The 72,089-nt window shown below is 38.0% G+C and overlaps 1 protein-coding gene across 1 annotated transcript; it reads right to left on the bottom strand.

The window, feature by feature from the left end:
• Window positions 1–21,042: 21,042 nt before the first annotated feature.
• Window positions 21,043–32,269, bottom strand: mn1b (meningioma 1b; the record flags this gene model as incomplete). The annotated part of the gene is made up of 2 exons (XM_079418998.1): window positions 21,043–21,251; window positions 28,783–32,269. The coding sequence occupies 2 exons, from the start codon at window positions 32,267–32,269 to the stop codon at window positions 21,043–21,045; spliced, it is 3,696 nt and encodes a 1,231-aa protein (XP_079275124.1).
• Between the last annotated feature and the right edge of the window lie 39,820 nt (window positions 32,270–72,089).

Raw genomic sequence — 72,089 nt, 5'->3', positions numbered from 1 at the left:
TAGTCATTTCGTCTAGTTCATGCGTATTTATGGGTACACAGAGCAGTTGAGATAAATCAGGCAGGTTATTTGTGAATCTGTCTTTGGTGGCTGGAACAATAGTTCTGCCCAGACGATAACGCGGAGCCATATAACTAATATCAGTAATAGGCAGTATGCACGATACAAGGAAATGATCAGTAACATCATCACTTTGAGGTACGATATCTATATTGGTAAGATCAAGTCCATGCGATATAATTAAATCTAGCGTATGATTAAAATGATGAGTGGGCCCGGTGACGTTTTGCTTGACTCCAAAAGAGTTTATTAGGTCAGTAAATGCAAGTCCTAACGCATCATTTGTATTATCAACGTGAATGTTAAAATCTCCGACAATTAGCAGTTTATCGACATTAACTAGTAGATCTGAGAGGAAATCTGCAAATTCTTTTAGGAAATCTGTATATGGCCCTGGCGGTCTATACACAGTAGCCAGAGCAAGAGATAGGAGAGATTTATTTTGCATATCTAACAGTGTAACATTAAGCAGAAGTAGTTTGAATGAGTTAAACCTCCTGTATCCTGTTTTCTGAGTAACACTGAGAATATCACTATATATTGTTGCCACACCGCCGCCACGACCAGTCTGACGGGGTTCATGTTTATAACAGTAGCTTGGTGGAGTAGACTCATTTAGACCAAAATATTCATTTGGTTTAAGCCAGGTTTCAGTCAGGCAGAGTACATCAAAATGATTATCTGTGATCATTTCATTTACAATAACTGCTTTGGCTGCGAGTGATGTAATATTTAGGAGCCCAAGTTTTAAAAATTGTTTTTGTTCATTTATTTTGCGTTTTTCTGGTTTAATCACGGTCAGATTTTTTCTAGATCCTGCATTAAATTTATATTTTGACCTCGCTATTCTGGGAACAGACACAGTCTGTATAGATTGGACAACGCAAGTACTTCTATCTTTTAAGTGGGTAGAACAAAAGTCATCATAGCAGTTATTTGAGAATTGGCTTACTAGTCAGATGGAGCGTAGCGTCCTGGAGATGTTGTCCGACAGGAGTTCCGCTCTGACTCTGACTGGGGTGCAGGCCAGTTGTGGATTATCCCTCGTGATTTAAGTGTCCAAGAATATTTTAGAGATGCTAAAGAGTAGAGTGTTGGAAAAATGTAGAGCAGTCAAGTATTAAGCATTAGACTATCTTAACTGAATATAAATGTAGAGGCTTATTCAAAGGACAATGTGAAATGCATTTTGTCCCTCCTTCAGACAACACAAACTCCCTCTCTCTCTCTCACTCACTCACTCACTCACTCTCTCAAAGTAAATGAATACAGAGAGCAAATGTAAACGTAAAAGAGGGAGCAGGAGGGATCATTCTGTGCTGCCAGGTAGCACTCCCACAATATACAACAGTTTATCTATGTTGCACACTTGCTGGTATTCAGGTGAAACTTGAGCTATTTGGGTGAAATTGGCATCTCTAATACTTTTATATTTGCTGCACTGTGTGAAGAAGTGCAGCTCGTCCTCTATGAGTCCATCAACACGAATTGTTGAATTGAGTTTGTTTTTCTATTTAATAGTGAATGGGGTCACTCTCTTGGTTTGTTTGTTTATTTATTTATTGGATAAGTAAAAGCACAGTGATAGTAACTATCTGTTGACATTTCTGATAGATGGAACCATAACTTCACTGCTCTCTTCTGGATTTCAGAGAGCAGAGGAAATCTGCCCAATTCTGCCCTGCAGCTGAAACTTGGGGCATTTCTGTGAAATCCTAAGATGTTTTTGCAGAATTCATGGTGGAAAATTTCAACAGGGATTTTTTGTCCCATGATTCATAGTTTATGAATACTATCGAAGATTTTCAGCCACAGTTGAATTAGAACAGTGGTTTTCTTAAGGTGACATGATTAAGAATTGTTTCCCCAGTTGTCAAATTATATTTTTTGTCAGCAAGATGAGGCTTTTTTTTTCTGAAAGATCATGATTTTAGACTTTTCAATTTTTTATTGGTAAGGCCAAATTGTTACTGTACTTTTCCAAAATGGAGAGATTTTCACACAGTTCCTCTTTATGAGATGACAGCAGCAGAATGTCATCTGTGTACAGGAGGCATTTGATTTCTCTACCCTCTAGAGTCAGACCCTCTCTCTTACACACACACACACACACAAAGAATAAAAAGATTGAATGCACTTTCAGTTTTTCCAAACAAGCCATTTGCACACCAGTTGTTTTGTTTTGTTTTGTTTCTGGGAAGGCAGAAAGACAGAAGGGGTCTGCTTCATTCCCCTCCTACATTTTCTCTCTCTCACCCTTTTTTCATGGATAGTTTCTTTACTCCTCCCACTCAAAAGCATGTGAATAGGCAGTTGGAATGAATTAAAGAAAGAGTAAATGGATGTGAGAATCACACATTTATATGTACAGAGCTTAGATATGTAAGCAAAAATATAGATAGATAGATAGATAGATAGATAGATAGATAGATAGATAGATAGATAGATAGATAGATAGATAGATAGATAGATAGATAGATAGATAGATAGATAGATAGATAGATAGACACAATTTTTATTTAAGGTTAAACCACTGATGGCAGATGGACTATTTTGATGATGTCTTTCATACTTTTCTGGGCCTTGACTGTTAATTCTTTGGCAGTCAATGGGACAGTCACAAGCCTCCAGATTTTCATCCAAATTATCTTAAATTGTGTTCCGAAGACGAACAAAGCTTTTACAGGTTTGGAACAACATGGGGGTAAGTGATAAATGACAAATTTTTCATTTTGGAGTGGAGTAACCCTTTAAGGACAGCCCTTTGTACCGTCATCCCTCCAGTGCGTTATGGACTCCATTCACATTTATGTACAAATAGATAAACAGTTACAATTTAAGGTTACTTGGTTCAACACTGATTTTAATGTCTATAACCTGTCTGAAAACATTTTTATTTATTTTTTTTGTGATCAATTTCAATAAGTGTAATCAAAGTTGCTTTAACACAAAAAATTGCTCTTTATAATTTCTGTTGTCAATAAATAATTGAGATACTGATTTCTTTCTTCTTTCTTATAGATCTAGACTATTAAGCAGTGAACAACAGCAGAGACTGCCAAGTGATATAATTAGTGAGTCGGCTTTCCAGTGCACTGGCAAAACACTGGTACACTAATGAGCTGTAGTGTGATTTGCTCAAATTTGTATGACCACTAGGGAACAGAGAGAAGTTTCCAAGGAACTGGGATACTTCCACGGAATGCCTTGCATTCAAAGAACGAGAAATTCAGCCACAGAACACACAACACACAATGTCGACTTAGTGGCCAGACATGATAAATCATTGCAGGAGTAGTTGACGTGAAACAGTTTGTAAGCCCTAATGAGGCTCTTCCAATGGCCAGCTTGCTGTCATTCACTAATTAGGTTTGTTTATGCATCTGTGTTTGAGTGGGACTCAGAGATGGATGGAGGGAAGGGGGAGCAAGGGAGTTGCTTGTCTTCTTTAGCAGCAGCAGCAGCCTGTGATATTGTGACTGTGCAGTGACATGCCATCCAGGAGTGAGAGAAATAGGAATAGGAGAGAGAAAAACAATATTTTCCCAAAAGTATCAGCCATGAGAAGCATGGGGAACATGCACAGGTAAAACTGTTTATGTGAGCTTTCTCTCTCTCTCTCTCTCTCTCTTTCAATCTCAAAGTCAGAAGTATCAGAGAAAGAAAAAAAGAGCAGCCTAGAAAGAGAAAGCTCGGCACAGCAGTAAATGCACTAAAATGTACAAAAACTACTAAAACACTTAATGCACATTTCAAATGGAGAGATTCTTCCATAACACTAAGGTATCACCCAACAAACACACTTTATTACTCATAAAACAATGACCTAAAAACTCTTAACAAGTAGCATTATACAGTATTTTACAGTACTTTTCTTTAAAAAAGAGTGACAGCTTTCTACTGTTTAGAATTCACTTAAGTATGTCACATGATCCATGTCTACATTACAGTACAAAAGTAAGTTGTCCCATTTTGTATAGATGATAACAGAACTGAAAGACCCGTAGGTGTTCAGCTACATCTAATTGTTTCATTAGTATTTCATTTTTTGGAGTGTTGACAGTGGTTGTGTCTGAGTGAGAAACGAGTTTCATGTGATTTGAAATATGTAGTCATTTAATGCACTTTGTGCCAAAGGAATGGAAAATGATCTGCAGTTTAGCCCACAAAAACTGCTGTTGTGCTCAGTATGTGAGGAAATTTTGAAAATGTGAACTAAGTATTGAGAAATGGACCCTGTAAAATCATGTAATAGATTTGTAAATTGTTTCAGTATTTTGTAGTTTTGCTTTTTATTTGAAATACTTATTTATTTATTATAAACTGTCAATTAAGAAGAAAACATCTATTAAACAGAAGAGCTAAACATGATATTGGAAATGTTTCTCATAATTAGACATCATTAGAGTATTAGTAGAATATTATTATTATTATTGGCAACCATGAATCTAGTAATTGTAAATGTGGTTTATCACATACTGTGGAACATGTATACTGTGTAGCATAAGAAGGAGGAAACATTAACATTTATAGAAGAGTTTATTACTTAAACCTACATTGAATAATACCTTAAAGCAATTCAGAGCTTACAATGTACTTTTAAAATGAAGTCCAATCAAAAGGATTGCTTTTTATCAGTATGCCACTTCATGACATACAGAAAATGTCAGACATACAGAAAACAATTGGATGATTGTTTTTTTTATAGCTGTATATACTTGGCAAAGCATAAAACCTTTGTCTTGGTGAATTGGTTATGTGTTCTGTGAGTATGTGGTCTTTCGTTGTTTTCTGGGGGCACATCCGGATGCATTAGTGTTTACACTACAAATGAAATGCTGCCATATGTGTCCCTGACCAGCTTCAATGCTGGACATCTGATTGGATCACAAATGCATTCGAGTACACTTTTGGACCCCTTTTATACCTGTATTTGGCGCTGTCAGCTTGTGATTGAATCACCCAAAATGAATGCTGATACAAGTTGTTAGCATGTCTGAAAAATCAGCTTTATTCCTTGAGTATTAAAGTGTTGTATAAGATATAGTTCAGGTCCAAAAGGGCTTCAATAGACAGGCGAATAAGGAGAAGGGGGTTAAACAGCCTCTGATATGGACACCTCCTGATCATTGCAGTAAGCACACTCAAAACTCAACTGATCCCAAGTCATCTATAGCAGACTGGGTTCATCTTTTATTTATTTATTTATATTCTACCTGAATTAAGGATATTTGTCTTGTTTGTTTTTGTTTTTGTTGTTGTTGTTTTGGCTAATGCAGAATCCATTAACTTTGTTATTGTTTTGAACTGAATAACTAACCCTAATGTGTGAAAACCAGTTACTGCACATAGATGCCACCTGTAGGGTCCTGCTTAAAGGGATGTAGTTGCTAGGATGGAATGCATCTCTGTGAAAACAAACAGTTTTCAACCTCATGGTAATTTATTGGTAATGTATTGTCCTTTTTTGCCAATTATGTTGAATTCGTTCAGTGTGGTAGAACATACTTTGGTCAAAGCAATTATACTTCTCTTGGATGAAAATTAAAGGAACATATTTATCAGGAGGTGTGTTAATTGTTTACTGGCTGGTACAGATGGTGAACAATGAATTAAAATGGTTCAGAAGGCTTCACAAAAATTCTCCTCAGACATTCCAGACAAATACACACAGATACCCAGGGGGCGGGCAGTCATCTTTGCTCAGTCAGACGAGGATGGCAACATGCCATGGGGTAGAAAGAGTACAAACCACCCCCACAACCCACCCTGTGCTCTGTCTTACAACCTGGGGCTCCTTCCTGAATTAGCCCCCCACAGGGTAGAAAGATTTAGACGAGGACTAGGACAGCTACACACATACAACAACAAAACCACACATGCTCACACTGACCTGTGTCGTATTAAAGTGGGTGCACATCAGCACATTACAGTATATTCAGTAAATACTCAGTATATTCAGTACAGTCTATAAATTTGGTGTATGACAAGCTTTGCTCAAATCTTTGCCAATAGATGTGATTAAATTACAAAGAAAATAAAGAAAGAAAATAAATAAAAAAGAAGAAAATAAAATACTTTTGGACAGCACAACATACTACATTGAATAAAAAAACCCTACCACACTGCCCTGCATGGTATATATGGTGAATTTCATATGTACATTTTTATGTTTATATCAGAATCAGGTATAGGGACTCTATTTAGCCAAGTATGTAAGCTTTTGAAGAGTTTTAACAGTTTTCTAGTAGTGTGTTATTTTGGAAGATGTGGTCATTTAATGCATTGTGTGAAAGCAATAAAAATGTTTCACCGTTTGGTCTACATAGACTTCTGTTTTGCTCACTGTGTTGAAGAGTTTTGACAATGCATGTTAGCAAGAAATAAAATAAAATAAAATAAATCTAAGACTCACCACTAAAAGTTCAAGAGCCTGACCTCAACTTAGCTGCAAAACACATATATTCCCCGTGGTTAACTGCTGGTTAAAAACCTCAAGCCAGCAGAAGGAAAAAAAGGTTTTGTTCTGGATAGAAGGAGTTAAACTGCTTAGTGGCTTTCTAGACCCCTTCCCATGTGTGTAGATAAGTGAGTATGAAGGAATGTGTGCATGTTTGTGTGAACACAGGATTTGAAGGAGCAGTACATGTGATAGTCTGGAGAATAGTCTCAGACATATTGTAACATTTAGGATTATCACTTATATCTCAATCTTTAAAACTGAAATTTTTGAGAGTATACTTAGAAGTACAGTTTGAGTGGAAACAGTGAAGATACATAAAACAGACATTCTGTGAGACGTGAAAAGGCTTTAGGGGTGTATTTGACACACGTTTAAGAAAAATGGGTAAAAGAATTCTCTGGAGCAGAGGTGAGAGCTAAGAGCATGTGAAGGAATGCGTGTATGTGGATGTGTGTCTTTTGGGAAAGAATGAATGGAGGACTTCTGTGCTGTTGGCAGTACATTTTCCACTTTCTCACTTACACACCAGCTGTAGATCATTAGCAGTACTCAATAACCTTTAATCTGTTTTCCAATATGATTACAACAGGTAGATCTGGATTTGATTTATTGCAAAGACTAGATGTCTGGATAAAGAAAAGGAGAAATAAATGTTATAACAGTGGCCAAACAGAGGGGAAACGTTCTGCAGACTCATATTCAGACTCATCTGTACTAAACACTACATTACAAAACGACACATCAGCAGCACACATCAGACCAAATGCAAGCATTTAATAAGACACATAGTTCACCTAAAGACAGAGTGTCCTTTTGTTATTTTCTTGTTTTAGTACTTAGAGTATACATACAAACCCGATTCCAAAAAAGTTGGGACACTGTACAAATTACGAATAAAAACGGAATGCAATAATTTACAAATCTCATAAACTTATATTTTATTCACAATAGAATATAGATAACATATCAAATGTTGAAAGTGAGACATTTTGAAATGTCATGCCAAATATTGGCTCATTTTGCATTTCATGAGAGCTACACATTCCAAAAAAGTTGGGACAGGTAGCAATAAGAGGCCGGAAAAGTTAAATGTACATATAAGGAACAGCTGGAGGACCAATTTGCAACTTATTAGGTCAATTGGCAACATGATTGGGTATAAAAAGATCCTCTCAGAGTGGCAGTGTCTCTCAGAAGTCAAGATGGCAAGAGGATCACCAATTCCCCCAATACTGCGGCGAAAAATAGTGGAGCAATATCAGAAAGGAGTTTCTCAGAGAAAAATTGCAAAGAGTTTGAAGTTATCATCATCTACAGTGCATAATATCATCCAAAGATTCAGAGAATCTGGAACAATCTCTGTGCGTAAGGGTCAAGGCCGGAAAACCATACTGGATGCCCGTAATCTTCGGGCCCTTAGACGGCACTGCATCACATACAGGAATGCTACTGTAATGGAAATCACAACATGGGCTCAGGAATACTTCCAGAAAACATTGTCGGTGAACACAATCCACCGTGCCATTCGCCATTGCCGGCTAAAACTCTATAGGTCAAAAAAGAAGCCATATCTAAACATGATCCAGAAGCGCAGGCATTTTCTCTGGGCCAAGGCTTATTTAAAATGGACTGTGGCAAAGTGGAAAACTGTTCTGTGGTCAGACGAATCAAAATTTGAAGTTCTTTTTGGAAAATTGGGACGCCATGTCATCCGGACTAAAGAGGACAAGGACAACCCAAGTTGTTATCAGCGCTCAGTTCAGAAGCCTGCATCTCTGATGGTATGGGGTTGCATGAGTGCGTGTGGCATGGGCAGCTTACACATCTGGAAAGGCACCATCAATGCTGAAAGGTATATCCAAGTTCTAGAACAACATATGCTCCCATCCAGATGTTGTCTCTTTCAGGGAAGACCTTGCATTTTCCAACATGACAATGCCAGACCACATACTGCATCAATTACAACATCATGGCTGCGTAGAAGGAGGATCCGGGTACTGAAATGGCCAGCCTGCAGTCCAGATCTTTCACCCATAGAAAACATTTGGCGCATCATAAAGAGGAAGATGCGACAAAGAAGACCTAAGACAGTTGAGCAACTAGAAGCCTGTATTAGACAAGAATGGGACAACATTCCTATTCCTAAACTTGAGCAACTTGTCTCCTCAGTCCCCAGACGTTTGCAGACTGTTATAAAAGAAAGAGGGGATGCCACACAGTGGTAAACATGGCCTTGTCCCAACTTTTTTGAGATGTGTTGATGCCATGAAATTTAAAATAAACTTATTTTTCCCTTAAAATTATTCATTTTCTCAGTTTAAACATTTGATATGTCATCTATGTTGTATTCTGAATAAAATATTGAAATTGGAAACTTCCACATCATTGCATTCTGTTTTTATTCACAATTTGTACAGTGTCCCAACTTTTTTGGAATCGGGTTTGTATATACTTGTCCTATAAAAACATCATCCATAAATTATGAACAAATTGGTAAAAATGTAAGGTGCCATTTAAATGTTGGAGCTCTTCTATCATTGGCTGTAATGGGTTTTAATCATAAATTAGCTTGCAAATCTTCATAGAGGAAAAATAAAACAACCTGGGCTCATAGCATAAACGTACCTGGGGACACTTTTTAGCGACACGAGAAATACCTACCAATAAGTACAAGTCACTGCAGTTTCCAAAAGAAATGAACACTAGAGGCAGTAAAACTTCTTTTTCACACAAATTTACAGTTTCGATTAATAAAGTGTAATTTTCGCACAATTACTTGAAGAATATCATGTTATGACTTCAAAACAATATTAATATGCTGGGAGATTTGAAAACTGATGCTTTTGAATGTTAGCATGTATGTTATTTAAGATAAGGCTGGCAAGGTAAGTAGTTTGGATAACTATAGACCAATTGCTTTAGCGAGTGTTGTGTCAAAGGTTTTGGAAAGAATCATATTAGATCGATTAGATGTTTATCTTGATACTACAGACAATCAGTTCCGTTTTAAGGCTCACCATAGTACGGATTTGTGTATATATGTTCTGAAGGAAGTAGTCCAACTGTATAAAAGATCAAATTCCACTGTTATAATCTGCTTTATTGATGCTTCTAAAGCTTTCGATAGAGTTAATCATCAGAAGATGTTCAGTAAACTAAGACAAAGGGGCATACCTAATAGTATATTAAGAATTTTGACATATTGGTACACTAATCAAAGTATGCAGATAAGGTGGGGTAATTGTGTCTCAGATTCATTTAGATTAAGTAATGGAGTGCGCCAAGGAGGTTTACTTTCACCGGCTCTTTTTAATGTCTATATGAATGAATTGTCAGAAGAACTAAGCGATTGTAGGACTGGATGTATGCTTGGTAATATCACAGTCAGTCACTCTATGTATGCTGATGATCTGGATGTTTTTTCCCCAAGTAGTGCTGGTTTTCAGCAGTTGCTTAATATATGTTCTGATTATGGGATTAGATATGATGTGCAATACAATACATTTTTGGTTGTTGTCAGGTTGTTGCCATGATATGTAGAACCAAAGAACATAGAGATTTGAATTCCCCAGATTTAAATTTATCAGGACAAGTGTTGAATCTATGTACTACTGCAAAATATTTAGGTCATATCATTAATAATGAAATGAGTGATGATGATGATATGTATAGGCAACGTCATAAATTATATGCTCAAGCAAATATGTTGATGAGAAAATTTGATATGTGTTCAGATCAGGTAACGATAAACCTTTTTAGAGCATATTGTACTTCTTTTTATACTGCTCCTTTGTGGGTTAATTTTAAGAAAGAGAGCCTCTGTAAGCTTCAGGTTTCCTACAATGACTGTATGAGGATCCTGCTGAAAAACACAAGATGGTGCAGTGCAAGTGATTTATTCTGTAAGGCAAGAGTACAATCTTTCCCTGCTTTAATGAGAAATTTGATGTATAAATTTATTTTTCGTCTGGACAATTCACATAATAATATTATAATGTTGTTGACAAACCCTAGGCTTACTGAAGTGTGATATCAGTATTGGCATAACTGTCTTTTTTAATGTGTACTGTTTTGGTTTGTATTGTCTGTCTTTTGCCAATGGACCTTGAGTCTGGAAATAAAGTTGAATAACATATCCAGCTTCATATCTATGGGTTTTCATAGATGGTAAGTTTGTTCGGTAGCTCACGGAGTACAGAGATGTACTTGAGAAGTGAGGTGCTAAGGGTTGAATCCTGTAACTACGGTTTGATAAAACAGTTCAAATCTGCATATAAGGAAGTTCAAATAGTATGGTTGCATTAACAAATGCGTTTTTATATCAGTTTTGCATTTGTCAACACCATCGGGTAGGTTTACGGTTGGGTTTGCTGTAGGGCATATTTCCAACACGATAGAGCATTCATTTTTAGCAACGGTCCCCGAATATTTGAATTCTGAACAGCCGCAATACATATCTGAAGCAACGTATATATATATACATAAAAATATATAAAATATATACATATACGTATACGTACCTATATCAACGTAATAAAAACGTGCCAAGGTTTAAGTATTGAACCTGTGTTTTAGCATCACTCAGTGGACATTTCTCTTTGAAACTGTGGCGAAACATGAAGTAAGGCACGTAAAAACGGTCTCACTAAAAAGTGTCCCAGGTATGTTTATGCCATGAGACCAGGTAGAAAAAAATGTCATAGATATATTTTTAGGCAGTTTGATAGTAATTTCATTTTCTTCAATCAAAATGGTAGAAAAAGTGCAATTAACTTCAATGCAATGTAACACTGATTTTATTTAAAACTTTAAGGCAGCAATTTTCAGATTTAGTGGGTTGAATTTATTACAGGGTTAACTGCACACTTTGTGATATAGTGTCTTTTTCTTGTGTGTGTGTGTGTGTGTGTGCGTGTGTGTATATATATATATATATATATATATATATATACACACACACACACAAACCTCTGTTCATCAATTTGCACTGGCTACCAATAGCTGCTCACATAACATTCAGGGCATTAATGTTTGCCTACAAAACCACCACTGGCTCTACACCCCTTTACTTCAGACTTCTGTGCCCTTTATAAGCTTACATTCTGCAAGTGAAAGGCACATTATTGTGCCATCCCAAAGAGGCACAAAATCTGGTGGAATGGCCTGCCCAACTCAATCCGAGCAGCTGAGTTCTAGATGTTCAAGATGGCTTTCCTTACGTATCTTCCCAGCTTTCCTTAAATGTACAGGTGTGTCTCAATAAATTAGAATGTCACGGAAAAGTTCATTTATTTCAATAATTCAACTCAAATTGTGAAACTTGTGTATTAAATAAATTCAGTGCACACAGACTGAAGTAGTTTAAGTCTTTGGTTCTTTTAATTGTGATGATTTAGGCTCACATTTAATAAAACCCCACCAATTCATCTCAACAAATTAGAATACTTCATAAGACCAATAAAAAAACATTTTTAGTGAATTGTTGGTCTTCTGGAAAGCATGTTAATTTACTCTATATGTACTCAATACTTGGTAGGGGCTCCTTTAATTACTGCCTCAATTCGGCGTGGCATGGAGGTGATCAGTTTGTGGCACTGCTGATGTGGTATGGAAGCCCAGGTTGCTTCGATAGCCTTCAGGTCATCTGCATTGTTGGGTCTGGTGTCTCTCATCATCCTCTTGACAATACCCCATAGGTTCTCTATGGGCTTCAGGTCAGGCGAGTTTGTTGGCCAATCAAGCACAGTAACACCATGGTCATTGAACCAGCTTTTGGTACTTTTGGCAGTGTGGGCAGGTGCCAAGTCCTGCTGGAAAATTAAATCAGCATCTCCATAAAGCTTGTCAGCAGAAGGAAGCATGAAGTGCTCTAAAATTTCCTGGTAGATGGCTGCGTTGACTGTGGACTTCAGAAAACACAGTGGACCAACACCAGCAGATGACATGGAACTATGAAACTTCACACTGGACTTCAAGCAACATGGATTCTGTGCCTCTCCACTCTTCCTCCAGACTCTGGGACCTTGATTTCCAAATGAAATGCAAAATGTACTTTCATCTGAAAAGAGGACTTTGGACCACTGAGCAACTGTCCAGTTCTTTTTCTCTACAGCCCAGGTAAGACGCTTCTGACGTTGTCTCTGGTTCAGAAGCGGCTTGGTAGCCCTTTTCCTGAAGATGTCTGAGCGTGGTGACTCTTGATGCACTGACTCCAGCTTCAGTCCACTCCTTGTGAAGCTCTCACACGTGTTTGAATCAGCTTTGCTTGACAGTATTCTCAAGCTTGCAGTCATTCCTGTTACTTGTGCACCTTTTCCTACCCAAATTCTTCCTTCCAGTCAACTTTGCATTTAATATGCTTTGATACAGGACTCTGTAAACAGCCACACCTTTCAGTAATGACTCTCTGTGACTTAACCTCTTTGTGGAGGGCATCAATGTTCGTCTTCTGGATCATTGCCAAGTCAGCAGTCTTCTCCATTATTGTGGTTTCAAAGAACAAGAGATATCCGGAATTTATACTGTAGGGATGGCCATTAATTGAAACTCAAATGTAAATATTCTAATGTTTTGAGATACTGATTTTTGACTTTCATGAACTGTTTTAATTTCATCAAAATTAAAACAAAAAAACTTTTGAAATGTTTTACATGCAATGAATCTAAAATATACGAAAGTTTCACTTTTTGAAATAACTTACAAGAAAAAATTAACTTTTTCACGACATTCTAATTTATTGACATGCACCTGTATATATTTATAGAATAGTTCTTTCTGGTCCTAGAATCAGATTGGCTGATAGGAGTGCAATATTAGAGTCCAACAGAACTCCAACAGCCGTTTCACTGTTTGTATCTCTCCACTTGCTTAGTGTCATGGAGGATGCCAGATCCACTATAATTTTAAAAATAATACTGTTTTGCGTCACGGAATGTAGTTTTAAGAGCATTTTAGGTGAGAATGTATTTGTTTGGACTTCAAATATGTAGTTTGTTAATAAAGATAACATCCATTTGAAATTTTGCTTCAAAGTTTTCAGAGATGGGAGCTCCAGGATGTCAGCAATCATTCAACTTGTTTTTTTTTTCTGCAACTAAGTTGCTGGATCATTTTTAATGCTAGGTTATTTTTTTCTACCCAACTGCTGGGTTGAGCCTGTCTCCGACGAAACAACCCAGTGCTGAGTTACAATCAGAGTGCGGGCTTTTTGAGCCCTCTACAGGAGAGAGCAGTTTGCAGCGTCGCTAATTTGGTGCACTTCTTCAGTGAAATAAAAGTTTGTATACATTTTATTTCATTTATAAAGTCTTTACTGTTCTGTAAATTGTATTATACAAACCCGATTCCAAAAAAGTTGGGACACTGTACAAATTGTGAATAAAAACAGATTGGATATACCTTTCAGCATTGATGGTGCCTTTCCAGATGTGTAAGCTGCCCATGCCACACGCACTCATGCAACCCCATACCATCAGAGATGCAGGCTTCTGAACTGAGCGCTGATAACAACTTGGGTTGTCCTTGTCCTCTTTAGTCCGGATGACATGGCATCCCAATTTTCCAAAAAACAATTTTAAATTTTGATTTGTCTGACCACAGAACAGTTTTCCACTTTGCCACAGTCCATTTTAAATAAGCCTTGGCCCAGAGAAAACGACTGCGCTTCTGGATCATGTTTAGATATGGCTTCTTTTTTGACCTATAGAGTTTTAGCCGGCAACGGCGAATGGCACGGTGGATTGTGTTCACCGACAATATTTTCTGGAAGTATTCCTGAGCCCATGTTGTGATTTCCATTACAGTAGCATTCTTTTATGTGATGCAGTGCCGCCTAAGGGCCCGAAGGTCACGGGCATCCAGTATGGTTTTCCGGCCTTGACCCTTACGCACAGAGATTGTTCCAGATTCTCTGAATCTTTGGATGATATTATGCACTGTAGATGATGATAACTTCAAACTCTTTACAATTTTTCTCTGAGAAACTCCTTTCTGATATTGCTCCACTATTTTTCGCCGCAGCATTGGGGGAATTGGTGATCCTCTTGCCATCTTGACTTCTGAGAGACACTGCCACTCTGAGAGGCTCTTTTTATACCCAATCATGTTGCCAATTGACCTAATAAGTTGCAAATTGGTCCTCCAGCTGTTCCTTATATGTACATTTAACTTTTCCGGCCTCTTATTGCTACCTGTCCCAACTTTTTTGGAATGTGTAGCTCTCATGAAATCCAAAATGAGCCAATATTTGGCATGACATTTCAAAATGTCTCACTTTCAACATTTGATATGTTATCTATATTCTATTGTGAATAAAATATGTTTATGAGATTTGTAAATTATTGCATTCCTTTTTTATTCGTAATTTGTACAGTGTCCCAACTTTTTTGGAATCGGGTTTGTATTACACAATGCAACATAAGGACGAGATGTCAGTCGTTGTTCGCATGATGGAAACACCTTTTGCATAACATAAATGGATTTTAATTTAATTTGATGTTGAAATACGTTCTCTTTTCTCAGTACTGTTTATTTATGGGCAGCTTATGGAGTCAGTCACAGCATCTTTCTGCAACAAGTGAAATGCGAGGCCATGGTCTGATATTCACAGTTCCTCTGGCAAACAGCAGCCCATCACTGGATCAGATTTCGCCGACACACTGGCACAAGAATTAGTGCTTTTCTGGTAAAAAAGCGATTACAGATAATTATTAGAAGCTATCGACATTTCCTAGCAATCTCCTGAAAGTCTTTACTCCTGTACTTACCTCCTGTGTTTCCTCCAGAGTGTTCTCCTCGTCATTGTCCTCCTACGTCTTCAGGTCCTCCCCGTCTCGGATATTGGCACTGGTTCTCACCCATCAACTGTAAGACAAGCCATTCTCATCAGTCTCCACATCAGGACACCAAACTATCATTGCCCTCATTACTCACCTGATTCCTCCTGCTCATCCTGCTGTGTGTGCTCAATAAAACCTGCTAACTATTATCTCTGTGTCCTGGTATAGTTCCGTAACAGAAGACCGGATCGAAAAACATGAAGAGATTCGCCAGCAGTGTGAGTGATCCCGACCAGTTCCAACTCCATCCATGTGCCTTCTCTCGCAAACTCGGTCCGGCGGAGAAGAACTACAACTTTGGCAATAGAGAGCTTCTGGCCATAAAACTGGCCCTGGAGGAATGAAGACACTGATTGGAGGGTGCCCAACATCCCTTTACTGTATTTACCGACCATAAGAACTTATGGAAGCTAAGAGACTCAACCCTCGCCAAGCCAGGTGGGCTCTGTTTTTTACCCGCTTTAATTTCACCATTTCATACCTACCAGGATCCAAGAACGTCAAGGCAGATGCTTTGTCCCATCTCCACACTCCAGAAGATAACAACGACCAACCAGAGCCCATCTTACCTCAGCAGATGATCTTGAGCCCCATTCACTGGTCACCCAACTCGGTACCCTCCTCCAACGTCTCCAACAACACTCCGCCGGGCTGCCCACCAGGACAACAGTATGTCACCAGAACCCAACGTACCCCTCTCATTCACTCAGTTCACACACCATGGGCCAATGCAACCCTCTCGCTGCTAAAAGACCGCTTCTGGTGGCTCAACATGTAAGAAGGTTCGTTCAGGGATGTTCAGACAGCGCCATCTCTAAGAGCCCTCGCCATCTACCATCTGGCAAGCTCCACCCGCTGCCCGTTCCAAACCATCCCTGGTCACACCTAAGAGTGGATTTCATCACTGACCTTCCACCCTCTGATGGCAATACCTGCATATTGGTAATTATAGACCTTTTTTTAGACCCTAGAATTATATAATTGGTAATTATAGTTTCTCTAAATCCTGTCGTCTTCTACCCCCTCAAAGTACTTCCCACAGCTATGGAGACAGCAGAGCTCCTGTTTAACCACGTGTTTCGATATTATGGAATCCCAGAACATATTGTATCGGACCGTGGACCCCAATTCACCTCTCGGGTATGGAAGGCATTCTTCTCCCTCCTAAGTGTGTCAGTCAGTCTCTCCTCGGGATACCATTCGCAGTCGAACAGGCAGACAGAGAGAAAGATCCAGGAGATTGGTCGCTTCTTACGAACCTTCTGTCATGGCCACCAGAACTCTTGGTACTAGTTCCTGGGCTTGGCGAGTACATGCAGAACTCCCTTCGTCAACCAGCTACCCCATTCCAGTGCATACACGGTTTCCAGCCCCCTCTCTTCCCATGGTCTGGCAAACCATCTGACTTGCCATCTGTCAATTACTGGTTCCGAGAGAGCGAGAGGGTCTGGGACGCAGCTCACCACCAGCTACAGAGAGCTTTACGCCAGCGCAAAATGACAGGGGTACTGACACAGAACAGCCTGATTCACACCCAGCCAATCCCAGCACACCTCATCACCAGAATTCTGATCACCCACACCTGTTTCTCATTAAGTCATTCAATTCACCCACTACTTAAGCACTCACAGCACCTCACTTCAGTGTCCGGTCTCCTTGATACCTAGTGGACTCCTACCTGAAGCTATCGACATTTCCTAGCGATCTCCCGAAAGTGTTTACTCCTGTACTTACCTCCTGTGTTTCCTCCAGAGTGTTCTCCTCATTGTAATATATAATATATACAAAATATACTAGCGTGTGTTCTGTGCAATATTTACCCAGCGCTGGGTTGCCAAATAACCCAAGTTGGGTTGTTTTTAACCCAGCATTTTATTAGAGTGAGAGTGCACATTAAATGAGACCGCAGTTGACAAAATATTCTATTCAAAACACTTCTGAAAATAAGCAATGCTTTTTAACATTATTGGCACACTGTTCTGAAGGAATTATTTCTTTATTATTTTGGAAAAAATATATTGCATCTCAATGGTCTTTACTGTTTTATTATGGCATGAGGATGAGTAAATTATAATATTTTTATTTTTAGGTCAACTATTCATTTAATTCTTTATCTTCATTTAATTGTTTTTTTTTTCTGATCAGTACAGCTGTGCTGAGTACAGCTTTCTCTGAATGAATCCAATGTATTCACCACCACTACTAGAATGCAAAATAACTATCTATGACCTGCTGAAAATCAAGAAATGTCATGTTGTCACATAATTGTAGTAATTTTTCTGTGGCTCAGTGTCTTAAGGCTTCAATTAGCCCTTACTTGAGGTCTCTCTAGGGGTTAGATAAAGTGCAATCAGGATTACAACCACAATTATTCTTCAGTTGAAGAATAATTATTCACCCAAGAAGTGGCTGAATAAAATAACCATTTTATTCAGGGTTGAAGTATACTGGAATACTCTGTGATTGGCATTGTTATTTTAAAAGTGATATAAAGGCTCTTTTACCCCCTTTTTTGACTCAGACACTTCTTCTTGGTTTGCTCTCTTTCTCCTGCCCTTCCATTTTAAATGTAATATTGAGTAAAACCAGCCATGTAAGTGTGACAAAGCAAATTCAGCACCTACATTATTGACGCAAATGCAGCACTCTAGCACATTCTCTTTTTCTCTCCTCTCTGAGACATTCCCCTCTGGGTCTTTGTAAACGGTGGGTTGAGGGGTGAGTTCATAAGGAGGGTGGTTTTAGAGGGGGAGGAAGCAAACTTAGGTCAGCATTGTGGTATTTTCCCAAATATGCATATCTGCCCTGAACAAATATGCTGTGTATTTATAGGAATTAAGCATCCAGCTCAAACAGCATGGGGCTAGCTGGATATTTCTACAGCATTTGCTGTGCTGCAAATCTCCATGGGGGCTTTTAATTGAATGGTTTACACTTAGTTAGACTTAATAGGAGATGTGCCTGCTGATAAAAAATAACAACAGCTTACAGCTAAACATGAGAAACACTTTTTAATAACTCTATTAATGGGAAATTTACACATCTGATATGAGTATATCTAAAAAATATATATATTATAGTTTCATGATATTAATATTTATTTATTTAGAATTACATTTTAATCACTATTTAATGTTATTTTTTTATATTATTAATTAATATTATTATAAAATGTTCATAAAAGATGTTTTGTTTGGGGACAGAGGATAAAAGCATATAAAGTGGTGTTGAATAAGTCAAATCATATGCCCAAAGCATTAACTTTATGGTTGTTGTACATTTATACAGATAAATGTAAATTGAAAATTGTAATATGATCACATGGCATCCTTTCACTTTTATGCTAATGTTTACCAAGGGCTTAAGGACATTTTTTGTAATTTCTTGTAAATGCCAATAAAATTCCAATTTGACAAAATCCAACATCATGTAAGATCTTCTTTTGAGAATTACTAATTGACACGTAAATATTAGAAATAGCTGGGGCCTCATTTATAAAGTGTGTTTATAAATGCTGTTCTAAATTAAGATGATTGGTGATATTTTATATGTTAATGATATTAATTAGGAGTCGTTTACAAGCAGAGAACTGAAACCATTCAATTGCGTGCATGTTCAAGATCATTTGCGATTCATAGATTTCACATCTGAAAGGGACACGTACGCACGTTTTCTGTTCGTACGTTCATTCTATGAATCACACGTACTGAGATAATAATCATAAAATCAAATTAAGGATGGTTTTTGTGTAAAATTTTATAAATGAGACACCTGGTGTGTACAAATATTTTACTCACAGCAAAAATAGTATAGCAAACATACAAAAAAGGCAAAAGTTATCACCATTAACATCATATTTATTGTTATTTTACTCAATAAAACATATACATATATATACAATATGCAGAAAAACAGACAACTGCACTTAACATATTACTTTAAAAAATGAAAAGAAACAAGGATCTTCACATTGCCATTAAAGGATTAGTTCACATTCAAATAAAAATGTCCTTATAATTTACTCATCCAAGATGTGTATGTGTTTCTTTCTTCAGTCGAAAAGAAATTAAGGTTTTTGATTAAAACATTCCAGGAATATTCTGCATATAGTTAGTTTCAATGGACTCCAAATAGTTGAAGTTCAAAATTACAGTTTCGGTGCAACTTCAAAGAGCTATAAATGATACCAGAAGATGAATAAGGGTCTTATCTAGCAAAACGATTGGTCATTTAAAAAAAATTTAAAATAAAAATGTATATGCTTTATAAACACAAATGCTCACCTGTTCTGCGATACGCGGTCATGCCGTAATGGCGTTGAAAAGGTCACGCTTGACGTAGGCGGAAGCACCGAGTCAGTGTTTACAAATTGAACGTGCAAATACGTGCAAAGTCAAACGCCATTTATAAAAAAAGGGAGTTACAACTCAACAAGTTTACAAGGTAAAACAACGATGTCTGACGATTTTGAACTTGGAGGAGAAGATGAGATGGAGCCTACGTCAAGCGTTATTCATCTTCTGATATCATTTATAGCCCTTTGAAGCTGCACTGAAACTGTAATTTTGACCTTCAACCGTTTGGAATCCATTGAAACTAACTATGCAGAATATTCCTGGAATGTTTTCATCAAAAAACTTAATTTCTTTTGGACTGAAGAAAGAAATACATAAACATATTGGATGGCATGGGGGTGAGTAAATTATCAGGAAATTTTAATTTGAAAGTGAACTAATCCTTTAAGACCTTCCACCTAACCTTTTCAGGTTTTCTAGGTCAACTGAAGCATTTTTTTTTTCTAAAGAGTATAAGATTGCCTAAAAAATTACATGTGCAATACCAATATTCTGGTTTCTATTTGTTATCCACTTAACATCAAAAGGTTTCCTCTTAGCTCTGCAGCATACCAGTGTTGAAGCATCCTGGGCATTTAAGAAACAATCTGATGGGCTGATGGGACTTTTGTTTTAAAATGAAATATGGAAAACATTGTAAACCTAATATACAAGTAATGAGGAACTCCAACAGATCAAAGTAACCAAAGACAGTGGAGAAAGGCTGGGGGAGGGCCAGTGATCAGCGTGAAAAGACATGGCACATCATTGAATTTCTATGAAACATGCTCTAAAAGGACTCCCCTTTTACTTGATTCCAACAAGCCAGCAGGCAGCATGCTCACAAGGACCAAATTTCAAAGCGTGCTTGTGTCCCTTGATGACAATAGAATTACCTGCCCTGAGGGCGGGGAGGTTACTATGTGGGCTAGAGGGTCAGGAAGAGACCCTAGATCTTATACAAAATAAGGGGCATTTAATAAGAAGGAACAATAATTATTTCAAAGATGAAAAAATGAAACCCCCAGAGAGGGCAAAAAAGAGGGTATGAGAGCATAGAATACGTAAAAATAGAATAGTCATCAGAATGCATAGACATAAAAAAAGGAATATTGAGGTCTGGATTTGAAAACAGCATCAGTACTGGTACACCATATATCTTCCACCCTTTATATACCATCCTTCAGTAAGTTCAGTGTGATGATCCTTGTGATTTTTGTTTTCTGCAAAAAAAGGACACACATTGTCCTGACAAAGAAACACTGATTTATCCGGCTTAAACAGGAAATCGTGTTTCCTTATTCTCATCTCGCTTGTTGAAAGGTCTTTTTTCTCCTGCTCTCTTCTCTCAAGTCAACGCAGCTACGAAGGTTCCAAAACGGTTTGAAATGTCTGAGTGAAGGGAACGCCAGGAAGGAACAGGTCCCCCGCGTCCCTTTGACTCCTCAAGTTCATCTGTACAGTGGACTGACAGACACTGGAGGTGAGAACCCATACCTCCAGTAGTCCCCGAGGAACCCAATCCTCCTGTGCTCTTACTTTGAGGGAGGTCTACTTCTGAAAAAAAAGGGGGAAAATTCAATATAATAAATAACCATTAGACTTTTCATTGCAGTCAATGTGTTAATGATATCATACAGCACTTGATGTCTCATGTTATAACAGACCAATTAATCAAGTGTTTTTTGGCCACCACAAAATGTTAAATTGTTCTTGTTTGTTGATTAACTGGTAACACTTTACAATGAGGTGTAATTTGTTAACATTAGTTAATGTATTAACTAACATGAACAAACAATGAACAATGCATTTATTACACTATTTACTAATCTTTGTTAATGTTAATGAAAATACAGTGGTTCATTGCTTATTCATGTTAGCTCACAGTGCATTAACTAATGTTAACAAATAACTTGTGATTTCAATAATGCATTAGTAAATGCTGAAATTAATATTAACTAAGATTGGTAAATGCTGTAGAAGTATTGTTCATTCTTAGTTCATGTTTACTAATGTAAAGTGTTACCGATTAACCATATGTAAATACAAGAAAACTTGTGGAAGCATTCACATTGGCCAGCTGACCAATATTGGCAGAGTACTGCCCCATATTTTGTAGATTATATGGTAGTGTATTAATTAAAAAATAAAATAAAATGACTTCTCAACATATAAGAAATATGTTTTATGTATGTCTTTGGGAAGGTTGCATATGCAACCTTATACACACACACACTCTAAAAAATGCTGGGTTAAATACAACCCAGTGCTGGGTAAAATATGGACAAACCCAGCGATTGGGTTGTTTTCAACCAACAGTTGGGTTAAATGTTTAACCCAACCTTCTGGGCAGTAACCCAACTGCTGGGTCAAAACAACCCAATCACCGGGTGTGTCCATATTATCAAGAACACATACTGGCCTGGCCGACCTCTGGTGTCAGTGTAGAGAAGCCCTTGTCTTTTCCTGGCAGTTGTGTGAATTGTTTGAAAGCGTGTATTTAAGAAATGTGATCTTAAAATCCATCAAGCCACATGCATTAGCATTTGCTTTTAGACCTATTCACCCCTGTTCAACCATGCAAAACCAGAGTGACCTTTCAGTCAAGAGTCACAATGCTCTGAGAAAACTAACCTTTGACACTGTTTGACCTAATTTACCTGCATAATGACCCTACCAAAGCACTGACCCACACGCCATCCCCCTGCCCTTATTTGCTGCACAAAACAAAATCCATACCCAGGTTTATAAGGGGTTGTATTCAAAATGTCAATATGAGAAGGAGTGATTGCTAAACAGAGAAATAAAAATAAATAAATAAATACCAGTTTCAGAATACCACAGATATATCAATGTTGTACCCGCATATTTTTGTTCAGATTTATGTAAAATTGGATATAAAAAAATAAGCAAAAACATCTTTAAAAATATATGGTTTTTAGGGCTGTAATTTTATTTACAGCAATCAAATTGTAATTTTGCAAACTATAACTCTATTTAATTTAATGTAAAAATTATCACTTCCTTTTCTCTACAGATTAAATGTTTGAAATGATTAATGGTATCTAAACCATTTTTGCCAAAGAGATTAGTGGTAAAATTTCAAATCTTTAGGCTAAACATTTTCTCAATAAATCCAAAAACCAAAACATGTTACAATTATCCCCGCTCTCCCATAAGGAAAAAAACCTTTACACACACAGACGCTAACACTAATACACACAGCCATTTTGAGAGACGGGCGCCTGGTCTCGCCCTCAAGCTTGTCTGGACCAGTACTGCAGAAAAAAATGGTAAGGTGTAGGGAAAGGTCAATAACCCGACACCATCCCCCAAACCCTAAGGATAGAGGAAGAAAAATAAAGGGAAAAGGAATCCAGAGAGGGGGGAAAGACATTGGCGGTAAAAAGAAAAGAAAAATGGGAGTGCATATCTAAAATCACTTGAACTGGGACATTCTTAAATGTGTGGTAAATAATGACACAAAAAAACAAATTTTTGTATATGGTGTCTTAAACAATTATATGTTACGAAATATAGCTATAAGTTCATATATACACAGAGCCCCCCCCAGTCCTATTCTCTTGTCTTATGTCCTGCAGTGTCTACCAATAGTCTGTGGTAGCTGGGCACAGCATGCTGCACTACGGCCTGGATAAGCAACCAAGCATTCCTGACACACACACACATACACACACATACAAACTGCTCAGCAGCCATCAAGCTGCCTGCTGCTACCCCCAATGCACACACACACACACACACACATATAGAACAAGTAACAACTGTGCAAACCCAAAACATACAAACACACAAAAATGTATGCATTTAAAAGACCCAGTCTCTACCCAAAACACAACAGCCTAGTGTGCACACATAACAAACACAGTATTTTCTATGTTAAATTCACACACAACATAATAATATACAGAGAAAAAAAATGGTGTAGGATTTACTTTGAAACTATTTTCACAAATGATAAAGAAATTATAATTATAAAGAAATGACAAGTAACACATTGAATTAAGCATTGCATTTAGAAGTAGAAAGGCTGAAATTAGATTTTCTTTTAAAACATACATCAATACAAACTCCAGTTTTTTTTTTACAAACTGGTATTTCCTTCACGAAATGCAAATCTGGTTAATGTCCTTTCTGTTGAAATTGATCCAAAATATAATTATGAAATGCATATTTTAAATCTTAAAAGATACATTTAAAATGTTAAATCTTTCAACTTAAAAGCCAATGGAAGAATAATCAGCAATGGTCAACAATTGTTAATCATTTAATATCTTATATTTTCTTATATATGTAATATTAGTGCAAATACATGTCCTGTTTGCAACCACTGATAAAGTGATTGGTGAATCGGTGAATACATACGTTACAAAGGAAGTCAATAAGAAGCAAACTAGTGACAGAATGAGAGCATGGGTTGCCCTGAGCTGTTCTTCCATTTTACACCAAATGTGGATCGCATCTTTGTTTTGGGTGTTAGAAACTGAATGAAAGAAACAAAAAAGCATGTAGGGAAAGTAATTCAAATGATTCATGTTTGCAATTTGTCACAAATTAAATCAGTAAAGTGTGATGCATACACTCATAAGCTAGAACTGAACAATTCACATTTTAGAGAACTAAGGATACTTTGGGTGTTTAGTGACCTGTCAGTGCACTCCACTAATATATAAAATCATATCTTACTAAAGCTCTTGAGCACATAAGAGGCACAAACACAGCTGACATTTCTTTGGATTGATTTGCTTTGTCATTTATCATGTCCACAAAGAGTCTAGTGGGGGCTATTAGTACCATTTGCAGTACATATTTCAGGGGCTCAATGGGAAATCCACACCAGTGCATTACTGCAGTAATCAGTACCAAAAGCTCAAAACAATAAATACAATATATTCACATTCGCTGCACAAGACATATTCGAAAGCCTCTCTATATGTCTCTCTATTGGTTTATAAAAATAAATAAATTAATAATATTTTTGGAAGCATAATAGTGATTAAGTTAAAATTAGGAAAATATTTTGTGATCAGATTCAACACTACTACTGCTTTGGCAGTACAAATATAACAAAGAACAAATATGAATATCCCGCAACCCAGTCAAAGATGTCTCATTAAGATCAAATTCACAGATCCTATCCAAGCTGAATAACCTGAAAAAATGTTGTTTGATGAATGGAAGGACTGCGGATATAAAAAAGATCCAAGGACATTTTGTAATATAAAACAATATTACATGAAAATTAATTGAAATTTTATTTTTAAATAAAACCAAAAATTTGAAGTTAATTTGAAAAATTTTCAATTAATATGTTGCACATTATGGAAATATGAATTCATATAACGCCACTCAAATTGTACTTAAAAACTTATTTGTAAAATTTGTAATGCACTGATGCACAATAAAAAAAAAAATTTGTTTTGTTTTTTTAGATTAGATTAGGCATTGCAGCATTGTGCTGCTAGAACTGACAGCTGAATCATGTGTAGTCCTTGTATAAGATGATATGTTATGTCATGTTATTTTATGAATATATATATATATATATATATATATATATATATGCACTCTTATATACATGAAAAACTGTTAAACTTGGTAGCCTTGTTCTTCAAGTACTTCATGACTTAACCTTGAAATAATCTGGTTTTATTATGTCAACAACATAATTTAATATGACTGAATATACCTTGCTACATTAGGTTACACCAAGTAAAAATGTCCTTGGTCATACCTGCTAGAAATAGCTCCTTTAGTTCACAACTAAACATTTTCACTTTATATAGCACAGTGCAATTAATTTTAAGACACCTTAAAATGATCTTGAGACTCATAAAATGAATTATTGCATCCTATAAATCCATATTAAGAATGTCCTATAAGCACCTCAGTCACCTAATTAAAATTACTAGAAGCATTCCTATACTTTTAAAGTTAAGTGTTATAAAGGCCTGTAAAATATTATGGTGTGAATGAAGCTCTTATAGAATTTAACAGTCCCCTTGTGTGCTGGCATGCAATGCGTCCGATGCAATTTCACAAGCCGCAAACACTTTGTAACCCTTCTCTCATCTCTGCTGTCTACGCCACTCAAATGAAAATCTGTCAAGGCTGGTGATTTGTGCTAACTAGATATCGATCGCACCAGTACAACGTGCGTTTACAGCTCTGGGGCTTGAATGTGAGGAGGAGAGGGAAAAAAAAGGGAGACAAGGAGACTGCAAAATAAGGAGAGCAATGCACAGTTGGTGGGGGAAAAGAAAGGAGGGAAATACTGGGAAGAAATACAATGTTTTGGATTTGGTTTGCGTTGAGAGCATAGACAGATGCGAGACAAATCCATTTGGCTGTGTGGTGAACGGTGAATGTATTTGCTAGTCTATAGCAAAAAATAAGCACATAGAGATGGGGATGGTGCACTTGACAACACTGAATGTTAAACAATGGACCATGACTTAAGGTTGCCTTCCCTGAAAGCACCCCGTTGCACCCTCCCACCTGCAGTTATCCCAAACAAAGGGGCACATAATGCACACTGGGGGCGAACTATTAACACGTGTGAAAGCGCACTCCGGCTGTGGTGATTCAATTATGCGTGTCCATCCCGCTGCCTTTTCAGTGAAGACAATTACCGTTTCATACATTGATTAAACTAAAGGACAAGTCCCAAATGAAGGACACACATATTAAATATATGAGCTCATGACTTACATATTTATGCTGCTTAATTTAAATTATTAAGAAATTATTATTAGAGAGTGGCATAACAGAATTTTTAAAAAGAGTTTTACAAGAAAACAGAATGCATTAGAAAAGGACTTATTAAATGATTGCCATTATTATTATTAATAATAATAACTATTATTGCACAGTTACAGCCTGCAATGATTGTTCCTGTCTTTAGGTTTTACACACAGAACTTGTATACACAAATATACTTTAAATGCATAATGGGATTTTTTTTTTTTTTAAAGCAAACACAATCCCTGATCCCTGATTTTAACTATCAAAGGGTGTGTCAAAATGGTGGTCTGAAAAAGTCATACAAAGAACTTCATACGAAGAAATAAAAATTATAAGGCAAGTTTAATTTAATTAATTTGAATAATAATAATATTACCACTACCACTATTACTACTACTACTAATAATAAATGAAAACAAAGTGGGTTAAGATGCATTTTTGTGAGTGATGAGTGTTGATATGAGTGAAGATCAGGATAAGGATACACAGGAAATATTTTTCTTTTGAGCCTGTGTCTGTTATTTAATGTATACAAATACAAATAGAAAAATCCCTAAATATATGTTTTACAAAAGCTTAGAAAGCCTACAGGTACTCTAAGTGCATTTAATAAATAAAAAATAATTACCATTTTTGTCTTCTTTATTTTTTTAATCTTTAATAGCATATCAAATTTATTAAATTTTGTAAAAATGTAACAATTTCAGAACCCTCATTATTCCTAATTGTGAACTTAAATCATATCGCATTTTTTTTTGTTTATAAACATTTGATTGCATTGCAAAGAACTCTGTCATATTGCCCTTTATAATGCGTATACGTCACAAAACCTCAAGCTGGAGTGATATCATTGTTCTTGCTTGAAAATGCTATAATGTAAAGGACAGCATTCTTAGCATGTATGCCTACATGAGTGTGTGTGTGTGCGTGTTTTTGTGACAAATAAGGACATAAATTGGTATAATGACACAGGTATGACACAGGTATTACAAGGTGAAGGTGACTTTTCAGGACATTGACCCATGTCCCCACTTTTCAAAATGCTTATAAATCATACAGAGTGAGGTTATTTTTTTGAAAAGTAGAAATGCACAGTCTCCTGTGAGGGCTAAGTTTAGGTGTAGGGTTGGTGTAGGGCAATAGCACATACAGTATAAAAAACATTACGCTTATGGGATGTCCCCACTTTTCACAAAAACAAACGTGTGTGTGTGTGTGTGTGTGTGTACGTGTGCAGGGGCGTGGATAGAAATGTTATATATATAAATATAATATAACAATTTTTTGTAATATAACCTACCAGTCAAAAGTTTTTGAACAGTATGATTTCTGAGAAGTCTCTTCTGTTCACCAAGCCTGCCTTTATTTGATCCAAAATACAGCAATAATACAGCTTTCTATTTGAATATAATTGATTGCTGTGATCAAAGCTAAATTTTCAGCATCATTTTCAAATCAGAATATTATAATGATTTCCGAAGGATCGTGTGACTGGAGTATTGATGCTAAAAACTTTGCTTTGAAATCACAATAAATAACATTTAAAAATATATTAAAATAGAAAACAGTTATTTTAAATAGCAAAAATATTTAAAAATGTTACTGTTATGTTGTTCTTTGGATCAAATAAATGTAGGCTTGTTGAACAGAAGAGGCTTCTTCTTATTAAAACACTAACAATCTTACAGTTCAAAAACCTTTGACTGGTAGTGTATAAGCAACTTTAATTTTTCTCTTATTTCTAGCTTTTAATTGGCTTAGAAACCAGATACACTGCTGGACAATAACCAATAATAATGATTTGTTTATACACTACAAACACTTTTTATCACATAATAATGCATAATATTTTCTATACTATAATAAATGCTATCAGTTAGCACGGCATTGTTCATATACTTTATTTATTACCTGGAGATGACTTGAAAAACACAAATAAACCATATATTGTCACAATCATATGTTTAATGTCTTCATGTTTCCAAAAGTTATTGTTTTCTGTGTTTTCTAAACCTATATTTATTCACACCGGCTCTTGAAAACCTCTATGGTGAATTTACGTGATATTAAAAGTGGGGGGCACATGTCCCCCGTGTGATATACGCCCATGTGAGTGTGTGTGTGTGTGTGTGCGTGTGTGCGTGTGCTCACGCAAGACAGAAATCGAGAAAGTGAACATTTATTTTTAAGATTAAATTAAAATAAATAAATTCCTTAACAAACAAACAAACTATTGCCACCTCACACAATTTATGCAGAGATTTTACTTGCATAAGTTAAAAAAAAAAAAGTTTAGCACTACAGTATAATTGTAAATATTTACCTTCTTTAATGGTTCCCTGGACTTTATTTTTTTCCCACATAGACTTCTCCTCCTCTGAATCTTCAAGCAGAGACTTATCACTGGGCACATACCAGGTGGCATGCTGCTCAGCCATGAGTGTGTCCAGATCAATAGTGCCCACAGAGCGCTTCCCGGCATCCGAGCTACAGCTAGCAAGCTCTCCATCTCCATCCTGACCACTGCAGTCACTACTATTTTTGTTATTTTTTACAGCTAAAGGCTGTTCTTCTGAAATGCTGAACTGCTGCCGTTGAAGCTGTATCTGAGCCTGCAATATTTCTAATGGGTGAATTTCATCATGGCCCGAGGTGCTAGAGGGTGTACGGACTTGCTCCATGCCCGGTGTACCCAGAAGGCCCACTCCACCAAAGCCATCCGATGCTGAGGTAGTGTGGTTGGAGAGGACCATGCCTTGCCCTTTCTGCCCACCTATTAGTCCACTGTCTCTCTGCAACTTGGGTGAACTTAACAAAGGGCTGCGGCCAGCCTTCACAGAGGATGGAGCATCTGAGCTTGATGAAACCTCATCCTCATTACTATAATGTGTGCACGCCTCGTCTGTAAAATCCATCTGAGGCGAACAGACTTCAGATTTTGATACGCTATCGATGCCACAGTCAAGAGATGATATAAGGTCAGCCTGATCTCCCAGCAGCAGTTCACCCCCTTTTCCCCATGAGGGAGAGGTGTGAGGCTTCTCTTGAGGTGTGCCTGTACTTCTCTCGCCCACACTAGCTGCTGTGGTCACCTGCTGGCCAGGACTTACAACAGGGTTACTGTTGTCTGAGGGGAAAAATATCCCAGGGCTCACATGGCCGCTGTCTCTTTTTCTCCTCCCTCTCCCTCTCCCACTCCCTGTTGCTGCCTTCCCCTCACCGCAAGGGGTAGTTTCCATATTGTAATTTGGGGAGAGGGTGCTGGCTTCCCCCTGCACCATCTGATTTTGACTTGGTGGCTTAGTGTTGCTATTTCCAGTGGGAGGCATTTGCCCACTTTGGGGGGCAGTAATGCTTGAAAAATATTCAGTCCCAGCATTCCCAGTGCCATTAACCACACTGTTATTCAGGTCCTGTTCTGTCTGACTCAGATTTCGTTTCCCCTCTCCCTGAGTCTTTTTGTTGAATGTCACATTGAGGTTAGGGGCCGCCAGGCTGGCAATCATGTTCTGACAGGCAGTAGAGAGGGCTGCCAGGCAGCTCTGTCCAAAAACATTGTCCTTGCCACTCGTTTTGCTAAAATTCCCTAAGGAGAGTCCCCCAAGTTTGTTGACAGAGGAACGCTGGCTATGGGGAAAGTCTGACTGGGATGTAAAACTCCCTGGTGAGGTGCTCACCCCTTGAGAGTTACTGAGAGAGGCTCCCTCTCGATTACAGCCTCCATAGGGAAAAGAGGATGGACCACCCATGGATGGTCCCGAAAAGTCATTAGGGCACCTTTCTGATTGTGTGTTTGGCAATCCAACACCCGTACTGGGAGACTGCATCTGTGAAAGGTTCCCCATGCCACTGTTGAATTGTGAGTGGATGTTGGGTGAAATTAAGGGCTGCACGTGGCCCTCCCCCGGTCTCCTCATAGGCTCCTGCGTGCCCATTCCATTCACACCAGCTCTGAACATCATGCCAGGGCCATTTTGCTGCATTTCATGAGCCCCCACCTCTCCACCTGCCCCTATGCGATGGCCCAGCACTTCCCTTGGAAACCACCCACTCTCCAAAGTCATATGTGCATTCCGTCCATCAAAGTTCACCATCCTCCTACCATTTTCCCTCTCGAAATTTGACTGAGGGGGGCCCATGCCTCCCACTGGGCCCCCATGCCCCAGGGCCCCTTGAGAAACATCACCGTGATGACCCAGCTGCTGCAGATTGGGTTGTCTCATCCTTTGCTGCTGACTTCGAGAGGCCATTTGCTTGATCATCATTGCTGCATTTTGTTGCTGCTGCATTGACTGCTGCTCAGGCCCTGTAAGCTGCATTGATGGGCCTGATGAAAAGCCATCCGTCACAGGGGGGGTGAACTCTCCAGACAGGCAAGAATAGGCTGCTGGAGAGAGATGATTATCCATTCCAGGTGGGTTATGCATACCACTGTTCCAACTGCTGCAACTCTCCCTGCCATGAGTAGCATTGGGGAAATCAAACTTGGGCCTCTTAGCCATATTTAAATAAGGAGAATCAAAGTGTTGCAACCTCTGATTGGAAGGCTGCTGAGGAGGGGGTGGCTTCTGTTGCATGTTGAACACGGAATCGCCATAAGTATGCATCCGTCTGTTCTCTGGTCTGTGAATAGGGTATTCAAACTGATTATGCTGGCCAGGCACCATGACGCCACCCTCCTGCATACTGGCATTAGCAGAACCCGTCTCTGATTGTGGGGGCTGTTGGAGAGATGGTGGGCAAGTGTTCTGTCGGCCAATCAAGTCTGGCTGCTGCTGCATGAGAGGATGCCTGGTACCAGGCTCTATCCCCACTGATATTTTTCGCCCACCCCCAAAACGTTCAAAGAACACACTGTGCTGGGCTGAGGGCTGCTGCTGTTGAGGGGGGGCATGGGGGTGTTCTTTAGAGATGCTCTGCATTCCAGGAGCTCGCGACAACCCTGGGTTTCCAGGAAAACTGGGCCCTGGCAACTGACGGCCATGCCCAAATTGAGGAAGCTGAGAATCAGATTCAGAGGGGGGGTACACAGACACTTCAAAATGTTCAGATGAGGGCTCATTAGAATAGTTGTAGTCCAGTCCATCAACCCCACCTGATGGGGGCATTCGTCTGGACTCCAGATTGTGACTTTCTGATGAAGAGGATGAAGAAGACAGGCCATGGAATGAGGCAGCACGATTAGGTGACTGGTCCAAGGGGAGACATGGGGCAGGGACTGGGTGATTTCCACTGGGGGGTCTGTGGTGCTGAAAATCAGGGATGGAGCCTGCACTTTGCTGCTGCTGCTGAGAGAAGCCATCTGCTGACTGCCCCTCAGAGAGTGGGTCAAAACCCTCTGGGAATCCTTGCTGGAGTCCCATAGTGCTGTTATAGCCCATCATTCTTCCGCTGTGCAAACAAGAGGAGCCAGGTTCAGGTCCAAAATTTCCCCCAAAGTGTTGATGGTGTTGGTGTGGATGTGTTTGGTGGCTGTGAGGATGATTGTGAGGTTGATGAGGATTTAAAAATCCATGCATTGAGGCCTGTTGTTGTTGTTGTTGTTGGAGAGTCCCTGCATTTAATTCAGAATTTCCTTGCTGCAATCCACCATACTGTTCCCCTCCGTTCACATTAATATTCATCTCAATCATATGAGGCTCGTTAACTGGGTCCATACCACTCTCAACTGTCCCTTGTGGGCCTCCAGAATGAAAACCTGGGCTCTTGTAATGGGAGTTCATGCTCACTTTTGACTGGTTAAAGTTTTTTTCAGTGTGGCCAAAATTTCTGTTAGTAATCTGTGGACCAAACTGTTCCAGCCTAAACATACTTCCCACATTCAATTCTGCATGACAGGCAGTTCACCTGACTCCACTGCAGTGTCTAAAGTCTTCTTAATTTTTTTTTTCTTTGGCTAACTCAATTGATATAACAAAGAAATACTGGAATAAAAATTTAATTTGATATCACCATCAATAAAAAAGCTTGTAGTTGAAAACTGCAGTTATAAATAATTAATTACTGAGAAAGCAGTATTGTAGCATTGATATTGTAAATTAATGCGAAATTGTAAGACTCAATGCTCTATAAAAAATATAAATTTTATGGTCTAGTCCATAATCGGTTCCATATTATTATATTCACTGCTTTTAAAAGTATTACATACAATGTAATACATTATTATTATTATTATTATTATATTTTATTATTAGTAGTAGTAGTAGTAGTAATAAAATTGCTGTACAGCACAGCAAAACACAACTGTAATAATACAACTCTCTTACCACAAAATTACCCTTACCTTGTGGTCAGCTAAAACACATATAGAAAAAATATATAAAACATGTTCTGTCACATCATTCTCAACAGACTGTAATTCCAATGTGCTGTCAAATGTCCAGAGTGAGGTAAACATTTGTTTCTGTTTAAAAATCCCTTTTGAGCGCACATCATTACACTATCCAGAGTATCGTAAAAATAATATCCACATCCATATGAATCCAGAACAGCGTATTATTTGGTATCCACTTTCTTGTGGAAATGGGTAAGATTTTTCAAACTGCATACGTTGAAAAGAAATAGTTCCCTTGGGCTGAGCTTAACATATGATCACGCCGACCAGAAGAAATTCCTGTGTGTGAGGGGGCAAACCCGAATGCCCGTCTTTGTAAGCCCGTCTTTTGGCGCTCCAAGCAATAGGCAGCACATGCGCTATCCAAAACCCGCCACCACCGAGCTGCTGGGCAACACAGTCCCATCGGTCCTGCTCATTTTCCGCGAAATCGAACAGTTTGACTGCGATTTCAATTACAGGCAACACTTACACATTCATTGAGTCCTCTTCTAATAGTACCAGTTTTGAGATTTACTCCAGCTGGAAACAATTCAGCGATAGATCATACTGAAAATACTGAGAAGCTCAGCACTGCGCGCACCGACCGCAAGGATCAGCAACAAGTTTTGCATTTCAGCAAGGTCCTCCACTGCAAACATAAACCAATGGCATACGTGTCGAGGGAGGGACGATCTCTTAAGGTAGTCCAGCATTTGTCTGTTTGCGCTCAGAGAAAGAATTCTCACGTGCTTAACAGAGAGAGAAAAAAAAAGGAATATTTGATTATTTTTTTTTTTTTGCCTAAATACATTCACTGCAAAAACCTACCTTAGAACTGTAAAACGTGCCACAATCCAATTGATTTCACTGTATGTATTTCGTAAAAAAAAATAATAATAATAATAATAAATAAAAGGTTTTGTAAGTAAAAAGTTAGATTTTGCATGTATGAGTGGAAACCATAGTGTGTATGAATATGATATGTGGAGAAAATGTAGGCTCATATTTAACAAGACAATGTTTAAGGGCAAAATGATTGAAATAATGTAAAATGCTTGAAATAATGTGAATAATAATAAGTAACAAATTGACTGGGATTTATTGGGGAAATTGACTTTTGCCTCAGTTGTTGTTGTTGTTGGGTGGTGGGAGGGGAGAGAAAGGAGCATCCCAGAATATCCCCTGATAACAGTTTGTTTCGACTGTATTTAAACAAGTAGGCCTTCTATTCATTCTATTCATTGTTATTATTATTATTATTTTGTTTTTGTTGTTTAGTTAATATATAACAAAATAATATCATTTTAGTGTCACGAGTCTTACTCGGTTTAGTTTTGTGTAGTCTTTTAGCACATTTTACACAGGTTTTAAGCTCAAATATGTTGGCGCTGTTCATATATAAGCCTATGATTCAATCATACAGTTAGGAACTAAAACATAGAGTCTCCAAAATGTAATAAATGTAACATCGTCAACCACAGCTGGTTTGATTCTTTTGTGCATTTAACACCCTGATTTACGACTGCTGTTAACTGAACAGCTCTATGAGTGTTTTGTGATGCTTTTGGCACTTATTGTAGACTTTTCGATCATATCAAGGTGATATGATGAAAAAAAAAAAAAAGAATGCATGAAAAAAAAAAAGTTCATTTGTAGTCACAGAGCCCCAGTCTATCCCCAAGCAAATGTTTAACAAAAGGGCAAATGCAAAGCATAATTACCACCTGGAGTTTAGCATTGTTAATGCACTTCAAACAGCGAATTAACATTTCCATTCAGATTAATTGATCAATTATCATAATATTGTTTGCATTCTAAATTAATCCGATTTAGCTCACTGGCAGCAATTCATTCTATCTGCATAGCTATGAAATAGGCTAAGCTTTGAATGTATCAAACCTCTTATACCAACATGTATAGAATATATGAGTAAAGTTGAACCCTGTCCAAAACATCAATACCCACAGTAATAATGCAGTGTGATAATTGCATTATATCCCCTTTGTAAGGCCTGTGCATAAAATTGCTTGATATCTACAAGTAGGCTATTTAAGAATCGCATTCAATTACCCAAATAATTTAATTAAAGAAGAGAAGCGGGAAAGGAAAGAAAACCCATCCGTGGGTGCGTTTAAGAGTTACAAGTTTGTATTTAACTTAACGATTATCCTACCATTAAAGTAAACAAATATAATGTGCCCGACTCGTAGAATCAGATTGTCTATTTAGAGTAGCTATAGGCTACACTGTCTGTGTCTCTCGTTTAAGTTACAAAATACACCAATGAATCAATCAGAGCTCATGATTAAAAAAAAAAATTTAGCCTACAAGTACATTTTTTCCCCTTTCTTCATGTCCCTAGATGAAAATTAAAACACAGCTGCTTTATAATAGCCTAATAATAATAATTAAGGCAAACATTTGTCAAGATGAGTAGACTATATGTACCTCACAATGTAGCCTAAATAAATGAGGGTTAAATCTCAATAGTAACAACTGATGATGATGATGACGATAAATACATTTTCAGATCACCTTACACATTTACTACAACCATTAGGCTAGTTATTTTTTTCCAAATCACCTGTAAATTTAACTCCTATATTAATATTGCATTAGAAATACACACACAAATAAATGAGGGGTAAATGACATTAGTTACAATTTAAAGCATTCTTTCCCTTCTAAAATAGGCTAATACAAATATGAAATATCGGTGTGATGCCATTTAAGCACAGGCTATTCGACAACAAATACTTGGATATTTGGGTTGAACAGACTGACTTCTAGGAGGAAAGGAGGAAAGTCATTTCCCTATAAAGGACTTTCGCTGTGGAAATTTGGTGAAAAAGACACAGTGCCATCTAGTGACTAATAAACAACCTGCAAGTATGCAAAACAGTACAAGTATACGAAACAATTAAATATATATATATATATATAAACTCTACTTTATAATCCAGCATGCATGAGCTTTCCAGCCTCCAAATGCACCATTATTCTGGAGAGCCTGGCATCTCTGAATACTAAACTTTAATCCTTCCATCCATCCATTCATCGTTTCTCCAAACTGTTTATCTTCTATAGGGTCATGGTGGTTATGGCAATGATGATGAAATAAAACACTCCAGAACTACTAAAATACTGTTACTGATTAATGTATTGGATTGTTTATATGTTTACAAAAGCAGATAGCTGAAACATTTAATATAGGTCTGTGCAGTGAGCATTATCATCTCTTGGAAACTTGCACTTTGGGTTGTTAACAGTAATCATAATTTATTCTTGCAGCCTTCTGCTGTTAAATCTGGTGTTTCAATGCACTCTGTGAATAGAGTGCATTGATGATGAAACAAAAAGTTTCAAAGGAAAAATACTGTTTATGTAATATTTAAGCTTGGTCAATACAGTGAGAATATTGTCAGCAAATGAATCATAAATAGTTCATTGATATTTGGGTGATTAGAAACACAGAGCAGGTTACGTAACAGAAAGAGATAAGAAAAAAAAATCATGGTAAACGTGCTAAACAGCTTTAAATATTCACCCCAAGTCTGCACGTCTTCCAGTGTCTGGAAGGGTACATGCAGTTGAGATTATTGTTTTGTCCTAGAATTTAATCAGTGGCAAATGACAAGGCAGTCAAAGCTGTTGAGGAAAAAAAAAAGAAGGAGGCAGCAGGGGTGGGCAGGAGGGGGAGGGGTGTGGAAAAAGACTTGAAGAGAACATAATGAAGTCTGGAAAAACTGCAACAACAGAACTACAATTTTTTTCTTCACAGTTAACTGCAAGGAATGTGGCAAAACATGGGAAGCACTCAAGAGTATAACAATAGAGTCAAAAAGAAATTGAGTATATGAAAGAGTGCATAAAAATGAACATTAAATCCTGACTAAATGCCATAAAATGAGGAAAAATAGAATAGAATAGAATAGAATAGAATAGAATAGAATAGAATAGAATGGATTAGAATAGAATAGGAAATTTCCTAACAATTTAATATCAAATAGTTTTTAAAGTACAATAAAAGGTGAAACGATCTATTAAGAATGGATTTTAGATGAACATGAACAATAATGGTGAAGGCAATCATTTCAGTCTATTTAGATATCTTCAGTGCTAAGATATAGACTGGAACCTTTTAAAAGTTGATCACATACGTATATTTATTTTAGAATCCTTCAGTAAAACGTGATAATGGATCTTAGGTTAAAGGCCTCTATGTTTCTTTAAATTAACAATTAAATATTTTGATTTGGTGTGCTGATTGCTTTTTTATTTTGATCCATTATTATTATTATTATTATTATTGTTGTTGTTGTTTTCATTCATCCATTCATTCATTCACTGGATCGCAAACAAGCCAAGACAAAATTGTTGAAATGTAATCAAACAACTATATTTGTTTACCTTTAAACACCCAAAAGAACAACATTCACACTATTTTGAATTTCAGATCCATTTAAAGTAAATGCATTTCAAAATCACACTTTTAATCTTGTGAGCATTTAACAGTAGATTTTTTAAATTCCAATTAAACACTTGATTTTATACTGTCTACAATCGGTCCCCGTACAAAGATTTTTACTCATTTGTCTGGAGTCATGAGATACAGTAATCCTAATAATAAAAGTTACTGTTCATTCTCTCACCAACAGGAATATAAAAACATCAACAAGCAGAAAATTGATTATCCAAGCAAGTGTATTTGACAGCAAATTTAAATATCACCATCACCTACATAGTAACATTAGAAAAGGTGCCCCTCCAATACTCAGCGTCTTCTTTGTATAATAAATATTCATATGCATAATATGCAACTATATTTCAACTGCATTTTGTAAAGAAAAAAAAGAAGAAAAAAAAACATTGACTTTGCATTCTACAACTTCAAATTGATCAAAACAGCCATTTTGGAAAATTATATAAAATACACCCAATCTTACTAGTTTAAGGCAACAGTTTTCAGTGAGGTGAATGGTACGAAGTGACACAGAGCACAGAAAAAAATAAGGCAGAACAAGTCAGCACAATTACAGTACAATTTTCATGCAATACAGGCCCCTGAAAAAAATAATATTTATAATGTAAAATATATAATATAAAAATAATACATTTTGATGTCATCCCAACCCCTATTGAAGTAAATTAACAAAATGTTCTAGTGGTTGAACTATTTCTTTAACATAAAACAATCTTAGAACACTTGGTAAATATCTGCAGTATCTCAAAAGTCCATTGTTACAGAAAATATTTGAGAAGAAGCATGTGATTAAACGCAATGAAAGCAAACCAAAAAAGGTCTTATGGGAAATCACCGTGAAGGAATTCACACCTGGCAGTGTTTGTGTACACATGTGCATGCAGAACTGTGTTCTTTGGAGCAAAGAGTGCTAGTAAATGGTATGTTCCCAAAGTAAGGCAGCAGGACAAGACAAGAGTGAAGGAAATTAACATAAGGACTAGCCCTGCCCTAAGGGGTACGTCTGGAAAATTGGTTTAAATGAGCAAGTGAATGAACAAGAACAAATAATAAAAAATAAAAAAACCTTGAAGGTTTTTGTGCTTCAGCATTTGTCAGCATACAGTCACTGTGGGAAATAGAAGTCTTGCTTTATTGTCTCACCCCAGATATGGACAGGTCAATGTGGTCTCTCTTGTTGTGGACAGGTTTGCTATCCTTAGCCTTTGTAGTTGTGGTTGGTCTCACTCATCAGCAGCACTGGTTCCTTGTACTTTACCTTGTTTGCGAAGCTAAAAAAAAAAAATGTAAAAAGAAACATGGCATACTGTATTGCATGTAGACACCACAAACCGTATTCACCATATAAAAAGTATGAAAAACAAAAAGTCCAAGATCTTTCTGTGTAAATGACATGTAGCAAGAACAGACCTGAGTTCAGGACCTTGAGCTCAAGTCTTGACAAAGCCAATTAATGGCTGAAATTGGTGAAGGTTGGTAAGAATTCCTAAAGAGACAAATTTCAATATCACCTGAGCAGAGAGCAGTGGGAACAAACCCATCCATTCCACATTTAGAATCATGGCACAGGTGCTTTTCAAGCACAGAAATCCATTTGTATGTAAATCAAGGAAGTTGATGCATGCCACAAATAGACGACCACACATCAAGCGCCCAGCACACAGACTTAGAGCCCCAGAAAACCGTAGACAGATTCTGTTAGTATGTCGCACAGTCAGAGATTGGAGTCACTGTTAGTCAATAACAGACATTTATTTCCCAGGTAATGGACCAGATCTTCTACATTTTCTCCATTCATCCTCTCCAGACAACATAAATTGCTCTCTGATTCCATGACTTGGCAATGGGCGAATAGTTTTTTTTTTTTAAACATGCTGCAGATACTTTAACAATCAAAATAATTACAAAAAAAAAAAAAAAAGTGAGAAGTATTATATACAAATGTTATTTATCATTAAAGCTTTGTCACACATGCCAGTGCTGAGTGAAGTCGGAAAAATTTACTGGTATAAATATTTCTTGCTAGCCTTTTTTTATATTAAAAATATATCTGTGTTCTTAAGTCAGTTGCATTATTTAGTTGTTTCCTTTTAGTGACAAAGATGAGCCATTTTGTCTGTCCTTTGTTTCGGTTACTTAATGGAAGAATTATTATACATATTTTTGAGAGTTCAGGAGGGAAAAAAATCTATTATGCATCCTAGATCAATTTCTGAAAAGAAAATTTATTTTGGACCTGGTCTCCTCACGTCAGTCCAAACTGTTTAACTTAAGGCGTAGTTTCCAAATATAATAAGTTTTATATTTAAAGAACTTAAAAATTATAATTTTGCCTTTTTTCTAGAAAGGTTTTTACTTAATAGCTTTTCTTCATATGAAATGTCAAATGAAGTTTAAATCAAGATATGTTTCACAGAATATTTAAGGGCACATGAGGGTATGTATTTACACAGGAATTACAATTACAATAGCTAGAAATTAATGTTTTGTTGCAAATTACATTTTTGTTTTCTCACATTTGGCACTTGATCACTAATTTTAGCCCCTTGTTATGACTCTAATTTCTGAATGGACAAGCCATTAAAGCCGTTGTAAAACAGCTTAACAAAACCACTAAAATGGATATTTCGCCCAAAAAGTAAAATTGCCATCATTTACTCACTCTCAAGCTGTCCCAAAACTATATGATTTTTTTTTTTTTCTTTTTCAACAACTTGAGGATGAGGATATCAATAATATCACAATTTTCATTTTTGGATGGACTATCCCTTTAACACTGGTCAATGCAACATCATCAGTTGCATATTTATGTTTGTTTTGAAGTTTTCAGACAGACAGAAATTCATACATTTCAAACGTTTATTTGACTTTGTTTTTTGTAGATTAGGTAAGAGATTAAAAGATTAAAATGACTAAAGATTTGTTCATATATCATTCTCAAGATCATATACATTTTCCTACAGTCAGTGTTTTAAAGAAATGGTTTTCTAAATAAATTGTGTATATTAACTTAAAATTTAAAAGTGAGTGACAGCATGCACCACCGATTTTAGAATGACCCGACAATAAATTGTGCTGAATCTTTTTATAGACACCGTATGCATAAATTTGAATAAATAAATACATTTGCAAAATACATCTAAATATCAATAAATCCGAAATTCAAAACATAGTCTAAACCCTATCTCCATCAAGGGTTATTTAAAATGAAATACCTCCATCTGCTCAATTTCATTTCCTCTTTCTTTCCAATTTATTTTATTTTCCACCTCTCTCCCTCCTGCTTTCTTCTAGCCATTACTCATCAGTGGATGACAGAAAGAGTGCATTTGGACTAAATTCCAAAAAACATCTGCAAGCACACTAGGTCTGGAATCGCAACCAGACAATGCTATTTTTGTTCTGTCTGGATTCATACTGAAGGGTGGGTGGTCTCCTAGGCAAACGATTACAGGCCAATGCATAAAATCTGGCTTTTTACTGGCTTCATACAAATTCAAAGTCAGCTACCACTGGACCACTGAGTAGTTACAGTTTTCAGATGCATTCCTGTTTTGACACACTGGAGTGAATTTATATTTCTTATGATGTTAAAAGCCTTTTGATACAATCTAATGCTTAAATGCTTGAAATTGATATTTCAGAAAAAAAGTTTTTATATATCAAATTTCTTAACCTCTTTATTGATTGATTGATTGTTGAGCAGCCAACATACAGTATGATGTATAGTATATTATTCCACATTAGGAATAATAATTAAAAGGTAGTCGTAATAATAATAAAGAGGAGCTGGTATGTTAAAATTGTTTATTGGTAATGTATAGCAGTGTAGCATTGATGTGTTATCAAAGTTGACATGATGTCTACTGGTTTAAATAATACAAATAATTAATTAATTCATTAATTAATTTATTTATATTTATAGTCTTTTGGCAACATTTAAAATAATTAATTTGTTATAATTAATAATAAGCAGTTAGGTTACACCATCAAACTAAGGCTGCATCTCCCAAAAGCTTAAGTTGATCATAGCTCCATTGGTTCAAATGGAGCTACGGTGTATTTAAGCTTGCAAAGCTTTTGGGAAACACAGCCCAGATCTGTGGATGAACACATAATCTGAGGAATTTAAATCCAAATATAAAGATAAGGCGCTATTATCTTATAATACCTATAAAAATTAAACAACACAACATGAAGTCACAACTACACCTGATAGGAACATTTCATGTTAGTATTATTCATAAGTTATTGTCAAAATACAATTTCAGTTGTCTGATATTCTCTAATAAATCTAGTGAAAACTAACTTGAACACAAACGGTTCAGGCATATCAGGGGCATAGGGACAACCTGATATGATCACAATATGATCTTTTTTAATAATATAGCTTTAAAGAAATGGAAATAAAAAGTTGTGTAATATATCAAATATTTTTTTAAACAGAACTTCAGGAAATCATGTGCTGGTGGTGCTGCTTGCAATGTTAATTTTGGCAGGCATTTTTTATTTAGTCAGTCTTTATCTTGAGACGAAAATGCTTTTAGTCAAACCACAGTTACCAAAATTTATTTAGGTAGCTATTTTATATGTAGTCTTCAAACAAAAATAGTCATTAATTCGTCTCTCTTTAGACCAAATCAATTAAGCTTATGAGAAATTTGAATCAAGGATTGAATTTGAAAAAACTGAAATAATTAATTTTTTTGGTAGAGATACAAATTAAATTCATTTTTCAGATACAGTAGGATTACTTAACAAGTATAAATTTATTTAACATCTTTTGTTGGTTAGCATTAATAACACAGATATGTATTTAATTAGGAATGCTGTCCCTTTAAGACGGAAGGCATGCATGTAATACTGACACACATTCAGTTTTCACCCACCTGTTTACATTCACTTAAGCCATTACCGACTGTATTTGCATGAGATACTCTACACCAGTGGTTCACAACCTTTTTTATTTTTTAGGGGACACCTATTTTAACATAATTTTTTTTCACCGACCCCCCTGAAATTTACAACTGTGCATAAAATTTCGGTTTGATTTTTGTGTTGATTTCAACAATAACGGGAGACAGGCTGCATGAAAATGTAAATCCACTTTCTGACAGCAGGGGCCGCTTATGGAACAGAGAGATGTTTGCCCAGTAACTGCTGTAAACAAAGCAGCTGAACTAATCATTTTATTAGGCAGTATATGGACGTAAGATGAGAAGAAAATAACATGGACATTTTTCTGAAGACAGTCGGTTCCCTTCAGAGATACTGTCACGATCCCTGTTCTTATGCTGTGGACTCTTATTTTGAAGTGGTTCTCTGCCCGGTGTCTCTGTCTTCACTTTCTGAGTTTATTTTCTGTTTATTTAGTCTGCTTATTTGTTCCCATAGTTACCCTTGTGTGTTCCTATGACAACTGCCCACGCCCCCTTGTTATCTTGAGCTTGTTTGTCTGTGTGTACTTAAACAGCTTGGATTTCACTTGCGGTGCTGGTCGTTGTTGATGCTTCCTGTGTTGTTCCCTGGATGTTCTTGGTTCCTGCCTGATGGATTATCTGAGTGTTTTGTATCTTCTCAATTAAAGTTGTGTGTGCAAGTGGATTCTCTCTCTGCCGCATCTCTTCGTAACAGATACAGTCATATAATTCATTCTAGGGGTGGGCGATTATGGGGAAAAAAAATATCATATCACGATTTGTTTTTAGAAATATCACTATTCACAATTTTATCACGATTCTTTGTCATTTTGGTTTTACAAGTTGTCTCAGCATTACAGCCAAACTAGAACGACAAAGGTAACAAAAAAAAAAGGCCAAAGTGGGCGAAGATAAAAATCTTTGTCATTATTTTATCTTTCTTATTAAAAAATAAGAACAAAGATATACACATTACAAAAACACATAATATACAAATAAAACAGTGCTTTATTTTCAGGTACAATAGGTGTATTTAGCAGGAGCATTCAATGAAATTGAATGAGCAAATATAACAATAAAATACTATATAGACCGATTCCTAAACCATTTTTCTCTTTGCGTTTTGTTAACATCAAAGGAATAGTTCACCAAAACATAAATATTCTGTCATCTGTCTTGTCAATAATATTTAATTTTTATACCATTTACTCAAAATTAGTTTTAAACCTGGAGTTTCTTTCTTCTGCTGAACATAAATGCTATTTTGACGAACGTGGAAAACCAAACACAGTGACTTCCATAGGATTTTTTCCCTACTATCAAATTCATTGTGGACCAGCAATTTGGTTACCCTCATTCTTCAAAATATCTTCTTTTGTGTTCAGCACAAGAAATTAATAGAGGTTTGGGACAACATGTGAGTGAGTAAATGATGACAGAAATTCAATTTTAGGGTGAACTATGCCTTTAATGACAGTCGACAGCATGTTTAGTGTCCTGTCCCTTTAAGAGCTGCACACATAAAGGCACGCATCCGTTTCTCTCTTAACTATTTACTTTCATTTTAGAGATAACCAACTGAGTCTATATGTAAAGCTTGTGTGTTTTGACAGTATTAGCGCAAAAGATAACTTTTTAATAGTAGTAGTAGATAATAGTAGAGAAATCAGGCGCTGTTAGACAGGTTTTTTAGTGTGCGTGCTTCAGGTGTATGCGCTCAATAAATGCGCACGTCAGACCAGCGCGCGAATTAAACATTTAACTGGCAAGGCTTGTATGCCAAATAATGTACTTTTGCGATCGCAAATAAGTGCAGTGTCCTGTCAGAGTAACTCTAAAGCTGTATGTCGTATTGTACAGTATGTAGAGAAGGAGGCGCCAGAACTGTAATTTACGTAATGTGCGCTGTAGCATGATACTACGATATTTCTTCAAAAGCAGATCGTGGAGAGATTTTTATCGTCCACGATCAAAAATCGTCATATTGCACACCTCTAATTCATTCATATTCATTGTCGGGAATTTCATCTTGTGGTCAAACTAGAGTGAGCTTGGCGACCCCTTGTAGATCTTTAGCGACCCCCACTAGGGAATATAGCAACCTGGGAACCACTGCTCTAGTTGAGCCCTGAGAACTGGGGCACGTTCAAGCTCAGACCGGTGTCCAACGTTTTGCTACGTTTTTTGGGTTGATTGAATGACCCAAAATGTTTCCTGGAAACAGTACAATGGGGTTTGAGATTTTATAGAGTTTTAACGTTGATTGGATCAACAGCTCAGAGGAGGCATAGGTCAGCTTCTCGCAGATCATGCCTTCGTCCACAGCTTATAAAATATTTATCATATAATGCAAGTATAAGCACCAATTTAGCTTGCAAGTTTTACCTCAGAATAAAAAGACACGTCTATGAACACCGTGACAAAGGCTGATTTGGAGCAACGAAATAAAGTAATTTATTGTTATGAATGAATACATATAAAAATACACAGGACAAACAAAAGACACATGAATCAATTAATAAACTTGAATGAATGCATACACATACACATATATAGAGAGAGAGAGAATGAATAGAAACAAAAACCTTTTACAGCCGATTCACGAAGTCATCTCATCGATTTACAACGTTTAAACTTTAATAAATCAGCAGTTTACTGTGATTATTTTAAACAAGTGCAGTTTAACCACAATAAACAACGTTTGTCCCTGAGGTACTTGCACTTGAAAACAGCCGCATCGCCGCCTTCTGCCATTTTTCGAATATGATGCCTCCTCTCGCGTGGCCTCATGGGATAGTAAAGTGTCCATCGTATGCCTACTACAGAATTCGGGCGGAAGTAGTAGGTCATCCGGGTACTTCTCGCCTACTGTTTTTCGAATACTATGAATTCGGACGTACTACTCGCCTCGCATACTGTTTTTCGCATACTATATAGTAGGGAAGTATGCGATTTCGGACGCAGCCATTTTCTCTTGTTTGGTGGGTGTGTCAAAAATGTCAGCCCAATTAGCAGCAACATGTATATAAACCACGCAGTATTAAAGAGACAGCTCGCACAATGGGTCCATGTGATTAATATAACATAAAAATATTATACATATTTATATAATTTGCTATTGTATTGTAGAGTGACACTTTCATAAAATTTTCTATAGGCCTATATTCCTCTGATATAATGGTAAATATTACAATATGATAGCACAACAACAGATCAGCAATAATGATAAGCCTAATACTCAGAATAAAAATAATAAGGTCATATAGATCATAACACAGTCTCGGAGGTAAGAAGTGGATGATCCATCACCTGAAATGTTTGTCTTTTCATCCTGAAATGCGAGGCAAATGTTGGGTCACAAGAATTAGGAAGCACAGTTTCCACAAATCTCTTCACTCGATTGGGATGTTCTCTTTTATTCTGGACATCAAGGGCAGTGACTGTAACCAGCGTATTTTGCGGTATTAAACGTATTTAAACTGACTTAAAGTTTGATTAAAGTTGGGTGGGAGTTTGATTCCACAGCTCCACCTCACGACTCTACTGCGCAGACTCGGGCTCCAAACGAATCTCTACTGCGCAGACTCGGGCTCCAAATGACATCATTTACTCACGATGGCAGCGGCCATACTGAGATGTTTTGGCTTCACTTTTCTATAGTGGAAGGAAGCGGAGACGCATCGTCCATCATTTTTTACAGTCTATGGGCTAAACGCAGCCCTGATCGCACGCTGTATGAGACTGTGCGTGCAAGAGAGAGCACTGCGAGAAGTGGAGCGTGCGAGAGAGAGCACTTATATCAGCACGATTCAGCCTGTCGCGCCTTCACTAACTTTAAGCTAATCAACAACGAATTGTGACTCCCGGGAAAAACGGGACGTCTGGTCACCCTATACCTAACCCTTCAGGTGCTGAGGCCATTGTTTCAGATCGCTAGTTCGCATTTTGGTAACCTATCCATCCACTGCGGCTTCCATACATACACTAGATATGCAAACGCCCCTCATCCGATTGCAATCCAATGACAGGGATGCACATTTTGAAAGACAAGTCAGTTAACTTAGCCTATAGGATGTATTTTGAATGTCCGGTAGTCCTCAAATAACATTCTAGTCTCTTCTTGTTAACGAAGACGCGGCATAAATTTTGTCATAGTTTTTATCATCAGATATTAGTTTTAGCTCATCAACATCTCGTCTTAGTCACAGAAAAAAGGTTCGTTAACGAATATTTTTCGTGGTCGTCTTCGTTGACGAAATTAACACTGGCTGCTTGAGACATATTACTGCTCATTCAGTGTTTTGTGGGGAGAAAAAAGACAATAAGGTCAGATATTAAGAAGATTCAAGATTCAAGAGTTTTATTTGTCACAAACACAATTATACAGAGTATAACCAGCAGTGAAATGTAGGTCAGGTCCGCTCCAAGGACAGTGCAATTATAAAGAATACAAATATTAAGAAGAAGTACAAACATAAAATAAAATAAAAGATAAGATAAGATAAGATAAAAAAATATAAATATAAATGTGCAGGTCAGTATGTTGTTGACAAATAGTAATGAGAGGAATGTGCAAAAAGTTGTACATGGTACTTGAATAGCAGCAATATGAGGTAGAGAAAAATTATGAATAGCTTATTGATATATGATATTTACATGGAGAAAAATTATGAATAACTTATTGATATGGTGATATTACATGGAGTCAAGTGATATTATGACACAGAGTTAGAGTTTAGGAGCCTGATGGCCTGGGGGAAGAAGCTCCTCCTAAGTCTCTCAGTTTTTGCCATCAGGCTACGGAAGCGCTTACCAGATGGAAGCAAAGTGAATAGACGGTTACCAGGGTGATTAGAGTCCTTGAAGATTTTAACAGCTCTATTTTTGCAGCGTTTGAGGTAGATGCCCTGCAGAGAGGGGAGAGCAGACCCTGAGATGCGCTCAGCTAAGCGCACAACTCTCTGTAGTGCTTTGCAGTCCTGATTGGAGCTGTTTCCATACCACACTGAGATGCACTGAGTCAATACACTTTCTATGGTCCCTGAATAGAAAGTTTTCAGGATTGCTGGTGAGACCCTGAATTTCCTCAGCTGTCGCAGATGGTACAGTCTTTGCCTGGCTTTCTTAACCTGTGTTTGGATGTGTGTAGTCCAAGTCAGGTTCTCGGAGATGTTTACACCGAGGTACTTGAAGCTACTCACCCTCTCCACAGGGGTCCCACTGATCCTGAGAGGAGAGTAGGGCTGCTGCTGTCTCTTCCTAAAGTCCATGATCAGCTCTTTAGTTTTCCCCACATTCAGAGAGAGACAGTTGTCCTGGCACCATGATGTGAGTCTCTCTACCTCATCCAAGTATGCGGTCTCATCGTTGTTGGAGATGAGGCCCAGAACCACAGTGTCATCAGCGAATTTGACAATGGATGTGGAGCTGTGAGAGGACACGCAGTCATGCGTGTAGAGAGAGTAGAGCAGGGGACTCAGGACACAGCCCTGTGGGGCTCCTATGTTCAGAGTGATGGAGTTTGAGGTGAACTGGCCAACTTTCACCACTTGAGGTCTGCCGGTGAGGAAGTCTTGATCACCAAGAACACACTAAAAGTACTTTATCTATTTAACAACATGACCTTTGAATAATAAAACGTTATTTAATTTTTGTTCACATCTTCACATCCTCAGGTAGACTGTATATTATCAGCAGATTAGTATCCTTTACGTTAATGTGTGCATTGCACAGCAGGCTGTTGCAATGCACAACAAATTTCACACAAGTGATTTGTTGAAATTAAAATGTGGAGCACTAACCAAGGTGAGCACTAACAACTGGATTACAACTTTTTCTGTTGCTTTTTAATAAAATCAGAATCCATGATGCCATCTATCTAAACAAGATGTCTAGGATCTCCGGTAGAAAAATAGGCTTACAACATAAAGACACAGCAGTATATTTATTTGTACACTGTATTTTTTATCCCTGTGTGTTTGCTTCTAAAAAGCTTATTTTTTAGTTCCATCCGACCATAGAACCCAGTCTTGTTTGAAGTTCCAGTAGTGTCTGGCAAATGAATATGCTGGAGTTTGTTTTTGGGTGAGAGTATTTTATTTTATAGATTTTTTTTCCTTGAAACCCACTCAAGCCACATGTCATGATGTAGGTGCAGTATTTTAAAGAGCCTTCCATTTTTGTTGCAAAGCTATTGAGTGTATTGGTAAGGATTTTTGTCTTCGCTCATGTGAGTTGCCAGATTGAGGACAAGTAACACAACGAGCACAATGTCAATGGGAGACGACACACCTGTAAACTGAGTTGATTTGAGAGTTGATATGCTGTTTTTATAGAGAACCACGGCCACACAGATCGCGCGCTATAAGATCATCCACATGAAACCAGGCTTGAAAATATGAATATGTGAACGACGACATCGTCTCCATAAACAAAGAAAGATTAAAGTTCATCTCTGCTTTTTTTCGTTTTTTTCATTCGTTGAGGAATAAGCCTTGAATTTACCTCAGAAGAAGAATGCGATGGCGACGAGGCTTAATGCAAAAGATCACATTCTGATGAGTCACTTATTTTTACTTAGGCCTATACAGTTGGGCAAAAAAGTATTTAGTCAGCCACCAATTGTGCAAGTTCTCCCACTTAAAAATATGAGAGAGGCCTGTAATTTTCATCATAGGTACACTTCAACTATGAGAGACAGAATGGGGGGAAAGAATCCAGGAAATCACATTGTCTGATTTTTAAAGAATTTATTTGCAAATTATGGTGGAAAATAAGTATTTGGTCAATAACAAAAGTTAATCTCAATACTTTGTTATATACACTTTTTTGGCAATGACAGAGGTCAAACGTTTTCTGTAAGTCTTTACAAGGTTTTCACACACTGTTGCTGGTATTTTGGCCCATTCCTCCATGCAGATCTCCTCTAGAGCAGTGATGTTTTGGGGCTGTCGCTGGGCAACACGGACTTTCGACTCCCTCCAAAGATTTTCTATGGGGTTGAGATCTGGAGACTGGCTAGGCCACTCCAGGACCTTGAAATGCTTCTTACGAAGCCACTCCTTCGTTGCCCGGGCGGTGTGTTTGGGATCATTGTCATGCTGAAAGACCCAGCCACGTTTCATCTTCAATGCCCTTGCTGATGGAAGGAGGTTTTCACTCAAAATCTCACGATACATGGCCCCATTCATTCTTTCCTTTACACAGATCAGTCGTCCTGGTCCCTTTGCAGAAAAACAGCCGCAAAGCATGATGTTTCCACCCCCATGCTTCACAGTAGGTATGGTGTTCTTTGGATGCAACTCGGCATTCTTTCTCCTCCAAACACGACGAGTTGAGTTTTTACCAAAAAGTTCTATTTTGGTTTCATCTGACCATATGACATTCTCCCAATCCTCTTCTGGATCATCCAAATGCTCTCTAGCAAACTTCAGATGGGCCCGGACATGTACTGGCTTAAGCAGACACGTCTGGCACTGCAGGATTTGAGAAAATTACACTCTCTGTAACTGCATAGAATACAATATTTTGAGTAGGTATATCAAGGCTAAACTTGTATTTATTTATTTATTTACTTAATCAAAAATCTCAAAAAAGTAGAATTTGGGACAGTTTTATTCCTAATATACAATAATAATGCACTTAAACTGAGTGTTAAATTAAAACCACTTCTAATATATGATTCATTTATGGAGCTCCTACCTTGTGAATTAAGCTTTCTATCCTGTTCTGAAGGCCCCACCACTAAAACTTGACCGTCACCAGCTTGTAAGCACACATTCGTGCCCTGTCAGGGTTATTAACCAGTTCTTTCTGTGAAGGTTCAAACACAAATGAATAAAGCTATAAAGGCAATACACACATTAAATTAAACTGGAACATTAATACAGTACAGAGGTCCTAAATCAAAGAATTGTACTATGGTAAATTTATTCAGATGCTTTTCGTAAATGATTAAAAAAACATACAAACAAAAAAACATTTTAGACATTCCACAGCCTAACAGTCCACGAGATGATGGATCTAATTTTCAATACACACTTCAGAAGACATCTCTTATTCATATTCCTGTGGACTTACATGTCTCAGTTTGTGCCAATCACTTTATAGTATTTTACGGTTTATCAAAGCAGAGTGATTCATCTTCATTAGTTTTCAACCGTCACACGTCCGGTAACACACATTAACACTCTAGTTTTTACTCATAGATCTCTATAGAAATGGCACTGGAAATTAAATTATTATTTAGATTATATTGTTTGAGATTGCATTGCCATTTAAATTCACAGGGCCAGGAAGAAAAACACACAAACTAAAGAAAGAGTTCAACTAAAAAAAGGAAAATGTTGATGTCACATACGACCTGCATGGACATCCAGCCCATTTATAAACTGATATATTCAATGAATCAATTGATCCAGTTCACAAAATTGATCTTGAATGATTCATTTACAGACTGATCTGGTTCTTGAGTTCAACTCAATAAATCCATCCAGTTACAGTGGTAAATAGCCCACAAGAAGGGAATATTATCATTGAATAACAAATTATCAATACAGAGTATAATCAAATGGAGCAAACTGATTTATATGATGCTGTTGTCTCTTTTTAACCTTTAAAAGCGCTGGGCCCGTATTCATGAAGATTCTTAGTGCTAAGAGTTGCTCCTAACAAAATTCTAAGAAAATTCTTAGAAATGTGGGTGTTTCCTCTTAAAATTAAAGAAAAGATCCTAGTAAAGAAAAAAGTAATTCAGAAAGCATCTTAACCCTTAAAAGAGGTCTTAAGGTCCAACATTGTTAGAAGTACGGATGAGGACTTTTAAGGGGTTTAAGAGTTTCTTTAGCAGTGGAGAAAATGGACGAAACATGAAGAGGGAGAAGAAATGTGTTGCACACAATGCATGACAGTGAGTGTCTGACCTCAGTGTGTTTCCCTAATGTCTACCACAGTTACCCTCAGCCTGTGTGTGTTTATATGTTAAACACTGTGGTATGAAATGTTCACACAAGTTCTTATTTGTTAAAATGTTTATATTGTTATAATGTTTTTATTCTGTTATTTTAATATTTTCATTGTTATTATATTTCAAGCTTTGGCAATATTGTATTTTGTTACAGTCATGCCAATAAAGCAATATTGAATTGAATTGAATTGAGTTAATAAGACGCTACACATTAGATTGTGCAGGGATAATGTTTGTGACCGATCTTATTAAAGACATGCTAGCATCTCAGACACCGCGCTGAAATGCCATAGCGCCAGAAATGGACGTAATCACTACATTAACATATTTGGCAACTGGAAAAATGCAACTATGCAGCAGTGATGATTTGGGTCTGTTACAGCACTTATTAGGCTATGTCTCTGTTAATTTCCTATAAAACACGGTAAGTATGACAGCATGGTAAATAAAAAAATAAAGAATATATATATACATATATAGTGTGTGTGTGTGTGTGTGTGTGTGTGTGTGTGTGTGTGTGTGTGAGAAAGAGAGAAAGAGCGAGAGGAAAAATTACGCCTGTAATTTCAAAGTGAAGGCTAATAATAAACCCTACTCTTAAAAGCGCTCTTTTATTTCCTTCTTGACAACCAACCAATCACAGTCTTCAAAAGACTGTGTCATAGCTAGCAACGGGGTCAGCCCCGCCTCCTCACTAAGATAAAAGTTTTTGTCTTTTCCTTGCTCAGAGTTGTTCTCAGATTGGTCCTGAATCACTCTTAAGCTAAGACTCCTAGTTAGAAATTTTTAAGCTAAAATAGGAGCTCTCTGAGAGGATTCTTAGAATCTTTATGAATACGGGCCCTGGTCTCTATTCATTTTAAGTGCATGGGGGAAAAAATCCTCTTTTTTTCATTTTGTGTTCTGTGGAAGAAAAAAGTCATATGGGTTTGGAGGGTGAGAAAAGGGACCCCTACCATTCAACTTGGGCCCAGCGGTCCTTGGCCAGTCTTGACTGAATAAAAAATAGCTGGATCTTCATCTGCCTTGTAGTCTTGCATATTAACAGATGGAAATCTACCTAGGCTTAGTTTGAAAATTATATACTAAACTTCAGTGAATGATATTGGATTATCAACATCAATTAATTAAATATCAACCTTAATTTTGTATATAATCCATTCTTAACCACCAACACTGTAAGGATAGAATTTGGAAAGCTGCTTCACTAAAGTTTATTTCCTCTTCAAATCTGCAAATTTTATTCCCTTAGTAAGCGATTATGGAATATGTCAAAACTTGCATCAAGTACGCCCCTAAAGACTTACATTATGCGTAATAGTCATTAAAAAGTGCAAATAGCCCGCCTTGTTGGCAAAGGCTATTTACACTAACTCCGCCCACTAATGTGTGATTTGGATAGTCAATCTTCGTTAGTTTGCTCATCTTCGCTGACTGGCACGGAGCCAGAGACAGCTGCGCTTTTCTACAGCATTATGCATTATAACCAATCACACATGATTCTGTTGAGTTTATGAGTACAATGGCCAATAAGAGGCGTCCAGATGAGTCATCGCTGAAACAGCTGTTCTGTTCAGTGCTCCCTGAATGAATTCTGCTCTCTGCCGATTTCTCTCATCAGAAACAGCAAAGTGCAGAAGTGTGTACGATGTAAGCAAAATATTAATTTCACAATGTAAGCAACTTCAGTGATTAATGAGAGTTTTTGAGAGTGCTTTAATTCTGCCAATGATAATGCTCTTTGATAATGTAAATGGAGTGTCTATTTACACTTGGTGCAAATAGCCCACCTTTTGGCAGAGGCTATTTTATACTTACTCCGCCCACCAACATGTGATAGGGCCTGTCAAACTAATAAAAAAACGGCATTGAATCATGAGTTCCAGTTGCACAGATGGTAAAGCGCATGCTTTTTGACGCGATCGACCTCGATCCCGCCTTTTGCCAAACTTTTTTTCTCCCTTTTCAAATCTCATATCACATCATAAAAGCATTTATTGTCAATAAAAATTAAAGAAATAACCAAAAAGTTGAAAATAAAGTATCGGGTAGGGTTAGGGTAGGTGTCGGGAGGGCTTTGTACCAATAAAGTGGCATCCACTTAATAATTTGAATTAAAATTATTAAAAATTTACACTCAATACGTTATTATTGCATACTGTTTTATAATGTAATACAATACTGAAGTGCAGATAATTGCCACTATTTTGCGACAAGTAGTATAAATAGCAGAAAATCTTGCTATTTTAACAGTGTAAATATAATCTATAGCTATTTGCACTTAGTGTAAATAGCATATCGCTAAAAATACTGCTATTTTCACTTGGTGTAAATAGAATCCATTGCTATTTGCACAGTGTAAATACCATCTATTGCTAAAAAATATGCTATTTGCACTTAGTAATGCTATTTGCATCTATCGCTAATTACACTTAGTGCAGATAGCCGCTGCCTAAAAATTATTCAAGGACAGTGAGGTAAGGAGAGGTTAAGAAAAGACAAGCACCACCAAAAAAAAGATAGAGTTAATAAACCTGAGAGAGTAGAAACCAGGAGAGCTAGTAAGAAAAACAGCTGCTGGTAAAATAAATGGACGAAAAGCATTTAATTTTAACTGGACCTCCAGGGCCTCGCAATTGTAAATAAATCATGATGTGCCTCCGGCAAAATAACAACTTCTCAGCTTCTGTACAGTTAGTGAGGCAAACAAGCATTGAGGGCTTGTGTGCACACACACACTGTCACACTGAGAACAAACCGACCTGTTTAATACCAAGTGTGCTGTCTGGAGGCCAAAGCATGATGATACGGTAACAATGCATGGTGTGAATTCATGTAAAGCAGAGGTTTGTTTGTGTGCCAGGCTATATAAGCCCTTAATTACTCTAACCCAACTCACGGTTCTCAGCACAATGCCTGCAGCCATGCCCGAGGCCAGAGCCTGATAGGGCCCAAAGACACGGACAGCCATACACCAGAGAAAACTGCTTCATTAGACCATAATCCCTTTTTCCCCTCACACAAACACTCCTAACTAGCTAATCAATGGTGGAGAGAAGCATTACATTATTAAAGTCCTTTTTTCACCCTCTCACATGTACTCAGATTCTTGAAACCGAAGACCTTCTTAAATTGGTCTTGCTTTCTCTTACACATCATTAACTCAACTTGATAAAATAATTTTTTAGAAGCCAAACCTAAAGAAACATTTTTAATTATAAAATATTTTAAATATATTATAGGGATGCAAACTCATAATGGATGAAGAGGGTGACAAAGATGTAAACCTTCTATAGTTTACACACACACACACACATTATATATACCAATATATGATAGCTAGTATTTATGGTATTTCTGTATTTATGGTAGTTCTGTTTGGTAGGGTGTGTACTAGTGATGGGAAGTTCGGATCATTTTACCGACTCGGACCTTTGAGTCTCTTTCAGCAAAATGAACGATTCTTTTTTCGAGTCATTTCGTTCATTTTAGCAAAATATAATTAAAATGTTATGTGTTACTTTCTAAACACATCTACTACTTATGCAAACGTTTATCACACTACAAACAATACAAAACTATGCTATAAGAAACAGAAAATATTACTTAATTGTTTACCTGGGTCTTTAGTCTATTATTAGCGCACCACCTCTTATCTGACAAGTGCTCGGGTTTGAGTCGTTCGTTCATCACGTGACAGCCCCATACGCTTAACCAATGCAGCGTGAGCCGGAAAGAGAATTGATTAGTTCGTCTATATCGAGTCTCGGGTTTGAGTCATTCGTTCATCACGTGACAGCCCCATACGCTTATCCAATGCAGCGTGAGCCGGAAAGAGAATTGATTAGTTCGTCTATATCGAGTCTCGGGTTTGAGTCATTCGTTCATCACGTGACAGCCCCATACGCTTAACCAATGCAGCGTGAGCCGGAAAGAGAATTGATTAGTTCGTCTATATCGAGTCTCGGGTTTGAGTCGTTCGTTCATCACGTGACAGCCCCATACGCTTAACCAATGCAGCCTGAGCCGGAAAGAGAATTGATTAGTTCGTCTATCGAGTCTCGGGTTTGAGTCGTTCGTTCATCACGTGACAGCCCCATACGCTTAACCAATGCAGCGTGAGCCGGAAAGAGAATTGATTAGTTCTGCGATTGAGTCTCGGGTTTGAGTCGTTCGTTCTTTTGTCACGTGACTACTTGCCGGATCAGTACATATCAAATAGGCTACCATAAAGTAAAACTGTATTTTTTGTATGTTGGATCATATTTAAGAATTATCATAAAATTATCAAAATATGTGTAATAAGCATTTTCCTAGAAATAAAAATGGTCTGTTCATTTTTTTGAATGCAAACATGCCTTAAAGCATGTTCTAAAATATAGCCACAGTGTTATTTTAAAGCTTATTTATTTTTTATTTATTTAAAAAAGGCCTAGCTTGTTGTGCTAATATATATATATATATATATATATATATATATATATATATATATATATATATATATATACACATTTTTTTTTTTTTCATTGTTTAAATTCATTTGGGATTAGTTATTCTCTTAGCTAGAAAGCACAAAAGTGTTATTTATTTTAAAGCTTATTTATTTTATTTATTATTAAAAAAAAGCCTAGCTTGTTGTGCAGTATTTTGTTTTAGTTTTTTAAGGCTCTGTGGCTTTAGTATATTTTAATTTTCTTGTATTTTTTATTTAAATAGTTTAAATTCATTTTGGAATAGTTATCTTCTTTGCTATAGCTTTTTCTGGCACAAAAATAAACAATAAGAAACAATTCAGGAGTGTGTACAGAGTGTTAATGTCTAAAGTTTCATATGTTACAAAAGTATAGTAAGTAACACTATAGTCCAATCTAAAGGGTTAACTCAAAAGACATAAATACAACAAGGTATTGTATTTTATGAAGATTAGACTAAAAAAATAAAATAAAAACAAAGCATAACAAGTCAAGTCTGCTTTATTGTCAATTCTTCCACATGTACAGTACATACATACAGAGAACTGAAATTGTGTTACTCTCAGACCCTTGGTGCATACAGTTAACATTTAAGACAATGACAGTAGACGTTCAAATACAGATAAATACAGTTTAAACATATGTACATACAACTATACAGATATACAAATGAGGACGTTTGTAGAAAAATAAAAAAAGAGATAAAGTGGCATAAGGCACATGGCAGAATAGATAGAGTGCAAACCAGTTAAATAAAACAAAACTGTGCAGATATATGTGTAGTGCAAGAAGAGGTTAACCAACTCGTTATTATCTTTTTTTACCACATAGTGTTATGGAAAAGAACCATGTGACAGAAATTAAAAGCAATAATTTGAGACCAGAAAAGCATCACATAACTGTAAGAGTAAATAATAATACTAATAATTCTAATAATAATAATAATGACTATGCACCCATTTGTAAGGAAGGTTGTAAATTAACTAATTTCTCTGTCCAAAACTGTCACGTCACGTGACAAAAGAACGAACGACTCAAACCCGAGACTCGATATAGACGAACTAATCAATTCTCTTTCCGGCTCAGGCTGCATTGGTTAAGCGTATGGGGCTGTCACGTGATGAACGAACGACTCAAACCCGAGACTCGATATAGACGAACTAATCAATTCTCTTTCCGGCTCACGCTGCATTGGTTAAGCGTATGGGGCTGTCACGTGAAGAACGAAAGACTCAAACCCGAGACTCGATATAGACAAACTAATCAATTCTCTTTCCGGCTCAGGCTGCATTGGTTAAGCGTATGGGGCTGTCACGTGAAGAACGAACGACTCAAACCCGAGAATGCTGTGCAATGCGCATGCGCGACTGAACGAATCACTCCCCGAGACGACTCGTTCTTCCCGAGTCACATTAAAGATTCGTTCAAAATGAACGAATCGTTCAAGAACGACCCATCACTAGTGTGTACGGTAGTCTCTAGCCTCACGTCCTTTATGAATGGCATGGCATTGGCTTTGGAGGAATGGCAGCATGCATGCTGAATGCCAAATGGGTGGTTCTTTTTTTGGAGGTAAATAAGTTTTATTTGTTGTCGGATGTAACATTTTTTTATGCAGGATATTTTGTATAATCATGTGCCTTAAAATATTTTGTGCAGACAGCAATGATGGTTTGTGCCAGCTTTGGAAAACAATTGATTTTGCTGTTGATAGGTATGTGACAATGTTGGATATAATGCTTTATAAAAGTGAGATATTTTGTGTAATTATGTGTATTGAAATGTTTTGTGCAGACGGCAATGAGGGTTTGTGCCACAGTTGGAAAGCAGCTGGGACTAGGTATGTGATTTATACGGTTGAAGTGCATGTTTGTCTCATATTGTGTTGTATTTAAATGTATTCAGTGTGTGGTGTTTTAAAATGATTTTGAATGTGCTAGCCACAATAATGAGGGTTTCTTTCTGGCTCTGTTTTAGGAGCTGGCCTGTGTCACTGTTTTCAATTATTATTTAAGTCTGATGTAAAGTATTGCACGTTTGCACCTGATATATTGGAGGGTGTTGAACCCTTCTGGTTTCAACTTGCTACCAACCAAGTCTATTTATGTATCTGTTTTAGAACTTTTGTCGAGCTGTTAATAAATGACGATTATATGGATGATTTGAGTAGAGTAATTAATTACTTGTCATAGATAGGCTTTACAGTTTGGCGTCACAAACAGGATTTTCAATTGGTGGCAAGTTGATATAGAGTAAGGTGAGGTTTCAAAACGGTGACATAGGCTGAAGAGCCAAGAAGTGTGGAGCAGGAGGCATGGGACTTCAGTGAAACCGCTTGGGATATAAAGACTGTTGTTGTATGACTGATTTCCAAACGATTGGAGCAAGAGCTCGCTGCGCTGCAGGAAAGGCTGGTTAAGGAAAAAGTTGCGATGGATGAACTAAAACAACGGAATGAAGTGCTGTCTGCCCAGTTACAACAAGTAACAACAACAGACCTGTTAGAAACTTCACATTCGCTTTCAGATGCAGGCCCGGCTTCTTCAGCGGCCTCGTCAGCCTCCACAAGTAAAGTTACAACATCTGTTGAAGTGATTTATGTGCCTAAAGATAAAAAGATGTTTTTTGGTGATCCAGGTACTATCTCCTATTATGATTGGGTTGATGAAGTGCAGAACTCTATGAATTACCGACAATATAGAGAAAGAGAACAGGCAGCTTTTCTCTGATCATTTGAAGGGGGAGCTAAACAAGAGATAATATATAATGCACACTTGAGGTACGTAGGAGCCCTACATTGATTCTAGAGGTTTTAAAAGGAGGCGTATGGTCATCCTTATTCTCTGACTGCTTCTCAAAAGCATTTTTTTGACAGAAAACAGAAGGCAGGTGAGGGGTTGCGGGAATTTTGTCATTCATCCTTATCTTTGGCAGGGGATATAAATTGTTGTAATGGAGGAGTGGAGTTGCGTGGGGAGCAGACAATACATAATCAGTTTGCGGAGAATGTAAGAGACCCTTCACTTCGTTGAGAATTAAAACGATAAATTAGACAAGCTCCAAATATAAATTTTCAGCGTTGCGGAGAAAAGCTATGCTATTTTGGGAAGAAGATAATGTGTCTGATAGAGCTCCCTATAATTTAGCACCAAAAAGTACAGCAGCTGAATGCTCTGGTACTACTGCAACAAATAATTCTGTTGACCCTGATTCTTTTTTTTCTTAAACTTAGAGATGCAATGTGGAAGCAGGAGGATAAGTTAGAGGAACTTTCACAGCAGGTAGCAAGACTTCAAGTTTCTGAAGGGAGACGGGGGCGTAGGCCAAGGCAGGAATCCAGGTATGATTCAGCAGGAAGACCTATTTGTTTTAAATGTCAGGGAGTAGGACATATTGCACGATTTTGTTCAAATTTGAATACTGTCAGTGACAATGGTGGTCAAGTAACATCATATGAGTTGACTAGGGGGACAGCTGTTCAAACTGCTATGCAACAGGGAAACAAATTCCCTGTGTAGTTAAGAGCCAGACTACGGGAGGGGAACAGTTGGGCTCATATGCACTTACAGGACCTACACCAGTTATGGATGTGTACATGGGTGGAGTATGTCTTCCATCTATGATAGATACAGGTTCTACGGTCACCATCATAACCGAGAGTTTTTTTAGGGAACATTTTGGGTGTAAAGAGGAGGATGTTCTAAAAGAATGCGGGTGGCTGTCTTTAAAAGCAACAAATGGCCTTTCTATACCATACTTGGGTTATTTGGAACTTGATGTTAAAATTATGGATAAGGTCCTGCTACAGCGTGGCGTCTTGGTGGTGAAAGATCCAACAGATCCTGTAACAAAATTGAAGAGAAAAACTGTTCCAGGATTGGTGGGCATGAACATAAAAGATTGCAGTGAAATTTTGAATTTAGATATCCGTTTGGCCCCTCATACAAGTCTGGCACGTCTGCATATAGCTGAGGTAGTAGCAGGAGGTTCAAAGTCTTCAAAATTTCTTTTCGAAATATCGGTCCTGGGGATGTTCAAATTTCATTAGGTTCCGAAGAGGCTTTGGTTTTGAGTCAAGAGGCTAGATTTACCTTTTCATATGATTTTCAATTTTAATGCCCTTTTTTGGAAAGTCAGCAGACAGTTCTGGTTAAAGCATTACTGAATGATTATGCTGATGTGTTTGCTTTCAGTAATAATGATTTAGGGTGCACCTCAATTATACAGCATGAGATGCCAGTCACTGATGAAGTACCAGTTCGTCAGCGTTATCGCCGCCTACCACCAAGCCAATAAGAAGAGGTGAAGGATCATGTTAGACAGCTTTTGGAGCAAGGTATTATTAGTGAGAGCTGTAGTCCGTATTCCTCACCTTTGGTTATTGTAAAGAGAAAAGATGGCAATATGCGTGGACTATCGACAGTTAAATTTAAAGACAAGAAAAGATGCATATCCACTCCTTAGGATAGAGGAGTCACTTGATGTGCTTAGCAGGGCCCAGTGGTTTTCAACCTTGGACCTCGCTAGTGGTTATAATCAAGTGGAGGTTGCTGAGAAGGACAGACAAAAGATAGCTTTTTGTACTCCATTTGGTCTGTATCCGTTTAATTGTATGCCTTTTGGGCTTTGCAACACTTCCGGAACATTTCAGCGACTTATGGAGAGAATTTTAGCTGGGACTAGGTATGTGATATACAGTTGGGCAAAAAAGTATTTCGTCAGCCACCAATTGTGCAAGTACTCCCACTTAAAAAGATGAGAGAGGCCTGTAATTTTCATCATAGGTACACTTCAACTATGAGAGATGGAATGGGGGGAAAGAATCCAGGAAATCACATTGTAGGATTTTTAATGAATTAATTGGTAAATTCCTCGCTAAAATACGTATTTGGTCACCTACAAACAAGCAAGATTTCTGGCTCTCACAGACCTGTAACTTCTTCTTTAAGAGGCTCCTCTGTCCTCCACTCGTTACCTGTATTAATGGCACCTGTTTGAACTCGTTATCAGTATAAAAGACACCTGTCCACAACCTCAAACAGTCACACTCCAAACTCCACTATGGCCAAGACCAAAGAGCTGTCGAAGGACACCAGAAACAAAATTGTAGACCTGCACCAGGCTGGGAAGACTGAATCTGCAATCTACAAGACCATTGATAATTTCCCTCGATCTGGGGCTCCACGCAAGATCTCACCCCGTGGGGTCAAAATGATCACAAGAACGGTGAGCAAAAATCCCAGAACCACACGAGGGGACCTAGTGAATGACCTGCAGAGAGCTGGGACCAAAGTAACAAAGGCTACCATCAGTAACACACTATGCCGCCAGGGATCCTGCAGTGCCAGACGTGTCCCCCTGCTTAAGTCAGTACATGTCCGGGCCCGTCTGAAGTTTGCTAGAGAGCATTTGGATGATCCAGAAGAGGATTGGGAGAATGTCATATGGTCAGATGAAACCAAAATAGAACTTTTTGGTAAAAACTCAACTCGTCGTGTTTGGAGGAGAAAGAATGCTGAGTTGTATCCAAAGAACACCATACCTACTGTGAAGCATGGGGGTGGAAACATCATGCTTTGGGGCTGTTTTTCTGCAAAGGGACCAGGACGACTGATCTGTGTAAAGGAAAGAATGAATGGAGCCATGTATCGTGAGATTTTGAGTGAAAACCTCCTTCCATCAGCAAGGGCATTGAAGATGAAACGTGGCTGGGTCTTTCAGCATGACAATGATCCCAAACACACCGCCCGGGCAATGAAGGAGTGGCTTCGCAAGAAGCATTTCAAGGTCCTGGAGTGGCCTAGCCAGTCTCCAGATCTCAACCCCATAGAAAATCTTTGGAGGGAGTTGAAAGTCCATGCTGCCCAGCGACAGCCCCAAAACATCACTGCTCTAGAGGAGATCTGCATGGAGGAATGGGCCAAAATACCAGCAACAGTGTGTGAAAACCTTGTGAAGACTTACAGAAAACGTTTGACCTCTGTCATTGCCAGCAAAGGGTATATAACAATGTATTGAGATGAACTTTTGTTATTGACCAAATACTTATTCTCCACCATAATTTGCAAATAAATTCTTTAAAAATCAGACAATGTGATTTCCTGGATTCTTTCCCCCCATTCTGTCTCTCATAGTTGAAGTGTACCTATGATGAAAATTACAGGCCTCTCTCATCTTTTTAAGTGGGAGAACTTGCACAATTGGTGGCTGACTAAATACTTTTTTGCCCAACTTTGTCTGTTTTAGAACTTTTGTCGAGCTGTTAATAAATGACAATTATATGGATGATTTGAGTAATTCATTAATTGTCATAGCGCTTTACATATATATACTGTATATACATATATACAGGTTTTATAGAACCCATTCAATGACTACAACAACAACAATAACTTACAAATTTGGAAAGATGGTTGGCTTATGTTCCACCCAATTCACAGTACTCGCAGAGATTTAAAATGTGGATTTACAGTTGATTTTAACATGAAGATATCTGCTTTTTAGACTATCAGACTCTATACATATATTTTCAATGGATTTGACATTTCTGTTTTGAGCTGCGCTCGTGCTGAAGATGACCAGTAGAATGAAGCATTTGACAGCAGGTTTTTAATCAATGGGATAACTCATCAGTGTTCTCATATAGAATACTTCATTATTTATACAACATAACAGTATATTACAACTTATATGCTATCTGCACAAAATGACCCAAACACATGGCTCTGAATGAACTCCTTTTGTGGACGCATTCTTCGCGCAACAACGTGCAGAAACTAAACTCAACTAAACTCTAAAAATTCACAACGTTTTATTAGATAATAGTGTTCTCATTGAGTCCCAGTCATAGTTATTAATATTCTGCATTGTTGTTTGTCCTACACGCGCTGAGCGCTGAAGGTTATGCGCTTTGGAATGTTTGGCGGTCTCTATAAAGGCCGATCTCAAAAATACAATCTCAAGCTGATGACGCTCCTGCTGTGAGAGGTTTGGCATGACATACAGCAGCACCAGTCTCAGTCGGCGTGGGTGAAATAATGATAATGCTGAAGGTGAGGTACAATTCATATTTCTTCATTAAATAGCTTATAAAGTAATTTGAAAACTTTCTGTGAGACATAATTCCACAAACAGCGTGAGAGTGAATCACCGTGCGCGCTCTCTCTCCCTTTCTCTCTCAAAATGCCCAAATGGCTTCAAATCAAATCGCGTCTGCACACTGCACAATTAAGACAGGAATTGTCACTTGCACAATCGAGGCAGTGTCGCATCGTCACTAAAATTTATAATTTACATCATAAATACATATAATTAAAATCTTCTGTGTTTCACTGTCAAGACATAGGCTATTGGTTTTTGGCTAGGTTTAAAGAAAAGAGCACTTTTAGATAAATAAAGCAATAATAGATGACACTCGTGGAGGTAGAACAACAATGTTCTTTATGAACCGCAGTATTGCTTGTAATACAGATTTAAATGCAAAAGAAAAGGCAGTAGAGCTGACTGTTTTTGTCAGTGGTAAGTTTTAATTTAGAATGTTAATGATAATGTAAGAAAAGTAGTAAGAAAAGTACTAATGTATGTATTAATGTAAATATTTTGTCACTTGCTTGAGCAACTTAATACATGATGTTTTATTAACAAAGTCCAGGAGGAGCACATCAGATATTTAGGCTAATTAACACAAGAGGAACGCACTCAAGTTAATAAACACCATAGGTATAAATACAGCTGATATGCCTCCTTTGACAGTTAATCAGCATTCAGTTTGCACCTTTTCCATAACATCACTTTTCCCGTCCAAACAACGAGGCCTACACTGGGGATTTTTTCGGATCCTCCGGCCAATCTGCCGGCCCCAGGATCGGTCTTTCTCCACCAAACACACCCGCCGAGCTCCAGGCTTCGTCGCAGCTGCTGCTCTCTGCTTGACCAGCCACATCCTCTCCACGATGCCGAGGCTTAACCTCGCTTCAACCGGCGTCACTTCCATCCTCTTATCATTCGGATGCACGGATATGATCCGTGCCAACAATTCCTCAGATCGGAAAGTGGATCGTATTTAAGGCAAACGCTGATTAATTCCGACGCACCGCCCTCGCGGAGGGTAAACAAAGCGGATTTGCACAATCTATTCGTCACCCAGCAAACCAGCCAACGTCACTCCTAAATCCACTCCAGGCGTCAAGGCGGCCAATAGATTGAGAAAAGCCCCGAACTCGCCTCGCTCGATACCGCCATAGTCCCGCAAAAGACCTAGCTCTCTGCAAGCGTCGGGTCGCAGCGGCAGGCCTTCAACGAGCCTGGGCCGCGCCCCAGTTCTCACCGCAGCAAAACCTCACTCGCTTCCCGCTTCGGCTCAGCCTTCACTGCGGTTCTTCTGGCTCAGCGCCGCATGCAGCCGGGCCTCTAGCTTCTGTTTCCAGATGCTAGCATGAGGCGGCCTCCGCTAGCGCCATTTGTTGCCAAATAATTTTCAGGTTAAAATCGCTAAAGGCAGGTCATTTGTTGCTAAAAGTTGTTAAAGGACGTCGCAACATCATTGCATGTTAATGTCATTATGTAACGATGCAAAGTGCCTAGAATAACTCAAACTACGTATTTTTCACCAGCATTTTTACCTGTATTTAATTTACACATTGCATTTTGATAAATGGATAGATAAGATGGATAAGATTAATTTGTTTCGTGTATAAGATAAACAACTGGGGCAGTTGTGGCCTAATGGATAGAGTCAGACTTTAGTAACCCAAAGGTTTGAGTCTCAGGTCTCGCAAGGATTGTAGTTGGGGGAAGAGAATTTACATTGCTCTCTCCACCCTCAATACCACGACTGAGGTGAGGTGAAAAGCAAGGCACCGAAACCCCCAACTGCTCCCCGGGCCCCGCAGCATAAATGGCTGCCCACTGCTCCGGATGTGTGTTCACTGCTGTGTGTGTGTGCATTTGGATGGGTTAAATGCAGAGCACAAATTCAGAGTATGGGTCACCATACTTGACCACATGTCACTTCACTTTCACTTTTAAACAGTGGAAGAGGAAAGTTTCACTGTTGATCACAGTGGACCAACAGTAAATGATTAAGGTACAAACCAAAAAATTAAGGCACATCATAAATACCAAATTATTGAACAAGTGCAACCTGCAACTTAATTCATATGTGAAGTGCGTACTGCTAGGCACCTCTCCCAAAGTGTCCAATGTTACCAGCCGATGTGCCACTTGGCTGGATAGCTGTTTCTATATTTTTCTTCCTTTTATCACTTTTCCACTTTTTAAAGGTTGCCAAATGTTTAAAAGTCGGCAACACTGCAGGCTTCCTGGACCTTCTAGCATGTCCCGCTAAAAGTCACAAACCATTATCCCGTGGCCTACAGCTACAGCAGCAAAAACAAGCACGAGGCTGCCTCCACTTGCAACACGGCCCACAAATCTCAGTCTTTTTCCTCCCGCTACTAATAACCCCTTTCGTCCTTTTCAGTGGCCTCCAGCTCCCGTAGCAGACTCTAGCGTGAGGCTACCTCTGCTAGCAGAGCAGGCTACACAAGTTCTTCAGGACTCCCTTCCTGTGGCCTACAGCTACAGCAGGCACCGCTGCCTCCGCTCGAAACACAAACCCACACATCTTTCTTTTACTCCTTTTTCTCTTACACTTCTATCAGTTTCCCACCTCAAGTCCCAGAGTCCGATACGCGTGAGGCTGCCTCCGCTGGAAATTGCGGCCCCTGCTCCTCTCCCTCACAGCTCTCTACTTCATTTAAAGTCACAATATCCTCTTTCACAGCAACATCACTGCCAGTCCTACCAAATGCTGTTGCCTCGGAGCCACTGCTAGTGGCTTACAACATCTGAGCACGGATCCTAGCAGGTGCGGACATAGACTCCTCATCTAAGGCCGTCACTAACGAGTAATTGGGTTGAAAACATATGCATTGCAGGCCACAAAATACCACAATAATCGTTTTGAATAAAGTATCAAAAGTAAGTAACATATGGTTCTGTTGAACAAACCTAATATAATGTATTAAACGTCTGACAGCTTATCAGAATTACCGACCCAAGCCCGTCTTTTTTTCCCTCTTCTCCTAAAACAGTTTATACTACTGTTTCGGCTATTAAAATAGTTCAGTTTTGTGTGTAATGGCAAAATTATTATATTTGGTTTTGTTTTTTTATTAAGTTAATTTAGAAAAAACGTTTGGAGCATTTTTGTTCGTTAAATAGATAAAAAGTTTTTGTTTTTTTTAAGTAACGACCAAGCGGCCAGCAGCATGAGCTGATCATAGCCTATGTTTGATAAATTTAGCCTTCTCATATCATCACGACTTGCCTAAAATAAAATCTATAGATATACTAAAACAGTTCAAGCATATAACAATGTTTAAATGTTAAACCTGCTATAATAATAATGTGTGCTAGCCTATATCTAAGTTTGTGCGGAGAGTGGAAGCTAAAGCGCGCTCTGTTGGACATGGAGGCACCAGCTTTGGATTTTTTTCAGTGGAAACAAATTAAAATAGCCTATGCCGTAATTTTTTTATTTTTTGATAAAGGTAAGAGTAATACATAATTTGGACCTGTAAAGGGTCTACTTGTATTTGTGTGCACTCACAATACCAACAAAAGGTATTTCTTTTATAAAACAAAGAAAACAAACATGATGTGCTTTCTGCCGTCTTGAACAGGAGCGCTTCACAAAAATGAACCGAAGCTGAGCGAATACATGCCTCACAGACATGATAAATGTATCTATAGAAAGCTTTAAATGATCACTTAACGAAATAAAAAAATCGAAAACAAAAACTCTTTTATTATAATCTTAATCATAATCAATAAAGATGCATTTCTCTCTAAAGGCGCGTCTAATGAGGAGACGGCGAGTCAGGATCAGCAACTTCATCCTTGCGACATGGACTCAAAAAAAATTAGTTTATTAGTAAATAATTCAAATATCTCCTTACTATTTCCTGCAGACACATTCATGGTTATGTTTGCTGGGGTTTGGCAGCAAGCTTTAGCCTATTGCATGCATTTGAATGCAGAACTATTCAGCTGCGCTGAAGTCACTTGTGCACGCTGCTGCTGCTAAACACCTGAGCTGCTCTCAGTCGCGGCACGGTCTCCTGTTGTTTCCTCCAGCGCGGCAATTTTTTTCATCACTAATCGATAGACGTCTACAATATAAAATAAGGAGAAAACAAAAACAGGCCCGATGCCCGCCCCGCCTCTGAACTATGACGTGGAAATTGACCCGAAGCCCGGCCCTAGAGGCGTAAAAAATTCAGGGCCCGTCAGACCCGGGCCGAAATGATTACCTAACTCTTTTTGATTACAGGCACAGTAGGGGTTGCCTATTCACTTAATCGCCCAGGTGTAATGATACCTTGTTTCAACAGGCAATCAATTTCTTCCTCGTAAAGGAGCTGCCTTTCCTGTAACAACATACAAGGGTAAGCGTACGCTTTTTCTGTTTAACTTTATACTCACCTTGATGACACCTTCTGGCAGGATTACTTTGCTTGTATGTTAATGCGTTAACTTTGACAGCACTAAAAAAAAGATAATTTTAAGCTCCTGAAAAACTTTATTTCTTGTAAAAACTTCATAAGTATTCTGCATGCCTTAAACAAGGTTTCATTGGAATAATTTGAACATGACCATTACAACTTGTATATTTACAACTTTATAAAACATACGTATCTTTAAACAAGTTAAAGTGAAGCTCCTGACAAACATTATTTGGCATAACTTGTATCGTTTATCTGAAAACTCTAAAATACAATATTTCACAAACAAACAGTGCAGATCCTCACTCCTCTGTCCTCGCTCTCCCAATGACCCTTTGAAAAGACAACAATTAATCAACCACTGTGCCACTTTTTCACAGTTAAAACAGAAAAGGATGTGTGCCCTATTGAACCTTTTTATGACACATCTGGCAAAGTTAGGTATACTTGAGAATCAAGTGTTTATAATGAATTTATAATTATTCGAATACGGTTTCAAACAAATGTTCAGGATGAGATGAGATGGACAAAGAAGTCGATAACCACAAACTTAAATAAATAGAGGTGATGGTTTTAATAAGATGGTCAGAGCTGTAGGAAAACGTTGTTTAATTTACTTAATTTTACTTTATTTATTTATCTGATGTTTGATTCTTACATTACTTAAAAACATATTTCTTCCCAACTTAAGAATTAAATCAGACCTACTTCAAACTTACATTTGAACGGATGGTTGACATCATACGAGATCAATAAACAGATATTCTGAGATTTGATTTTGGGGGTTAAAACCTCCCGTTGAGTTCAAACACACCTAGATAAGGGAAAAAACAGCGTCTACACTCAAGAGGGTCTACGACAACATCAAACCAATTAACTTGTAAAAGAAAAAAGAAAGATCTAAAATCCGTTTCATCCCATCTCCAGCAGCGTTAAGTAAGCTGATGAAGATGTGACGGGTAACTGCGGCTGCGCGGGAGGTTTTGATGAGATTTATAACAAAAGTCGGAATCTAAATAAACATACGACGGACGCGAACGATAAAAGTAGCTACTATATATAAAATGTATTCAGAGTTTTTGTTTTAACAAATGCGATGTAAATCTATATAGTACCCTCAGGTAAACTATGTAAACAGATGCAAAGCTGATATTTAAATGTAAAATAATAAGTGTTAATTGTATGTAATCATGAACAAATTATTTATAGAACATATTTCATATGTTTAAACACGGATTTCGTAATATTTGATTGTACTATTTCACAAATTAACGTTCCATGTTATTAAAGATTTGTAGTATTAGGGTACCCCCCTGCAGGGTTTACGATACAATTCCAGAAAAAGCCCACTCCCCTGAAATGTTAAAAAAGCATGGCCTATTACATGTTCATTATCTGTAAACTCTGCTTCTCGTACGACAACGAAATACCTCCACGATCGATGGAACTATGATTGACAATTACGACTGTAAGCGTGTTTTGTTCACAGAAGATATTTAAATATTTTAATATGTATTTGTTTAACAATGTGCTGTTATTATCTCCAGACACTTTTGCGAATATCGAATTTGACGAGGGATTAGAGCAGATACTCGAAGATATATGTAAGTGTTTACACTCTTTCCTTTTGAACAGTTTAACATCTATTAAACAACGATAATAATAACAATCCTTATCATTTATACAGTTGATGAAGCACAACTAACCGTTTGCAGTGAGGACGTAGGACTTAATGGTGAGTTATACAGACATTCGTTTTTTTTTTTTTTCTCTTAACACATTAAAAAGTTCCAGGATCTCAAACAGTATCTGCTAAATTTGACAGGACAACATGCTGATGACAACAACGGACTGATAATATTACCTGCAGAGAACGTGCAGCAGGAGGTTGTGGTGAGAACGGACTTATGTCATGAAACAGACAACGTCACACAGCCCGACCCCGCCCACGGCGCGTGTTCAGCAGAAAGAGTTCACACGTCTACGGCCTGTGAGAGCATGCACACGATAGAGACCCGTTCTCCCACGCGGCGAATGTACGGCTGCGGACAGGCTGTAAAATGTGTGAGATTACCCGAACAGGAGACGGCCCCGAGCATTAGTCGTTTAAAGACTTCAGAAAATAATGGTACGTATTAAAACAGAAAATCAGATTTTCCTGTTTACGTTCAACTTTTATCTAATAAATTATATCGTTATAATAAAAGTATTATCGTTATTCTTTTTACAGAGCAAGATCATGACAAGCGAGGTCTAACAGCGTGGACTGATTCCATGATTAACGCTTGGGATCAGGTGTCCTTCACCGATTTGGAGGCTGAGGAAGAGGAGGAATTACAACATGAAATACCTCAGGAACTTTTCCGTGAACATGATTTAAATAGGAGACTTGATCGCGACGTGCTGAACCGTGTTAATGTCATATAATACAAAATAAGTGGAGCAGTGTGATTGATTGGTTAACCTTATTTCATTTTGGAAATTGTTGTAGCAATTTCTGTCTTAATCTATTATATTGTTTGCCGTGGATTAATTTATTATATTGTTTGTGGTGGATTCACTTTTATATTGTTTGCTGTGATTTTGTTGGACCATTGATGGTACTGTTTTTCCTCTTTCACAAACTGCAATAACAACAAACACTAATTGACACACCTGTGGAACCCCATTCACATCAGCGATCTAATTTGCCAGCTGATCAGATCACTCCCAATAAAAAGGACGCTAGATCTCTTACCGGGGAGATGCGCTCCGGACAGATGAGCGAGCCGTGTGCTGAAGCGGACTGTTGCTGATCTTTTCCCTCGGTGTTGTTGCTGGCTGGATTTCCTGTGCCTGGTGGAGTCGAATCCCAGACTCTGCTGTGTCAACGCTCACAAAACTCCGACTAAAGGGAAGTGGTTCTTGTTTTTCCCCACGCTGATGTGGTTTTAATATCTGAGTTGAAGGAGGCGTTCTTAGATGTCCATTTCTGATAAGGTGACGGATCCAGGAGTCGACGGCAGGGCAGCAGATACGATAGCATTGTTGATGAGTCCATTTGAAGTAGGAAAGGAAAGTTGTCATTTTAGTCATCTAAGATTTTTTCTAAGTTGCCGGGCTACGAGCAAGCGGCCCATTGATTTCACGATCTCTCCACTGACAGACGCAGAGCGGCGCCGCGGAAATCCTGGTCCGGGATTTTTCGGGATTGGGATTGGCTGTTTGAGGTCTCGCTGAAACAGACATTCTTTGCCGGCGGCAGGGGAAACACGGAGCTAAATCCGGATTTGACTGGATTTGGGTATTGTTTCACCCTGGGACAGAATATTGGACAATTCATGTTTTATTGTCTCCCCTGGCTTTTGAGGATGAAATTGTGATTTTACTGCCCTTTTAAATTTCATTTTTACAAAAAATAATAAAGTACTATTTTGGTAATTCTTGTGTCTTTCTCTCTGTGTTGGTGTGGCTGGGAATCTAGATTTATTTGAAATTTACAGACTTCCAATCTGTTACATTAGTGGCGTAGTCGGCAGGGTTCCCTTTCCACACCACACAGTGAAGAATGGCAGATGAAAATGAAGGGCAGCCTGAAGGCCCAAGGTGTAATGTGTCACAAGGAACTGGGGCCAGACTAGAAAATGTTCCACTTAATCAGCCTGTGATAAATGCAATGATGATGCCTTGGTTTATGGGGGTCCCATGGATCCCAAGGTTTAATGGTGACTCAAGTAAAATGAGTTTTTCTGAATGGAGTGGGCAGGTACAGGCTATGCTGAGGGCACAAGGGTTAAATGAGGAACAGAAAATTGATTTTATATATGGGGCACTTGAGGGTGAGGCAAAAAGAGAGATGAGGCTATTGAATCCAAGAAGACGCTTAACAAGTGTAGACCTGCTGAGTGAGTTAAAGAGGCTGTATGGGCGTGAAAAACCAGTAGCCCAGATCCGGGCACAATTTTTTAAATGCCATCAACAGGAAGAGGAAACTGTTTCTGCTTTCATTCTCCGTCTCCGGGAATTATTCTCCACATGGAGGGAGCAAGAACCAGCGGGCTCTGCCCAGGATGAGATGACTATTAGGGACCAGCTTGTCCTGGGTTTGAAGCCTGGTGTGGTGCAACAGGAACTCCAAAGGCAGGTACGTAGGAAACCTACATTGTCCTTCACTGAGGTGTGTAGTGAAGTGAGAGCATTAGAAGTTGAGTTGAAGATGGAGCCTGTCTGTGCCTCACGTATCTTTGTGCCACAGACAAACCAATCCATGGTTGCACCAAGCCTAGAGGAGTGGAGGGCGACAGTAAGAGCTGAACTTAGAAAAGAAATTACAGACCAACTTTCTGTTATTAAAGAAACCTTAACTGACGAGATTAAACGCCAACTTTCTCCTCAGACTTGGGTGCATAGAGATCCGCCTTTATCCCCTAGGGGGGCTGTTCAGGAGGGCCGGTATACTGCCTCCCCCAGGCGTCACCAGACTTTGGAATGGGACGACCGGGGCAAACCAATCTGTAGAGGCTGTGGGAAGGCTGGTCACATTCAGAGGTACTGTCAACAGGAGAGGAGGCAGTTAAACTAACAGCCCCAACCACTGAGAGCCAGGTGGTTGGGGAGGGGGACCAGGGAAACCAAACTGACAAACCATCTCTGGTGGGGACGTGTCCGGGAGTTGAAGTTGTTGTTGCAGGAGTGAAATTGCCCTGCTTGCTTGATACAGGCTCACAAGTTACATTGTTTAGTGAAACTTTCTTCCAGAAATGGCTGAGTGGAGAGCAGAAGCGAGGCCCACAAGATCTGCACTGGCTTTCTCTAAAAGCAGCTAATGGATTACAGATCCCCTATATTGGCTACGCCATCTTGGATTTTTTAGTGGGAGGAGTTACCGTGCCAGGTAAAGGGGTTATCATTGTAAAGGATGAGTGCCTGAGTGCTGAAAGGGGTATTTTAGGGATGAATGTCATTTCACATTGTTGGAAAGAGCTGTTT

The sequence above is a fragment of the Barbus barbus genome (genome assembly GCF_936440315.1).
Source record: "Barbus barbus genome assembly, chromosome: 6".
In the NCBI taxonomy this organism is placed as follows: domain Eukaryota; kingdom Metazoa; phylum Chordata; class Actinopteri; order Cypriniformes; family Cyprinidae; genus Barbus; species Barbus barbus.
This window is presented reverse-complemented; position numbering and strand designations above follow the sequence as displayed.